Genomic DNA, 72,089 nt, shown 5'->3' on the forward strand with positions numbered 1-72,089 from the left:
GTGTGGTTCACATATTCAAACAAGATGTTCAGAATATCTTGAAACACAGGCTAGTAAAAAGGTTTCATCTGAGATTATAAGACCAATATTTTAATGACTTACCATACATATTTTGTGCCACATTGCAACCTGTATTGGAATATAATGTAACACTGATTAACAATGTGAGGCACAGAAACAACCAAATCTAAACACCTATCCAAGTTAATGTCTTACATGGGGTACATATTTCCTGAAAGATGCAAGTCTACTCTTCATGAAGGAAGGAAAAACTGGGAACAGAACTCAAAGGAATGATTGGAAATTTCAGAGAAATGGATTTAGGCTCAATGAAAGAAATAGATTCTCTACAATAAGAGCTTGCCCACTGTGTGATGGGTCAGCTCAGGAAGTGGTGAGTTCCCCCTCATGGAAGATCTTCAAGCAAAGTTTGGATGGCCACTTGTCAGGAATATTATAGAGATATATATGTACACAGAATGGCCAAGTTCCTGAGGTCCCTGAATGCAAAATGTTTCTACATGGAAAGGAAGTGTGTCTAAAGTGTGTGAGTGACTGACACATATGCAAATAGTGGCACTAAGAGAAAATGGTGCAGAGAGGTTCAAAAATCACACAGTTCCTAGACAACTACAAAAAAATAGACTGAATTGGGGTAAAGGTGGTGCTAAGTTCATGGGTGGTGATAAGAAGTGCAAATAAAAAATCTATAAATACAAAAAAATGGACTTAACTCTTGGGATTTTTAACATGTCCTTTCTATCCAATGAATGAGTTGATGCACTACTAGAATAATTAAACCATATATTGATATTGTTGTTATAAATGATACTGTAAGGCATTAACAAGTTTCAGGTAAATAGAAGAATGGCTTATAGGTTTTCATTGTGGAGAAAATAAAGAAATTGGTTTCTTTGTGTGCCCAAAGATAAAAAAAAATAACGCTTTATGGGACCCTTGCTAATCTTGCCTTCAAGAAGCAAAATTCCAAATAGACAAACAGAAAAAGATAATTGTACCAAGATGTGTAACTGAGTATGAAGAAAGAGTAAAATTCCATAGAGAACTTGACAAAACCTTCCAAACAAAGATTCACCTACTTTGGTGACTTCATTGCAAAGGTGGTCACAGGAGGGGATGGCAAAACCTACTTTGGACGATATGTTGAGTCATTAGCTACGTGACATGGGTAGGTCAATTTCTTCTTCCTCACCTAAAATGGGGGTAATTGTACAAATATATCCATCTCTCAGGTAAAGTGCTTCATAAACCTTAAGGAACTATAGAAGTGTGACCTATGATATTACTCCCCTCACCTAATAAAAACCTGGGAGCACCATTCAAAGTGAAATGTTGGAAAATCACCAGTCACAGAATTATAAAGTAATGGCTAGAAGGAGCCTCAGAGGTTAACTAGATCAACCCCTTTACTTTACAGATGACAAAACTGAGACCAGCTTGTAGACTACTAAGAGGCCTCAGACCTGGACATTGTGAACTATTTCATGAGAAGAAAGGCAAGAGGATTGGGATTTTTATCAGTCAAAAGGATCATTTTAAATCAGAACACAAACATACTGAGGCTGCTTGCGTGTGTTGACAGGCATGATCACTGTCTGCTGGTTTTGATTAATCATTTCCATTTTTTGTTAGAGAGGATGCTTCTGTGGACAAGTTATGATGTAAAATGACTGTGGTCTCCAAAAAAAACCCCAAAATGTATCCAAAATTTTTTTTAAAAAGAAGACAGTCAGAAGGTACTCAGTCATGAACACTGAAGATCAAAAGAAAAAAATCCTTAGATTTACTACAGCTTAAAGGACATAAAACCACTAGTTATTCACATGAAAATCATCTCAGAATAAGCTGTCACTATAAAAACAGATCACTGTCTAGCATTAACTAATTAGATATCCAAATAGGTGAAAAATTGGGGGAAAACGATAAAAACAAGAAGATACCATGTGTGATTATCACATCTCCAATCTGATTGATTTAACCAAGGTGTCAACTCTGAAAAATGAGAAATGGAGAAAAGTAAAGACATTGACCCAGTCACCACCACCCAGAGAAATTAATTGAAACAAAAGTCACTACAACAAAGAAGGCAAAGAACCTCAGAAAAGATCTCAGTCAGCACATGCTTGATCTCCCTTCTGAGCAGAGAGACTTGATATAAGAGAAAGAGTAGCAATAATTTAAAGTAAAAGTTCGTTTGGATAGAAGTCAACTGAGCAGAACCACCTCACAAAATGGCAAAAAGTGGATGAGGAAGAAGTGCTTCCACAAAGAGCTTAGCATGTGATATCCTGCTCAGCCAGATCATCAGTCTGAGAACATTTCTAGATGAACCTGAAAGACGACACCAAACTGATGAAAAATGAAGAGAATATGCTAGTGTTCTCTGGGGTTAACTCTAACAATCACCACATTTGGTGTCTCTAATTCAGTAGCATTGGCCTACGCAATAAAACGGCAATGATACTTAAGAAGATAGAATTGAAAAGAAATGTTGCACCTGAATGCAAAAAAAAAAAAACAAAACCACTTTGCTTAAGGTAACATAATTTTACAACTCTCAGGCAGAGATTTTCAATGTACCATGAGGGGGAAAAGAATCCAAAAGAATAGAAAAAAATCTTACATAATGCTTTTTCTCCTGCTTTCAAAAAGAAAAAAGGAGGGGGACCTCAAAGACACCATCAATCATTGACCCATATGGCTCCTGTCTTATTTCTATAAAATCTTTATCAGAATGCTCTATATATGCATTGAGGACATCCTCCTCAATGTAATTATGAGAAGGCAACTGTCAGTCTTCATTGGTGGTTTTATACAGTCATCCAAATGAAATTTACCACATGATGGAGAGATCATAAGATTCCATTTTCTTTTTTTTCTTTTTTAAATTTTCTTTTTTATAATGAACTTAACAATCACCAACATATGCAGACATTTCAATATGAAGAGAACAAGAAAGAGAATTGTATAAAAAACTCCTTTGAGATTTGTGCTAGATCAATTTAACACCCAATCTAGATCCTGGTGGCAATTATCAGCACCCCTCTCCAGGACTTTCCCCTTTCTTCTTCAATGAGTTCAATGTCTGGCTTACAGGCCTTCTCTTCATCCCAACTCCTGCCTTCATACTAAGGCAATATACATATTTAATATCCTAACTTCCCAGTTCCCCAATCTATTCAATTCTCATTACTTCAACTAACTCCACTCTAGAAATGGTCGACCCTAGATCTTGCCATCATCTTGCAATTATAACAATTCCATGTTCATAAACTCTGAAATTTCATTACCTGGTCATAGTCTTTTCTCATTCCATCTTTCCCTAAGTCTTATAATCTTTCCCAAATGTGACCCAGTCCAATCTCTCCCCATACCCAGATCTGGACCAACCTCATTGTCCATTTTTAGCTCCTGTTCAAGATGTATAAATAGTAACAGACCACAAAAATGTACTGTCTACCCTTCTCAGCTGTATGTTGTTGATAAGGTAGTGTGGAGTTTTTAAAAATTCACTTAGTTGTACTAGTATGGATGGTCAGGCCTCTCTCCTTCTCATTGTTGAAGGTTTTTCTTATACTTTTGAACACAACAATTTCTGTATCTCTTTAGACTTTGCTTAGAAAAGTGCTTGGCACATAGTAGCACTTAATAAATGCCTTGTTGACTTAATTTAGTTTTCTGGCCCATGATGTGGCAACTTTTGTCAACAATGAAATGCGTAAGTATTCCTCATCCTACATTGGCATGAAAATATTTCACCCTTGACTGTAGGCTGAACTGTTACAATGAGATCAACTTGGAAAGGAGAATGAAAATTATCTTGCTCTCATTGTGATAAAAAATCATTGTAGTAAAATATATTCACTGAGAAAACTGGATGGATGGCTGGTTTTGGAGTAGGATGAGAAGGGTAGATAAATACTAATTGGAGTGAGATCATACATCACACTAAGGATTGTGCAAATCTCATTTGGGAAAATAATACAGATTCTGTTCAAATTAATTCAGGATATTTATTTAGGAGTTAATAATAATTAGTAGTAATAGTAAACATTTGTAATGCTCTTTAAGGTTTGAAAACATAATGAGAGCAAGGGGTAACAGATGGTGAGACTCTTCTCACCGGAATGAACACAATGTCAAGAAAAATTAACAAAGACCCTCAGCACATTACATGAACATTGTATGGCAAATTTATGAGATGACATGGACAAGATTCATACAGGATTAACAGGCATGGGCATACTGCCATCTGCATCACTGGAGGGCATGCCCACACTGATGTGATCACAAATCCACTGTAATATTGAAGTCACTTCGTTCAATTGTTTATCAGTATGAATTTATATTTTCATTCTCCTTTCCAAGTCGATCTTATTGTAAGAGTTCAGCCTACAGTTGAGGGGGAAATATTTTCATGCCAATGTAGTATGAAGAATACTTACACATTTCATTATTGACAAAAGTTGCCACAGCATGGGCCAGAAAACTAAGTCAAGTCAAGTCAACAAGCATTTATTAAATACCTACAATGTGCCTAGCACTTTTCTAAGCAAAGTCTCAAGAGATACAGCAATTATTGTGTTCCAAAATATAACAAACCTCAGTTATCTAGAACCCCCAGAAGATGAGGCAACCTGATGACCAGGTTTTCCAAATAGTTGTAGATTTGACCCTTCAACCTCCTTATCTCTTTTCAATTTAAAAAAAATTTTTGGATAAAAATCTTCTCTTAAATGTGCTATCTGTTTCATCACCTCTTACAATAGAATATACTACATACAACTTAACCTTTTTGAATGACTCAGGATTACTATTGTGAATATTAACATTATACTGTGTCAAGATTCTTTGTCCATTCATTCTCATTCACTTTTCCTTATTCAATTAAATTCCATAAGCATTTTTCTAAGCTCCTAATATGTACCAGGCAAAGTATGAGGCTCTAGAAATACAGAGACAAAAATGCAATACTTCCTGCCCTTAAGAAGGTTGTGGTGCATTCTCATATGATAGCAGTTAATATACTCCATTCTTTTCATTTTGCATTATTTTAATTTTTCCTCATTTTACATTGTTTTATAAAGGTAAGTTTTTCTAGACAGCTAAGTGGTGTAGCAGATAGAGCGCCAGGCCTAGAATCAGGAAGACTTGAGTTCAAAATCAGCTTCAGACACTTCCTAGCTGTGTGACCCTGGGCAAGTCACAGAATCCTGTTTGCCTCAGTTTCCTCATCGGTAAAATGAGCTGGAGAGGGAAATGACAAACCACTCCAGTATCTTTGCCAAGAAAACCCCAAATGGGGTCACAAAGAATCAAATATGACTGAAACAACCAAACAACATTTTTCTAGATTTCTTTGTGTTCCTCATAATTATGCATCTAAATTGTGTTGTTTTCTTTGTCATTTCCTCAGCAAAGTTAAATGGTTCAGCAATCCCAGAAGGAAGCTGACTACCTTTTTCCACCCAATTCTAGTGATAACCCTGAGGGTTGGGGTTTCTAGTATTATTGTTCAGGAGTCCGTGTCTGGTGTGTTTCCTATTGGTTATCATCTAGTCAGGCTTTGTTAGCTTTTAGAAACGATATTTTCTAATGTGGAATGATAAAAGGAGTTGGTACAAAGCATCTCACTGAACTAGAGATACACCTTCTCCTTGTACACACAAGAATCCTAGGGAAAATGGACTCAACCTTAGAGAATGAATCGATCGTAAGCATTTATTAAGTACCTATTATGTGCCAGGCACTGTGCTAAGTACTGAGGATACAAAAACAGGAGAAAAAAACAGTCTCTGTCACAAGAAGCTCAGGATCTCATGGAGGGAACGACATACAAATGTAGACGTGCACACATATACAAAGCAAGCTATAAACAGGATAATTTGGAAATAATTAGCAAAAGGAAGGCGCTAGAATTAAGAGAGGCTGGGAAAGGCTGAGACGGGGTTTGGGTTGGAACTTCAAGGAAACCAAAAATGTCAATAGGCAGGGTTGAGAGGGGAGAGCATTCTAGACATGGGGTACATCTGGAGAAAATGCTCAGAGCTAAGAGATGGAGTGTCTTATTCATGGAACAGCTAAAGGCCAATGTCACTGGATTGAAAAATACATGACTCGAGTAAGGCGTGAAAAGATTGGAAAGGTAGGACACAAGGTTATGAAGGGCTCTGAATGGCAGAGTGTTTCATATTTGATAGTGAAGGGGATAGGGAAGTATTGTAATTTATTGAGTAGGGGAGTGATACAGTCCAACCTATGTTTTAGGAAAATTACTTTAGTGGCTGAATGAAGGATGGATTGGAATGGAGAAAGACTTGAGGCAGACAGACCCATCAGCAGCTATCTCAATAATCAAGATTTGAGGTAATGAGGGCCTGCGCCAGAGTTGGAACATTGTCAAAGGAGAAAAGGGGGTGTATAGGAGAGATGTTACAGGAGAGACATCACAAAGGTAAAATCAACAAGCCTTGGAAAAGGTTGGATAGGGAGATGGGGGAATAGTAAGGAAACCAGAATGACTTCCCTGATGGACTGGAAGGATGGTGTTGCCCACTACAGTAAGTAAGAGGGAAGGTAGTGGAGGGGAGGATCAGTTCTGTTTGGGGCATATTTAGTTTGAGATATCTACTGGACATCCATTATGAGATGTCTATAAAGCTGACTGGAGGTCAGCAAAGAGTTTGAGGCAAGATAAATAGAGTTGAGAATCATCAGCATAGAGATGGTAATTAAATCCATTGAATTTACTGATGAGGTCTCCAAGGATAGTAATACAAAGAGAGAAGAGAAGAAGGTCCAGGACAGAACCCTGAGGGACATGTATGATTGGAGGGCCATGATTCCAGATTGCCGGAAGGCCTTTTTTCTCATTGTCAGGTCCTCAAGAGCTCGCCTTGGTCCTTAGCTGTAGCTCTCTTCTGGGTTCTCGGTGCCCTTGTAGAGTTCTCAAGCTGTCATTCCTCTCCATCTAGTCTGTCCTTTGTGTGATCCCAGCTCCTGATGCAAATGCTGTCATTGATTGCTACAGCTGGGAGACTGTACTGCTTCTGGTCACATGGACACTCTACTGATAGGAACTCCACAGCTCACCTTTCAAGTTCACAAGAGTTGGGTGGGGAGTGTAACATTCCTTCTAGAATGGATTCCCCCTCCCTCTTGCTCCCCTCGGGCACAGGCAGAAAGGTCTAGTTCAAGGTGCTTGTGAGCCTGGAAGCTCCTAAAACTTGGCAGCTGAACTACCTCCTAGTGGCTCTCTGCATAACCCATAGCCCCATGGGGCATGACTGATTCTCTTCAACCAATCATAATATATTGCCTTGTGGCTTCATGTTTTTGTCTAATGATCAAAGCATTTCACTTCCCCAGAGCTGGTTGAGGACTAGTTAGTACCTTTGTAACCCACGGTGCTGAATTGTTTAATCTTTATGAACCTCTGTTTCCTCATCTATAATATAGGGATAATATTAGTGCCAATTTTAGGATTATTATAAGATTAAAGGATACAAGAGGCATTTAATGAGATGAATTTACCCACAAAATGGAAACTGATAGCAAATTAAAAATTTGAATTCAATAATATGTTGCTTTCAGGAAATGATATAAAAATGAAAGATCAGGAGTAGAATTTATTATGTAAAAAAAGCAAGGGTAGTAATCATGATCTCAGACAAAGCTAAAGCTAAACTAGATGAATTAAAGAGAAAAATAGGGAAACTACACTATGTGTCAGCAATGTTATCAATATTGTTTTAAACCATTTAAAATAACTAGACAGTATAAAATAACTGAGAGTATGTCTACTAAAATAGACAGAGGGACTATATGAACATGAAACATTTTTATGCCAATAAAGTTAGATATAAATAATTGAAGTAATATTTATTGTTCATGGGTAGATAAAGCCAATATAATTAAAAAATGACAATACTACCTAACTAATCTATTTATCTAATGCCATCCCAATTAAATTACTAAAAAAAAGTATCTTACTGAGTTAGAAAAAATAATAACAAAGTTCATTTGGAAGAGCAAAAGATCAGGAACTTCAAAGAAACTAGGGGAAAAGATGTAAAGGAAGTAGATTCAGTAAACTATATTATAAGTCGAGAGAATTGTTGAAGTGTAAAATTATAATTATTTTATTATAATTATAATTTTTTTATAATTATTATTTTATTTATTGTAATTATTTTTATATATTATAATTATTTTAACTATAATTATAATTATTTTAATTATAATTATAATTATTTTAAATTAAAGCTTTCCTGCATAAATAAAACTTACATAGCCAAGAATAGGCAGAAAATTGGGGGGGAAAAACTTTAATAGACAATCTCTCAGATAGGATGTGATTGGGTTGGAATATTGCTGTGGTATAGGAAATGATGAGCTGATTGATTTAGAAAAACATAGAAAGACTTGGACTTCTGAAGGCAGATGCTAGCCACCTTCTGGGAAACAATACAAGTCGAAATAACCATAGTACGGTCTTACATATATGTGTGTATTTTAGATATCTACATATATGTTTGCACGTATATACACACACTTAATTGTAGCCTTCTTTAGGGTTGTGGGGATTGGGAAGGGGGGGAAATGAAGTATAAAGTGTGCAGCAGACAACAAAAGAAAACCAACAAGGAAGCAAAGAAAAGCTGGGCAGTTTTGAAAACAATATGTGGTATTTATTATATAGGTTTTCTTGAAATGGAAATATATTGTTTTATATTGAATCCTTTCTTATGTTCTGCTCTATACAAGGAAATATATTTTCTTTTCTAATTTTGTATTTGTCTAAAATAAATAAACAAATTTTGCAAAAGAAAAAACCCAGAAGCAATGAGACGGCACAGGGGCTGGAGTACAGGACTTAGTGTCACTAAGATTTGAGTTCAAACCTGATTCAGACACTTACTAGCTATGTGACCTAGGACAAGTCACTTAACCTCTCCCAATTTCATTTGTAAAATTGGGGGAAAATAATAGGATGTGAAGATCAAATTAAGCAGCTAGGTGGCATGGGGGATAGAGCTCTGAGCCTAAAGTCAAGAAGATTTGAGTTCAAATCCAGCCTCAGACACCCACCAGCTGCATGAGGATGGACAAGTCACTTAACTTATCTGCCTCAGTTTTCTAAGCTATAAAATGGGGATGATAATAATAACACCTACCCCCCAGGATTGTTGTGGGGATCAAATGAGATAATAATTACAAAGTATTCAGCACAGTGCCTGCATATAGTAGGTGTTTAATACATACTTCAATCAATCAATAAACATTTATTAAACACCTGCCTTATACCAGGCACTATGCTAAGCCCCAGGTATACAAAAGGAGGCAAAAGAAAACCCCTGCCCTCCAAGAGCTCACAATCTATTAGGGGAGACAATATGTAAACAAATATACACAAAGCAAGCTAGATACAGGATGAATGGGAAAAATTAAAATATGGAAGGCATTGGAATTAAGAAGGATTCAGGAAGGCTTCCAGTAAAAACTACTAACCTGAACTGGACAACTAAAATTGTGACTTAAAGGAAGCCAAGGAGGGGCAGCAGTTGAGGGGGAGAAGGAGAGCATTCCAGGCCTGAGGGGCAGCCAGGGAAGGTGCTGGGAGCACAGAGATGAGGAACAGCCAGGAGGCCAGTGGCACTGTCTGGAAGAGTAGGTGTTGGGGAGTGAGGTGTAAGACTGGAAAAGGAGCAAGGGAGCTAGTTGTGGAGGGATTAAAAGCCAAACAGAGAATTTCATATTTGATTCCAGAGAGGACAGAGATCCTAGTGGGGGGGCAGGGAGGGGTGACATGGTGAGGCCCGAACTTAAGGAAAATCACTTTAGTGGCTGAAGAGACTGAGGCAGATGAACCCCCAGCAGCTGTGGCAGTAATCCAGGCATGAGGTGATGGGGATCTGCACTGGGAGGGGGGGCAGGGTCAGAAGAGGGGAGGGGGCTCATCTGAGAGACTCTGCAGAGGTGAAATCAACAGGCCCTGGCACCATATTGGATATGAAGGGTGAGAGAGAGGGAAGAAGCCGGGCTGACTCCTAGGTTGGGAGCCTAGGTGAGGAACCAGGAGATGGTGGTGCCCTCGACAGTAAGAGGAAATCTGGGGGCCCTGCAAGGGAGTGGAACAGATGTGAGATTTAGAATGATAGCACCTGGGTTCCAATCCCGGCCCTACCACTTCATTAACCTTCATTAACCATGGAACTTGGGCAAGTGGCTTAACCTGAGTTTTCTTACCCTTAAAATGGGACAATTAGACTTAATGACCTCTAGGATTTCTTCCAACTCTGTCAATGATCTTGGTTGTGCAGGGGCTAGAAAACAGGACTGGGAGGTCAGGAAAACCCGAGTGCAAATTCTGTCTCAGACACTTGATAATTGTGTGACTCTGAGAAAGTCACTTCACTTCTGTTTATCTCAGTTTCTTCATCTGTTAAATGGGGATAATAATAGCATCTAACTTGCAGGGTTGTTGAGAGATGCAAATGAGTTGACCTATATAAAGCGTGTTGCAAACCTCAAAGTGTTAAATAAATGCCAGCTATTATTATTATCTATGAAACAAAACACTAATGCATGTAATACAGTTTGTAACCCTTTTTTAATGCGCTATGCAAATGCCAACTTATTATCATCAGAGCCTTTAATGTTTATAAAGTATGTTACATTCAATAGGATTTCATTTCATAGAGATCATTGAGTTAGAACTCTCTGCGTCAGTACAGGGGGGCAGCTTTGTGGCTCAGTGGATGGAGCACCAGGCCTGGAGTCAGGAAGACTCATCTTCATGAGTTCAAATCTGGCCTCAGACATTTACTAACTGTGTGACCCTGGGCAAGTCACTTAATCTGTCATTGCTCCAGATAATATTCAAAGATTATATATTGCAGATCAACATTCACAGAGTGAGTTCCTCACAGGAAGCCCTTTAAACTGATAAAGTCACAGATTCATTCGCCCCCAAAAAATATACTTCAGAGCCCCTGACCCTGAGCAACTTAAACTGAAAACATGAATTGAAAAGGAGTTGGGAGAAAAACACTTTCAAATATGGGGACGCACAATGGTGTGTACAGCAAGTAAACCAAGGGTAACTCATAGGCCAACAGTACACGAGCTGAGCACCCCAGAGCCTCACAGAGCAACTGTGTGCTAAGCCTGAGCATGCAAATCAAACATAAAAGCAAGACAGTCCCTGCCCTCCTAGAGCTAGCATTCCAGTGGGGATGCACACCCAGAAAGCAAGACCAGGACAAGCTTGGGACATACCCTCTGCCTCCTGGGTCTTCATTGACTGCTGGTAACTATGGCCCTCCTTGAGTGGGCACCATAGGAAGTTTTCTTCCTCCTTCATCTTTTTCAGCTTAAAGACCTTTTTAACTAGATTTCTATATAAATATATTATATAGAGCCCTTGGGAGGTCCACAAGAAAACCTAGATGGGAGCTTAGAGATGTCTGATCCAACCCATTCATTTCACAGGTGAGGAAGCTGAACCCCACAGAATTTTCATGAATGGCCCCAGGATATGAGGTTAGTGAGGCGGGTGCCCCGAGATATGAACCTAGCTCCCCGGACTACACTCCAAGTTCTTTCCGTGGAGCTAGGCTGAAGGGCTCTTGGCTCTTAATAGAAATGCCAGGTGATTTTTCTGCAGACATTCTATCATTGGTGTGATGTTGCCTTCAAAGCAGTATTTTTAGAAGCTGACTTTTTTTCCAGTACAGTTGCTATTTCTCAAATGTTCTGGGAATTCTTCTTTCAAAATTGCCTTCAGGGCATCAGACACTCTCCACTGGGGCAAATTTTGTCCCCTTGAGGGTTCATTTGATTTTTTTCAGAAAGACTAAAAAGCCATTTTGAGCCTAGCCTGGTGAGTAAATGGCAATACCCTTTAGGGCCAAAATGAGGAGTGAAATAAAGTGATGAGACTGAGGCAGAGAGGTGGGCCAGTGGATAGAGTGCTAGGCCTGGAGTCAGGAGGACCTGAGCTCAAATCCAGCCTCAGACACTTACTTGCAAGTCACTTAGCTTCTTTTTGCCTCAGTTTCTTCACCTGAGAAATAGGGAATAGCAGCACCTACATCACAGGGTGTTGTAAAGATGAAATCATATTGTTGTAAAGACAAGATCATATTTGTGAAAGTGCTTAGCACAGTGCCCTGTATGTAGTAAGTGTTAAATAAATGTTAGTTGTTGAGAAATGAACTTGTCTGAGGTCAAACAGATGGTGAGCTGAAAAGTGGGATCTGAATCCAAGTTCTTTGAGTCCTGAGCCAATCCCTGTACCAAATTGTTCATTGGACAGCCAAAGATTTCCAATGTACCCAAAAAAAGACCCGTAGAAAGCCTCAGGCACATTTGGTGAGAGATCTATGGAAACCTATGGTCAAGTCACCACGGACAAGTCCTCATGTGCAGCAAGGAGGGATTATGAACCCATATGAGTGCATAGATTATAAAGGACACCACTGATTTGGTTGTAGACCATAGATGTTCTTGTTTGGTTGTTTTAATCCTCTTAGAGATGAACAAAAGAAAGCCCAGAATCTTGTGACCTGCCCGAGATTGTACAAGAGGTAGAACAAACATTCAATGAAATTCTGGCTTTCTCAGGCCTGGTCTGGGCCCCTTCCCACTATACCACACTGCCTACTGGTCCAAATAGTATGGCATTCTTCCTAAAATGATATTCCTAAATATCATCAACCAAATAAATGGTTTTTTTCTAAATCTGACCACATCATTCCCTTACTCAGTGAATTCCAATGACTCCCTGTCAGCCCAAGGAACAACCAGAAACTCCTCTGTTTGGCATTTAAACTCTTTCATAATCTACCTTTCCAGCTGCTGCTTCTTCACGCATTCTGTTGTCTGGTCAAATGGCCTCCTTATCGACCTCAGGCTCCATCTTCTGCCTCCATATCTTTGCTCTGGCCGTCCCTCATTCCTGGAACAGACCCTTGCCCCTCAAAATCCTTAATTTCTTACAAGATTCAGATCAGCAGGCACCTTCTACTTGAAACTTTTCTTTTCCCTTCCCCCACCCCAAATTACTCTGTATCTATTTTGTACACAATTACATATGTACATGTTTCCCCTAATAGATTATAAGCTCCTTGAGAGTAAGGCCTACCTTTATTTTTTCACATGTATTTCAGTAGGTCCAGAGACTAGGATAGTGACTAGAATACAGAAAGTACTTAATAAATGCTTGTTGATTGATTGATTGTATGTTAATGTTCTGGGCTCATAGCAAGGCATGCATTTGGGTCTACTCTTCCAGTGATGATAATGGATTCATGTTAAGCAGACCATTCTCCTCTTGTCCCTCTGTGGTCAAGCGAATTAATTTCTTAGATATCTGGTAAAGTACAGAATGGTCTGTAACTATGGATCATTTTTCCTTTATGTGAAACATACTACCTAATTCTGGGACCACTCATGACCTTGGAATCATTAACAGATGCACAGAGACATAGGAAGAATGAGGGGATAGGAGAGGGAAATGAGAGAGACAGAGAAGCAAAAACAGAGACAGAGAGACGCTGAGAGATGAAATTTTTAAAAAATTGTCACTTGCTATATCCAAGGCACTGTCCAATGTGCTAGTGATTTGTCAAAGAATTTGCAAAGTGGCAAAAGTGATGATCTTCCAATCTATTAACATGGAGATATGTAAACATGGATCACTGAAGAATGTGAGAGGGAAAAAAGGGAAATCTACATTATACGCTCTAATGGTCTGGAAGGTTTTCCTGACATCAAGCTGAATTCGCCTCTTTGCAGCTGACAGTCTTAGCTCTATCCTCAAGAGGAAAAGAGAACAAATCTAGTTTCTAAGGAAATTGAAAACAGGGGTAAAGCAAGATGCTGCCTCTTCCCCCTTGCCCCATTGTGATTCAACACAGTTACAGAAATGCCAGCAATAGCAACGAGACCAGAGAAGGGAATTAAAGGCATCAACATCAGCAAAGAGGAAACAGATTTACCATTATTTTCAGACCAATCAGTCAACAATCAGTTATTAAGCACCCACTGCATACCGAGCAGTGCTCTAAGCACTAGAGATACAAAGAAAGGCAACAGATAGTGCCTGCTTTCAAGGAACTCACGATCTAATAGGCAAAGACAATATAGAAAAAGGAACTGAAAAGGGTGGGGAGGTCCCCTAGCATGCCAGAGTCCTGCACCCAGGTGGGAAATGATGAGATGGCTACCCTAGGCACCCTCCACATGGAAGATCTGGAAGGAACTCTCAGATGTCCACCCTGTACCCAATCTAATCGGAGAGAAGGAGGGGCCCGAGGGGAAGGGGGTGCCAAGGAGGTGTGAGTTTCAGAGCTGATGGGTCTTTGGGGATAATTCTGGAGATCATGATAAAGTCCACAAGAGCAGCCAGGTGGGAAATGATGTTTCCTGAAGAAAACCCCAGAAAATCAGGAAAAAAACTAATTACGATTATCAATACCTTCTATAAAGTAAAGAGATACAAAACAAGTACATGCCAAAAATCAACATTTCTAAAGAGCAATAACAAAACCCAAGAGGAAGTGATAAAGAAATCCCGTTCTAGAGAAACTAGAGGAAGGGGGCTCATTTCCAGCTGGGAAAAATAGGAAGAGTTTGGTGGTGGAGGGTGCACCTGTGCTGGGAAGGATTTCATCCCAAAGCACACTTTCTGATTGGTTTTAAAGTGGGACCTCTGACAGTGTTTTCAAACAAATGCCACAGTCCCAGGATTTCTCTCTTTTGTGTACTATTTAGGGATCAGGAGGATTGGCAGTCCAATAGAAAACTTGCACCAAACTTACCACTCTTAGAAGGAATAAATGAAAGGCTTTTTTTTTCTTTTTTACAGAAACCCCTTTTAAAATCTCCTGTTCAAAATAACCTGCCATCTAAGCTAGAGAAAAAGCATCTCAAGAAAATAAACTGCATAAATAACAGAGGCATATATGCAATGGCCCAGAAGACTAAACTCCCCAAAATGAAAGTAGACTAGTCATAAGATAAAATGTTTAGAAGAGAAAACCCCAGACACAGAAGAACGAGGGAAAGGAAGGAATGGAGGAATCGAATGAGTCAACCTGAAATATGAAAAAAAGAAAAACAGAATTATAGATCTTAGGGCTGAAGGAAAAAGAAAAAAAGGAAAGCTTTGCCTGGTTGTACAGAGCCCCAAGCGAGGGCAGTATTGTTGTCTGCACTAAGCCCTGACACGTTTCATCTGGTTGATCTTGGAACACCCGGAGTGGCCCCTTTCTGTAAACTCAGCCTCTCACTCTGCTGTTAGAAAGTTTGTTCCTAAGAGTTTAAAGTTTCCCCCTGTTCAGACTAGGGTCATTTTTCTTTGTTATGATCTTAACCACAGTCAATAAGCCCTCCCTTTCCCTTCCACTCTTCCCCTCCCAATATTTATGGAGGCATCAATAGCTCCTTTCCTTTGGAATGTACATATGCAATTCCCTCGCTCCCTGTGAAGGGCGGGGGACGGAAGGATCATCTTTCAGATCTTTTGTATTACCTCCAATTGATCAATCTTTGTCTCCCAAAGAATAAGCAAAGCCAACTGCACTGGGCAGTCAGTGCACTCTCTATGTGGGCATGTCTGCCAGCTCTTCTGAGTATTGATTGGCTGATTGATTTTTAAGATTTATAGAAATGCACTCACTGCCAAGGTCTCAGGGCACTTCTATGACAGCAACATTAAGCAAAATAAAAAAAGTGAACATTACCCTGTCCCCAAGGGCTTCCCATTGCCATTCCAACAGGAAAAAATAACCCAGCTACATTAAAAGGTGGGCTCTGTGCCATTCACTGAAGGTCAGCCAAACAAGGCCTTGGCAGGGGCAAGAGGGGGTCAAAGGCAACAATAAGAGATGGCGTGTACTGAGAGCTTTCTGACTTTTATCCCATATGATCCTTACAACCCTAGGAGGCAACTATTGTAGTATTATTGGCATTTCCATTTTACAGATGAGAAAGCCAAGACTCAAAGAAGCTAAGTGGTGTGCCCAGTGTGACTTAACTATTTCTTTTCTAAGTATCTTGACCTTTTTCACCAACACGGAGAGATAGGATGTGTTCATATAGCCCCTGGTCCCAGGGAAGAAATCCAAAGGAAAAGGGAGCTCAGAACATTAATTCAAACAGATGTGAACCCAAGGCAGGTCCATAGGGAGCTCCTGTAGCACTAGGGCATTACATCTATAATGAAGTTGACAAGAACAGAAGATAAAAGTAAAAGTAAATACCAGTACAGCATATCTCTGGTCAAGTTTGTCAGGACTAACATAATTTATTTATTTTTTAAATGCTGAACTTGGAATCAGAAGCCTTGGATTCTAATCTTAACTCTGACACTTGTGAGCAGCCTGACTACGAACAAACCATCTTCCCTCTCTGAGCTTCCATTTCTTCATCTGTAAAATGGGCTACTTGCATAGCACCTAACTCCCAGCATTGCTGTGGAAACAGCATCATCAAAGTGCTAAAGACAAGTGAATTATCCTCATTATTACTATTATTTTGGGCATAACTCCTTTGAATGAATGAATGAAGCTGCTATTAAGCATTAAAGTGCTGTGCAGAATTGTGTCTTTACTGAGTGGTGTTCAGCCTGCCAGAAGCTCGAGTGGCTAGTACCTAAATGATTCAAAGAACAGACTTAGGGCACAGTGACTGGGGAATGCCTCCAAATCTTTTCTTCTCTAGGTTAAGCATTCCTAATTCCTTCCCTTTCTCTTAAGGTCACTATCTCATTTAATCTTTGCATGATAAATAGTCAACCATTGATTTTCAGGGATTTCTAATCCAGTTTATGTCACCCCGTGCCTTTTTTTTCCAAAGGCAGCCTAACATAGTCATTAGAGCACTGAACTGGATGACAGAAAGTCCTTGGGCAAGTCACATCAACTCTGACCCTCATAACAATAGCTAATGTTTTTTACAGCTCTTGAAAGTTTGCAAAGCTCTTCAGGGACACAGTACATTTGAGCCTCCCAACATGGCCCTGTGAGGTTGGTACTCTGGCCATATTAATGGCTCATGATTTGTAGGGTTGTGGGAAGCTCAAATGAGATTCTAAAGTGCTTGGAAAATCTTAGGGTGCTATAGAAATGTCAGTATTATTATTTCTAAAAGAGGAGAGTAAAGTGGAGCCATATTCTGCACATTATGCCTCACTCAATGCGGCCCAAGATAACAAGTTTTGAGGATTACAATCACTGTTGAGTTTGGAATCTACTAAAATAACCAGATATTTTTCAGACTGCTATCTAGCCAACCATGCCCACATTGAATGAGTAAAGTTGGGTTTTTTAATCCAAGGAATATTTTACATTTATACTTCTTAAATTTGATGTTAGGAGATGCAGACCTTCACTCTAGCCCAGGGGTGAGGAACCTCATTTTATGAAGAGGATTTGTTCTATGAAGTTTGGATTCAGTCAAAGGGCCACATTGGAGGACCTAGAGGGCCACATGTGACTTCAAGGCCGCAGGTTCCCCACCCCTGCTCTAGCGTCTTATTAACACACAATAGGTACTCAATAAATGCTTTGTGATTGGGTTTTGGATTCTGACTGTAACTTAATGTGTTCATTCTTTTTGGTGGTTTTATGTCATCTGCAAATGTAAATGATCTGGTAAGCCAATACAGTAGAGATGATAATGCCCAAATTACTTTAGAGATCAGATCAAAATACCAATGGGATCCTATGTAGATATAGCAAATAATGTCATACAAACAAACCCTATGAGTCAGTTCCAGCTAAACGTGGCCATCCAAATCCCAGCTAATCCTAACTCTAACTCTAAACCAGCTCAAGCCCCAACAGGCTGCTGGTGGGTATGGGGCATCCTGGACTGGTTTGTTCATAGCAAAGCTGGTTCTAGGGCCATGAAACCAAGAGTACAAAGTACAAAACACACAGACAAATCATGGGGAACAAGAAGTTACAACAAGTCCTGGGGAACAACTATTCCAACTGAAAAAAAGTACTCAACATAAATCAAGGAAGATCAAGGGTCCTGGTTTTCTTCCAGTAAACAGAGTCAAACAGTGAATAGAATGTGTCCCTGTGTCCTCTGCATGGCTCTAGCCCAGAGGTTTTTGGATCCTGGATCCCTTGAGCTATCAATCAGGTGAAACCTATGGACTCAGAATCATGTTGTTAAATGATTGATAGAAATACTAAATTACAGAATAAATAAGTGAGATAAATAGTGAAAATTAAGATACAAGTTTTTCCTATCCAAGTTCACAGACCCCCTGAAATCTATCCATAAACCCCTTGAAGATCCATGGAACCCAGGTTAAGAAACCTGCTCTAGGATAATTAACTATCTTTTATAAATTTCCCTTTCTGGAGAAAATGCAAACTATGCTTTTGGGTTACAGTCACCAGAGGAATAGCCTTCACTGAGACGATTCCTGCCAACGTAAATGATCTGGTAAGACCAATATAGTAGGCATGATAATACCCTACTGAGATGGCCGCAATGCTGAGGGTGCTGGGGGGAAGCCAGAGAATGAGACCACTTTGGGCAGAGTCCAACAAAGAGAGCCTCATTGCTGTTGTGGTCACTGTCGTTGTCATCATCATGTTGTTACAAGGAGAGGACATGCTTTGATACTTTACTTTGAGAAGTCTGTGATTCCTCAATGTGGGCACAGCCCTCTGTCATCCAGATTTTGATTCCTTTCTTCAGCACCAGCAATTGTAGCTTTGGAAAGCCCTTCCTCAGACTCCTAATTCTTGATACTCTCTCTTCAAATCACCTTACACCTACTTATTTGTGTAAATGTCTTCTCCCCACAGTAGGAGGTAAGTTTCTTATTTGCAGCACATAGCAATCAAAAGGCTGATGGCTTTAGAGCCAAGAACCCAGTTGTGAATCCTGTCTGTCACTTACTAGCTGGGTGATCCTTTAACCCCTCAGTTTCTTCCACTATAAAATGACAAAGTAGGACTAGATAATCTCAGCATTTCCTTCTAGTCCTAATACTTCATGCAAATTCTATTCTCAGAGTTGTTTGAGGTCCTGAGAGGTTACCCAACTTGCCCAGGGTCACACAAAGAGTACATCAGAGGCAGGATTTGAGCCAACTTCCTTCTCACTCCATAATCAATTTCCTATCCGTGGCACCTCTCTCCTTGGCATATAGTGAGTCCTCAAAATGCTTATTGGTTAATTGATCATTATTACAATGATCTTTCTCAGGTTCTCAGCAAAATTGCAAACTTAAACTGTCCAACCACCTTTGTGTGAGGACAGTGCTCTCATCCAGGAAAGGGAGGGATTTTCACAGGAAACTAAGAACTGGTTAAGATCATTTCTCCCCCTGAAATTATGTTTCCTAAACAGAGGTACACCTCTCCCTCTCTCTCTCAAAGGTCAGGAAACTGCTACATCATCCCAACCTTTTCTTTACCATCTTCAGCAATACAGACGCACCAGCCACAACAGTGCATTTCTTTTTCTCTGTCTATACATCCATCTGTGACAGCTGCTTGTGTCTACCCCAAGAACCAGTATAAAAATCAGAAAACAAGGCAAGAAACTTGGATTGGCAGGGAAAGGCAATAAACTTAAAAGCTATAGGTTGACTCTGTCTCTTCTTAGATTGACTTTCATCAATAAATATCCATTTATACCTCAAGTCAAACACCCGCTGCTTAGTCATTCTGGTCACATGTGCACAGAAGGCCCACTGGCCCTCCAAAAGCAAAGCATTGAAATCAAGCATTTTTTCTTTATTAGATTTTGTTTTCCAGCTGTTTTAACTTAATAGAATCTTTTTTGTTTTTAATTTCAAACTGGATGATGCTTTTGGCTAAAAGATGATCTTCTTTCCAGCCCACTGGCCCCTTCTCTGTCAATGGCTATTAAACTCAGAACAATGATTTGTCTTCTGACAGGTCAAGATTTTCATTTTTCCCTTGCACATCAGACTTTTTGTTTGAGGCCACCAAGTTCTGTCAGGCAAATTACATTTGATGAGACGAGACTTAAAGTCCCCCCAGTCAAATTCATTGTTTTAGGGACATGCCCATTGCAGTATGCTGCTACAAAATTACTATAGGGCTTTGTAAGTACTGATAGGAGAATAGACGTGCTATTCAGAGTTTCTGAGTCAAGAGAGACCTCAGAGATCATCGAGCCCAGACTTGATCTGAGTAAGAGCCACTGGTATACTAATAAATGTTTAACAACCAACTGGGGCAGGGGGGAGGGATTGTGCACACGAATTACTTTTATCTCAATCTGCATTAGTAACCGTTTTTCATTACTTTCTTAATTCTAGATTATAAACAAAGCAATAAATCAAGCCCTAATTTGTAGCATTTGCCAATTTCCGAAGTGCGAATGCTCACAATGAAAATTTAACAATCAGCTCTTACAAACCAATACAAGCCAGCTCCAGTACACCACTGGCAAGAGCCTTCTCTCCAGCATACCTGACAAGATGATAGCCATCTACCTACCTTCAATGATTGGGAACCAACTCACCACCTCCCAATGCAGTCCAATCTATTTGGGACAGCTCAAATCTACCCTAACATCCACCCAGTGCTCCTGATCTCACCCATCTTCCACCTGACAACCCTCCCGATGCTTGAAGACAGCTGGCATGGCCCTGATACTTCTTTTCTCTAGGCTAAGCATCCCCAGTTGAATCTGTCTCTTCCATTTTCTTTTCTTGGAGCTTTTTCCCAGGTCCACTGCTCTCATTTGGACATGAAGCTGGGAGGCATACACCAAGAGTGGGACTGCCAAATGGCCACTTTGCCATAGTTAAAAAGAAAAAGCTGTAATTGGGAACAAATGCTAAAGACAACAACCAAAGATATCCTTTCATTTGTGCTTGGGAATAGAGGCAGATAAAAAAATGGGTAAGATTCGAGTGCTCAGGCTGAATGGGCCAGTAGTAACTGATGGCATAGTGAAGGCAAAACTACTCAACTTTTTTTTAAATGATCTTTGGGCTGGAAAGGATGGGACAAAATAAAAAGCTCAAAAGGAGGTGATTTGAGCAAGGCAAGTAAGGAGGCGATAGTGGAGGATTTATAATCCCCTGGTGAGTTCAAGTTGCCTGGCCAAGATGAAATACAACTTTGAGTTGTGGAAGAGTTGGTGAATGTGACTGCTGAACTACTGTCCATGATCTTTGAAAGACTGCAGAGAATGCAAGAGTTAGCTTAGGGACTGTGTTCCTACTTCTCTGAAAAGGAAAGGGACTTTTAAGTCTGCAAACTAAAGGTCAGTAAGTTTGGCTTCAATTCCTAGAAAAAGTCTAGAACAGATTAAAAGGATAGCTAGGGAATATATTGAAAAGAAAAAGTGATCACAAAGAGCCAGTGTGACTTCAATAACAGATCCTGCCAAAGTAAGCTTATTTCCGTTTTTTAACCATCACTAGGCTGGGAGATTAGGAGAGTGGAGAAAATACCAATTTACCGATATTTTAACAAAGCTTTCGGCAATATCTCTCATGCTATTACAGCACCACCACAGGATTACTTCCTCCAAATCCCATTCACATTGCCAGCCAGGGTCCCCATCAGTCTGGCTGCTATCCTCAGTGCTCTAGAGGTAACCCTGGGTTTCCCATACTGTCATCAAAAGCTCCCCACTCATGTGCTTTTCATTGATAATCAGTCTTAATTACAACAGTAGTAACAAAAAGATTCCCCTCGAAAGTCTGGGCTGTATTCTCCCACAAACACATAGAAGGTCTGAGGGGAGAGCAGACAGATGAAGTACAGGTGAAGTGAGGCACACGTGTAGAGAACACATGTGGCAAAGGGGTTACTCACAACTCTTGGTTACTAGAAGTCTTTGCCCCTTCCAAGATTCCTCCTGGAGTTCCCCTCATGTAAATGGGCTGGACTCTGAGGGTGAACACCTTTGTAGAGTCCAGAGCCAGCACCATAATGGGTCCCATGCCTACAGCTGCTCTTCCTTGTGTGACTACCACTCTCATCCTGTTTATACAATTTACACAGTTAATACTTCACCAAATCCATTAATTGATTAATTGATTCAATTGAGGTGCCTGCCTTCTCTGATTGCACCAATTGAAGTAAGGTGGTATCCCCACCCCTACACTATTCTTCTGGAAAAGACGGAAAGATCTGGACCTGACAAAAGAACAGTTTGGAGGGATTTGGAACTATTGGAATGACTGGACACAAAAGGTAGTCACTAGGGGTTCAAAGTCAACTTGGAAGGTCACCAGCAAAGTTCTCTAGGTATCTATGATCAGCCCTGTGTCGTTAAACATTTTTCTGTTTACTTGGATAAAAGCACAGATAGCATGATTATCAAATTTGTGGATGATGTAAAACTGGGAATGATTGCTAGCATATTAGAGAACAGACTCAGGATTCCAAAGGATTATGGAAAAGATTCTAGAACGTTGTGTAAAATCAAACAAAATGAAATTGAATAGGGATATATGTAAAGTCATATATTGGTTCAAAACACCAATTTCACAAGTACAAGATGGTGGAGGCCTAACTTTCTTAACTTGAAAAAGATTCAGGGAGTTTGGTGAACAATGGGCTCAATCTTAGTCAACAGCATGACATGTTAACCAAAAAGCTAAGGTAATGTTGGCCTCCATTATAAGTGGTCCAAGAGGCAGCTAGGTGGTACAGTGGATAGAGCACCAGAGTCAGGAGGACCTGAGTTCAAATCCGGCCTCAGACACTTGACACTTACTAGTTGTGTGACCCTGGGCAAGTCACTTAACCCCATTGCCTAGCCAGAAAATTAAAAAAAAAAATTTAAGTTTAAAAATTAAAAAAAAAAGTGGTCCAGTGTCCAGGATTAGGAAGGGAGAGCGTCCAGAGCTACTCTATACTCTGCTCAAGTTTGGCTATGGCTTGAAGAATTGTATTCAGTCCTGGAAACTATATTTAGTTGGTACATTTATAAACTGGAGAATGTGCCAGAGCCGGAGAGCAACCAGGATGGTGAAGGGTATCATGTCATGGGCTTAACCACGACAGGTTACCTGAGAGAAGGTAGTCAGGAACATGAGAGCTTTCTGTAAGGATCTGAGGGGTGGGCACATGGAATAGACATGGACTGCTTCTGCTTGACCCCAGAGGACTGACCCAACAGCAATAGGCAGTAGGGAGAAGGTTGTGGAGGGGCAAATTTAGACTTCATGTGAGCGAGCCCTTCTCACAAATCAGAGTTATCAGAAAGTAGGAAGGCTTGATTGGGGAGGAAAAGCAAACCAAACTAGGATGACCGTTTGTCAGCTTAGATGCCGAGGGGACTCTTAGGAGCTCAGATATACGTTGGACTAGATAGATTCTGAGGTCCCTTCAGACTCTGAGATTCTATGAGAATCTGGGATTGGGAGTCAGAAGACTGGGTTTGAATCCCAGCTCTACTTCTTACTGCCTGCAAGATCTTGAGCCAATCACTTCTCCATAGGCCTTTGTTTTCTCATCTGTAAATAGAGAGCCTGGGGAGCTTCACTGGACTCGAGAATCTCCACGATCTCTTCCAGCTGTCGGTCCTGAAGACAATGGGCTAGGAATGGGGAGAGGAGGCCTGCCACCAATTAGCTAGGGGAATTTGGGCAAGAGGACGCTGATGCCTGGGGCACTGAGCTAAACAATCTCTAAGGTCCTGTCCAGTCCTAACAATCTATGGCACAGAGGATTTGGCGGATGGTGAAAAGAATGCTGGAGTTCCATCCTTGTCGATGATGTAATCTTGAACAAGCCTCAGTTTCCTCATTTATAAAATGGGAGTAATACCCTATATCCCTTACAGAGTTGTTGTAAAGAAAGCTTGATAGAATTATGAGCTGTTGTCATCAAAAAGGAAGGTTTATTAGTGCTACCATTCCAAATATAGACTTTCTGTAGTCAACAATTCACATCGTGTCATGAAATGTTGAGTTCCACAAAGAATTTCAACTCACACAATTGCCAATAATTAAATCATTGCTGCCTAGCTAACACATTTTAGCATCTGATGAGAACCAAAAAAGAAGGGACCAAATGAGCTGGTAAATGACTAATCAAAAAAAAACTACATTTTATTTTTCCTGGAATAAAATAATTTGCCATTTACAAGGATGCTACAAAATGCAAACAGAACACAAACTCTTTGAAAGCAAAAGCCCTTTGCATCCTGGTGCCTAGCACAGGGTTGGCTCAGTCTTAGGCATTTAGCAAATATTTGTTGAATGAATGGGTTCTGAAAATAGACTTTTAGTTTTCACATTTCCCTCCTCTCCCCCTCTTTCCTCTTCTAGAGAAGTAGTAGTACTAGTAGAAGAAGAAGAAGAAGAAGAAGAAGAAGAAGAAGAAGAAGAAGAAGAAGAAGAAGAAGAAGAAGAAGAAGGAGAAGAAGAAGAAGTAGTAGTAGTAGTAGTAGCAGCAGTAGCAGCAATAATAACAACTAGCGTTTATATAGTGGTTTAAGGTTTAAACTTTGCATACATTATCTTATTTGATCTTCACAACAACTTTGTGAGGTAGGTGTTATTCCCTATTTTACAGGTGAGAGATGAAACTGAGGCAAACAGGTTAAGTGACTTGCTCAGGGTCACATAGCTAGCAAGTGTATGAGGTAGGATTTGAACTCAGATCTTCCTGACCCCAAGTGCTCTATCCATTATGCCAGCATAATTATTGTGACTTAAATGTACATGATGTTTTTAAAATCTTCAGTGTTCTATATACTAATATACTCATTTGACCCTTACCAAACCCTATGAAATAGGCACTACAGGTATTATTATGCCTATTTTATAGATGAGGAAACTGAGGCTCAAAAAAAAACAGAAGTGATTGACGCAATATCACACAAAGAGTAAAAAGCAGAGCCAGGATTCAAAAGTAGGCCCTCTGACCTCAAATTTTATGACCACACAGCCAGGAAATGTCACAGGCAAGATCTGGACCTAGGTTTCCTAATTCAGATCTGTTCTCTGTGTTGATGAGCTTGTAGGACTTCTGGAGAAAAGTACAATTAGATCTCCTCCCAGAGTAGGGTCCGTTTTCCTGTCTTTTGCTTCACTCCACTGACAAACAGATGGCATTCATTGAAACACACACGATCCAATTGATCTTATTCCCTCAACTGGAATTTCATTTTTTTTCTACTTGGGTTTTATTCAGCAGTACAAATACAATTAGCTCCTGTCAGCGGGATGCCAGGAATCACTGATGCTGAAGCTTTACCTCCCTGCTTCCATCCAAAAGAGCCATCAGCCTGTTCTACTTGGGGCTAAGTTGGGGAGGCAAGAGGAGGTGGAGGGGAAGGGCATTCATTCATTCATCCCAAACGATTCACAGAATCCCAGACTGGAGAGCTGCCAGAGACCCCAGTGTCCATCCGCTCGGAACCTTATACAGAAAGGGATCCCCAGGCCAACACACCCAACAAATGACCTTCTAGCCTTTCCTTGAGGACTTGCAGTGAGACGGTGGCCATCCCACTGTGGGAAAGCATGGATCGTTAGGACCTTCATCCTAGCAGAAAGCCCAAGCTGGCCTCTTTCCGACTTCTACTTTTCCTTTTGTCTCTTCCCTCAGACCTCTGGAGGAAAAACAAAGCTGACTTCATTCTGGCCTGGCTTAGTCCTGATGCCTTGTGGGGAACAGGATTATCCCCAGTACCCTGTTCCACCACAATAATGGTTCATGTCATCACTGATAGGGGTCCTGCCTTGATTAAAGCTGATCATAAATCACAATGGGATGGTCTTCACGAGTGAATGGGGAGAAGCCCATTGTCTACCTGGTGGCCAGCCCTCTGCGGATGAGCCTCTCCAAACATAGCTTGGCTGACAACGTTCCTCATCCCTAAGACTGTCTGAGTGTCTGGAGACCCGCCAGAGCATGGATCCTTCCCTTCAGCCCCAGGAGAATGTGAACTCCTTGAAAGAAAGGATCCTTTGTTTGACTCTGGTTTTGTCTTCGAATTCCCCAGCTCTGAGCTAAATGCTTGAATCCTTGGGAAACTGAATTGAATGGAGTTATTGCAAGGAAGCTTCCTTGAAATGTTCTGATCTTGTAACCTAGAGGTCGCATGTGACCCAAGTTCTGGGTTCACGTGGACAGGGCTCAGTCTGGGGTCTCCCCTGCCACATCTTTCTTCGGCTCTTTATTCCCTTACCCGGCATTAACTCCAGAAAATCTCCAAATCCAGCTCGTGTCTAGGTCTTCACAGATGTGGATAAGAAGGTTCCCCAGATCCCATATAAGCACTCAAGTTAACAATGCATGCATCAAGGCCAGAGCAGCCTTAATTCTGCCCCAAAGAAAATGCAAAGAGTTCACAAAAGTCCATAAACAACACAGAAACCCGATAGAAGACTAATGGGATGGGGCAGCTAGGTGGCGCAGCGGATAGAGCACCGGCCCTGAAGTCAGGAGGACCTGAGTTCAAATCCGGACTCAGACCAAACGATACTTGCTAGCTGTGTGACCCTGGGCAAGTCACTTAACCCCAATTGCCTAAAAAAAAAATAAATAAATAAAAGACTAATGGGAGATCATAATCAATACTTTCTCCTCTCCTAAGTCCCACTTTCCACATGATCCTAATGTCCTCCATGCTCACTTTACCACATTGTTTGGACTTCCCTTGAAAGGGAAATTCTCAGGGCTGATGGAGAGGCAACCCTCAACATGTCAGGGTGTCCTCTGAGGGTTTGGACTGCCCCAGAAGGGGCGCAGGCCTGGGGCTGCCAACCCATTGACCCTCCTATCCAGCAGACACACACCACCTGAACACCTCACAGTAACAGCCCAGTGCAAACTCCAGGAACCTAGCCCCTTGTCATAGCTTCTCTCAGCAGGGGGAGCCACCTTGTGCTCTGGTTCTCTAATCAAGACACATATTGGCCAAGAAATTCCCTTCCTTTCAATCGGGACTGAATCACCAAACCCCAGGTATTTTTAGAGGTAAAGTAACGACCTCTGAACCACAAAGACCTCGGTTCACATCTCACCTCGGACACATCCGCTCCGTGTGACTCTGGGCAAGTCACTTCTCTTAGTGCTCCAAGCTATGTTCCAAAGCTAGAAGTTTCCAGAAGGGTCTGACCTGCATGGGTAGAGAGAGTTTCCTTAACTGAAAGTTCCCTAAATTAATGAAACCACAGGACCAGCTTTTATCCCTGAAGTTAGTGTGGGAAACTGAAAAAGAAGAAAAGAAACAATTATCTTCTCTAATAGTCACGCTGAGGGATTTTGGGAAAAGGGAAAGATGAAAGAGTGAAAAACAACCACAAACCTATTGTTTACCTCCCTGTAATGCTTCTCCCACTTTGTGGGGTAGGAGAGATAATTAGCCACTTGTTCGGGTTTGAAGATTATCAGTAAAAATGGGGATGGAGCAGCAAAAATCACACAAAGTTAGCAGGGCTTGGTTTTTTTCAGCCCCGAGAAGTGGTTTAACTTGAAGCTTGTTCTCAGCAGGCGGCATGGCAGCGACAAACATCCGCTTAGAAGGGAAAAAGTTTGTAATTTTCTGTTAAGCAAAGTGTTGTTTACTCCGGCAGCCCGGCATGTAATCGAGCACTTTGTGGGTTATTAAAGCACTTTGCTAATGTAGCAGAGCACTTTCATAAAACAAGAGAAGAGAGACAGCCCTCTTTCAAACTGTTTTTGAAAATGACCGAGAAGTTTTTCTTTTTAACTCCAAAAAAGAAAAGAGTTCACAAGAAAATGAGCTGTATGCAAAACTGCTGGAAAAGGCCCTCTTGGAATCACCGGTTCCAGCACGAGATCTTTTATTTAACCACTGTTGACAAATGGCACTTACTTCTTCCTCCTCAGAGTCTTGCCTAGCCTAGCCCAGCCCAACCCTGTTCCCATTCCCCAGCATAGGGTGGGCACTTCAGAAATATTTCTTGAATTGTATAGACTTGAAAATGATTTTCCCATTTCATTAAACATGTGTCCATTGAACTGAAAGGAGAAGGTAAACAGCGAAAAATGAGGAATAATAATTGCATGATAAAGGAGGGAACTGAGCTGTCTTTCTGTCCCCTCTTCCCCCAAGATACCCGCACCCACCAGAACGTAATAACAGCAATCACTAGTACCTGTATAGAACTTTAAGGTTTACAAAGGGTTTTATGTATTCTTAGTCCCTGCATGGAAAATCTAGAAACCCAAGAATTCTCAAAGTTGAAATTGATGGGTGTGTCTATTCCTGGCAAGCACGGAAGTCGATTTTTTTTCACCTTTCGTGAGATCTAGAACTGGAAAGAACCTTAAAAGTCATATGACCCAGTGGCCTCATTTTATTTAGATTTGAGTCTCCCTATCTTGCCCAGACTGGAAGTACAGCGGTGTCTCAGGCGCCCCATCCCACTACTGCTCAGTATGGAAGCGTGGACCGGCTCCATTTCCAGCTTGGGTCAGTTTTCCTTCCTTAGGCAGCCTGTGCTTCCTTCTTACTTCCACGGGCTCACCACACTATTGCCAGACATAGTAGGTACCTTTATTATGTACACTCTGTCAGTGTGCCTCCTTTATCACAAAATTATTATCCCTGATTTTTCATCACTTCCCTTTTCCTTTCAGTTCAATTGAAGTCTTTTTAAGGAAATAGGAAAATCATTTTCAAGTCTATGCAATTCAAAAATATTTCTGAAATGCCCACTCCATGCCAGAGAATGAGAACAGGGGCTGGTCTTTGACCACTGCAGTTCAGAATTCCTGAGTTCAAACATCCCACCAGCCTCAGTCTCCCCTGTAACAGAGATTACAGGCTTGTGCCCCACTGCCCAGACTGCAGCCCTTATCTTACAAGAAAAAAAATGGAATCATAGGGAAACTAAATTATTTGCCTGTGATGGCACAGGCAACAAGAAGAAGACATGAAATTGGAATCTAGGTCCTCTACCCACCTCCCTCCCGAGTATAGTGTTCCTTCCTGTAGACCACTGTCTCCCATAATAAAGGGGAAGGAATGGCCAGGGTAAATTATAATGTCAGAAACCACCAAGATTCCCCAGTGGCTTATTCTTTTTCAGTTCAGAGCTGTGCTGTTCTAGTCACTCCAGTCTTCTACGGGTCAGAACAAATAAATACAGATGATATTTCAATAGGGCTTAAGGGATTGCAGAGTCCTTGGCATCATCTCTTTGGTTCCACAACACAACAGTATGAAGTAGATATAGGTCTTATCTCTCATTTTAAGAGGGGGAAACTGAGGCTCAGAGAGTTTACACAACTTGCACTTGGTCACCCAGGTATAAGTATCAGAGGTGGACTTTGGTACTCCTGATTTCTAGTGCTACACATCAGCTATGTATGCCACATGACAGTTCTCCAGTCTTCTGAGGAAGATCAAGTAAGATGCGCTGGCTTAAAATGGAGTCATTTCCCACATCCAGGTCACCCTTCTTATCACCAACCAGTCCCTCAGCATTTATTAAGTACTTTCTATGTGCCAGGTACTGTGCTAAGCAAAAAACAGTCCCTGCTCTCAAGGGGCTCAAAGTCTAATTTTGGTCAGTGGTGATTAACGTGGTCATTTTCATTGCTTTATGACTGGGGGCACCTCCAAGTCCAGGCACATGGCCCAGTGGATCAGCATACTCACTGGTAAATTAGCCCATGACTAATATGGTAGTAGATCAAGTTCATCACCACTGGGGAACAGGGAAAGGCCCTGGACATTCAGGGGCCGGATGCCAGGCAAGAAGGGACCGATTTCCACACACGTTAGCTAATGCCCTACTCCTTAGGAAATGGTCTTCAGTGGAGATGACTGTTATCAGAGAGGCCCCAAGAGAGATCAAGAGCATAGGTTCACAGCAAGGAAAAATAACCACACAAGCAGTACTGCAAGGACTGCTTTTGGGAACAGCCACCCCTATTGGAGGTGGATAGACCAGGGCCAGTATTTACCAACATCAGGGATTTACCTGACGCTGGTGATCTGTAAGCCATCATGCTGAACCAGCTGAGACAAGCTCTTACGAAGGAGTGGCAGTGGCTGATTGCCACAAATGGATATTTATGTGGGATCTTGTACGTCAGAGAATTCGGATCCAATAGGATGTGGGAGCCTTGCTTCCAACACCCTCTGGTGTGACTCTCACTGTGTCATGCCACAGGCTGACCACATTTTTCCTCCCCTTCTCAAGAAGCTTAATTGGCTCTCTTTCACCTCTGGTGTGAAATACAAACACATCTGTTTGGCACATAAAGCCTTTCACTATCTGGGTCCAACCTACCTTTCCAGAGTCATTGCACATTATACCCCTTCAGAGACTCCATGTCCCCAACTGGCTCATTTACCTTACACACATGCACACACATGTATGCACACACATGCACATGCTATTCCTTGTCCTGCACACATGTCTTGCACAGGTTGTCCAACATGGCTGGAATACAATCCCCTCCTCCCCACTTCCATTATTGCAGAGGCTCTAGTTTCCTTCAAAATTGAAGGAAGGTGCCACCTCCTACTTGAGATATTTCCCGATCCCTTCAGCTGTTACTGGGCCCCCAGAACATAACTTTGTATCATTTTTTAATTTATCTGTGAACATCATGTATTCTCCCAGTAGAGTATAAGCTCCTTGAGGGTAAGGATTGTTTGATTTTTGGCATTTTATCCCACATAACCTAGCACAATTCCTTACACATAGAACACGCTTCATAAATATTTGGCAAATGGATGGATGGATGAACAAAGGAATTAATTAATTGATTGATTGATTGATTGATTGATTAATCTGTGTGTTCTCACAGCACCTTAGTGACTAGCACACCTGGGAGAGTTGGAGCCCATGAGAGGCAGACCCCTGCCAGCTCACCTGTGCCATTCGAGAGAGGGTGAGAATGAACCTGAGCTGATGGAGTCCCCTCAGAGGTAGCCACTGATATGAAGCACCCCAGCCAAGACTCACTACTTCTCCCATGGGTAAGAGCTCTCACGTGCTCCCTGTCCTCAGGGACAAGATGGTGAGGCTAAATTTCATGCTTTCTCCTCACCGAATCCTACTTCTTCTTTTAGAAGATACATTAGCTGGCTATCACTGTGAGATCACATTGATGGCTCAGTCCATCCATTCGTCCATTTGTTGAGGCATTCATTTATTAATTTCCCCCTTCCCAGCATGCTCGGCACTTCTGCCCCATCGATATAGATCCATCGCTCCTTTCAAGGTCCAGCTCAGACCAGGAAGCCTTCCATAGCTGACCCAGCAGTAGGGTGGTAATGGCCACCTCTGCATTCTTTCTGCACCCTCTATGCACCTGCTGTCAGTTGCAGCTGGCAGCTAGATGCCATGCTGGACTTGGAGTCAGGAAGGCCTGCCTTCAAATTCCGCTTCAGACAGTTACTGGCTATGCTGGAGAGGTCATTTAATCTTCTCAGTCCACTTCCTCATTTGCAGAATTGGAATAAAAACAGTGCCTATTTGTTGTGATGATCAAACAAGAAAAATATACAAAGAACTTTGTGAACACTAAAGCATTAGAAAAATAAAAATTGTTATTATTCCTAACCGAGGAACTCCTCCTGGTCATCTTTTGTTTCTGCATAAGCCAAATCCTGCAGATACTCCAAAAACAGCTTAGCAAGCAAATGAATTGTTAAGAGTTTGTCCTCTCTGTGAGAGTTACAGGAAATGAACCCAGGTGTGCTGATTTGCAAACCAACAAGTGTCCATTAGAGCCCCACATTTGCAGGAAGTTCGTTAACAGTAATCTGCTAAGGCAGAGGCAAAGTCAGGACAAGTCAACAAGCATTTATTTAGCTCTCAAAGTGCCAGGCACTGTGCTGGGTACAAAAACAAAAATGATACTTTGCTGCTGGAACAGATCCAGGATCTCATCAATTCCTTCTTCATAGATACAAGATTCTCTACTACAAGGGCCCCCTCATGCTGGGTGACTTGTTCTTGATCTCCCAACTGATCTGCTGCTCAGAGACAAAACCCAATCCTGAGATCATTTTTCTCCATGATTCTAAGCCGCCATTCAGGAAGTTTGTCTCCACAATAAATTTCGTCTATTGGGCACAGCAAGGTGGTGTTGCAGGAACACGTGAGCCGCCATTACTGAGAGGTCCATTATAGATGTGTATACCCTTCCATCTAAACACACACACACACAGCTGTGACTCTAACTGGGGTCTCAGCAAGGCAAGGAACTTTCCAAACATTGCTTTTAAAGTTCAAAGGCAGCTCTTTGCTCATCCCAAATCATCAGAAAGCAAGCATGAAATGGAAAATGCTCCCCTAGTGACTGGCTGGGCGCTTTTTTTTCCTCTTCTACTGTGAAGAAAGAAAAGACAGTAAAAGTTCCTTCTGTGAGTTGCCAAGGTGCTCCCAGTCCATTGTGCAGAATCATTGTCAGGTTAAATTAGGGACTACAGACTCCATGAGTGTAAAAAAAATCAATACTTGATGGAAGATTGCTCCCCGGAAAATCTGTTTTGATTCCAGGATTAATTTGTGACCAAAGCCTTCTGCAAAATGACATGCCATTAGTCAGAAAATGAACGCTTTCTCCCCTTGAAATTGGATGGAAATATGTCAGGTGATTGACCCATTCATTCTCCTGAATCTCTAGGCAGAAAGAGTGGGTGTGGTAGCTATGTGAATTAGGGCCCCAAACATGGACCATTTTCCAAACAGGATTAAAAAAGAATATTTTTTTAAAAGTCCAGTGTGAATTGGGAGTATTCTCCAAGCCGCTGTCGGAAGGCTATTGCAAATGCATTCCGTCAAGGCCAATGCATTTGTCTGGAAGGCTTGACTCTCCTGTGCTTTCTAAATCTCAGAATAAGCTGTACTAAAAATCTTAAAATAAAACAAGATTCTTTTTATTTGTTATTTTCCAAAGCAGCGGCTTGCAATATTAATGACAATGTAATTTGTTTGTCATAGATAAAGCTGAATTTTTCCTCCACCCTCTTCTCCCCCAACCCCCATCCATCCTTTAAAAAGTTCTTCAATTGCAAAACTTTGCAAAAAAAAAAAGTGAATCCTGGTCTTTGAGTGGTGTTTTTGATGTCATCCTTCGAGGCCTTCCCTGACCTTGGCCAAAACAAACTCCTGGGTGTCCAGGGCAGCAGCCTCTGGAGGGGCTTTTTACCCCACTTCTCTAGATACTAAACTCTAAGACAAAAGGGCATTTTAATTTCTCTGTTTCTATGTTCTGAGCTCAACCTGCTGCTGAGAAAGTGTTAAAACACCCTAACTCCATGGAACAGGAGGGGCACCGTTTGTCTCCAGAGGTCGGTATTTGTTTCGCTGATAGAAGAATCACCAGGATGCTGGTATCCTTGGAGGAGGGAGGCTTTCTTCCCATAGGTCATAAAGACAAATTCATCAGTTCCAGCAGCCAGCTTATGGCTGGCCACCAGAGATGGACCTTGCAACAGATGTTTCAGCAGCTTACGTCCATCATCTTCAGTGACTTCATGAGAATGTCCAGACACTGGTGAAAATTGAGGATGCAGGAGACAGTTCTGAAATCTTTATCACGAAAAATATTTTATTTAAAAAAACACCCCACAAAAGTGCTGTGTAGGTGCTAGTGTTCCTGAGGTGAGCCAGGAAATAGAGAGACCTCCTTTTGTGTCCCTTCCTCTTTGGGTCTGCCCCATTTAGGGGAAACTATGTGGTTCAGATCTGAATTCAAATTCAGCCTCTGATACTTACTAGCTATGTGATCCTGGACAAGTCATTAACTTCCATCTGCCTCAGTTTCCTCAATTGTAGAATGGGGATAATAATAGCATTGACCTACCAGGGTCATTGTGAGGAATAAATGCTGTAGTAGCTGTAAAGTGCTCAGCACTTTACATGTACCTAGCATGTAGAAGGTACTTAACAAATGCTCATTGCCTTCCCTTTCTTCCTTTATGAGGAATTCTACGTAGTACTGTACAGCTCAGGTTGGCCAAGTTTCTGAATTGGGGAAAATCCTTAAGAGTCAAAGGGCTTCACATCTTCCAAGTGAAGGCTGGTGACCTTGGCTGTTTACACTGGAGCACTAATCACAGGCTTGAGCCCCACCCTGGGCAACTTCTCTGGAGGCAGAACGATGCACCTGGGAGCCTGTTGGTACTGAATGCAACTCCAGGTTCTTGTCTGTTACATGGGAGGGCTGATTGAGATGACCTCTCAGATCTCTTCTGGCTCTTGAGCCATGATTCATTCCGTTACCTGAGAGAGGTGCCAATCCTGTCCTAAGATCTGATCTGTTACTGTTTTAATGACATGAGCCTGCTGGGCCAAATGGCCAGACCAAAAAGCCACAGGGACCATTTGTCTAGCCTCAGTGGAATAAGATGCTTGGAATCCCCAATTATCATTGTTTATGTCCAAGGAGTTTGTAGAGAGAGAGTTTTCTTCCCTCTGCTGGTAGGTAGTAAAAGCTCCTGGAATGACCATGACCCAAAAACCATTACCTAATGGCTGCCTTCTGGTGGGAAGTAAATACACACACGTGAACACACACACACACACACACACACACACACACACACACACACACAGAGCAAGGCCAGTCCTTGGAAGACAGGTTCAGTCTGTCTTGGAAAACCAGCACCAGCTAAGTAAAAATGGAAGGTGGGCACACCACTCTTGACCAACCCGTGAACTCCTGTCTCCTCTTATAGAATTTGATCCAGAATGTAAGCCTGGTAGAATGGAAGCTCCTGGAGGGAAGGAACTGCTTACTTTTTTTCCCTCTCTCCAGTGCCCTGTCCATAGGAAGCACTTAGTAAATGTTTCCTTTTTGTTTGATTAGGTCTCAGATCCTCAAAGTCATTATTCATCTCAATGGGCAGATTTAGTGGATACATTTGCCTCTCACACACAAGAAATGTACCCAGATCAGCTAGGTACATGGCTGCCATAGGTCTCAAGCAATAGAGCCCAAGGTGTAGAATTGGGGCACTTGGCTTCTATTGCTGGGTTCTTCACCCTCTGGGTCCTCTAGGCTCCCTACCTCTCCCACTGGAGCCACCCAAGCCTCTGTGCCTCAAAAATAGTTTGAAAGATAATTGGGTGATGCTTCCAAAGGTCTTCTTGGAATATGTCCTCAACATGTAAACCCAATATAATAGATTTGGAGCTAGAAGGGACCTTGAAGGTGACTACCAGAATTTAAATGGAAAGGACAACAAAAATACTGGGAACTGAATGGTGTGTGATTACAATGACAGCTCTAATAAAGAGACAAAATGGCACCTCACTCCCTCCTTTGTAAAAGTGAGGAACTGTGGCTATGGAATACTACTTAGAGCATCTGCCTTGTTTTACCTAACTGTCTTTTTCCCTCTTTCCTTTTTTATTCTTTGTAACAAGAGATGACTTTATGGGAAGAGAGGGAGGGATATATTAGGAAACCAAGGGGATATAAAAGCAAAGATATCAATAAAAGGAAATGGGGCAGAGAATCCCTGGGTCAGGAAGGGACCTTAGACAGTATCTAGTCTAAGATGATGAAATAGAGAAATCTGAATGAAATTCCATGATAATTCCCCCATACACAAACATACACAGAGCCATCTGGAAGGCCCATTTAGTGACCTCTCCTCTCTGAGCACCTGCATCCCATCACAAAATTCAACCCACTCTAGGCAAAGATTTCAAACTGTTTAATAACCTGTGATCAGGGTAAGAAAAATTATAGATAACAGTCAAAATTAGCATTGTTATATCATGGGGAATGTGCTCAGCTGAGATCTAATTTCACCTCCTGCCTCTGACACTAAAAAGCCAGTCAGCTGTCTTCTCTGAGACTCAATTTTCTCATCTGTAAAACAGGTATATTACCAGATCTGCCAAACTGATCTGGGGTATCACTCTCTCAAGGCTGTTGTTAAGACCGAGTGATATAATGGATAGAGAAGAAGTTAGGTGGCGCAGTGTTAGAGCACAGCCAAAAAGACCCGGGTTCAAATCATGCCCCAGACACTTACTAGCTGTGTGACCCTGGTCAAATCACTTAACTGCTGCTGACTCAGTTTCCACAATTGTAGAATGGGGATAATGATAGCACCTAACTTGCAAGATTGTTTTGAGGGTCAAAGGAAATAATATTCATAAAGTGCTTAGCATAGTACATATAGCACATAAATGCTTATTTCCTTAAAGCAATATATAGATATGGATATAGATGTCAGCTCTTATTATTGTGTGTAAGCTGGGACTATTTATCATTCATCAGAGTAAAGCATCTCCCCCAGAGAACTTTCGCAAACCCAAGCTTGAAGGCAGAGTACAGGGACAAAATCTCAAAGAGGGCTCTAGAACTGTTCCGTAACAGCTTCTTCTCCAAGGCAACACCAAGGGAGTACTTGGTCTTCCTCCCCAGCCAGTGGAAAGGAAGCTGGAGTTGGAGCAGAAGACCTGGGTTCAGATCCTGGCCCTGCTACTTCCTACGTGACCTCTGTGGTCCTCAGTTTCCTCATCTGTAAAACAAGAAGGTTGGACCAGTGACCTCCAAGGCCCCTTCCATGACCACTCAGTGCTTGCCCACATGGGTTTTCTCTCCGTTTTCATTCAGCATCACGTGAATTTCTCTTCAGCAGGATGACTTGGGTCAATACCTCCTCCTGCCAGTGCCCTCCAAATACTATTGAATAGCAATGGCCATGTAACTTTCCTCCCCAGAAGTAACCAGATGGGACCCTCACTAAAACAACTGACAAAAAATACTACATTGTGGGACAACTAAACTGGTTGAATTTTTTATTTTCTCATTTCATTGTATGTCTGACATTCTAGTCCCCTCCACGAAATCCTCCGTCCAGTAACACTGGCCTGTGTGCTGTTCCTCACACACACTACTACCTCTCCAACCTCCACGCCTTTGTTTACTGTGGCTGGAATATTCTCCCTTATCACCTCCAACTCTTAAAAACCAGGCTTCCTTTAAAATTAAGCCCAAGCACCATCTCCTAAAGGGGGCCTGTCTCTGTCCCTTCAGCTCCTAGAGCCTTCCCCTCTAAAATGGGGGAGAGAGCTTAATAATAATGATGATAGAGACACTAATGGCATTTACGTAGCGCTCTCTGCAAAAGCACTTTACAAATATTGCCTCATGTGATCCTCACAACGGCCCTGGGAGCCAGGTGCCATTATTATCCCTGTTTTACAGATGAGGAAACCGAAATAGTCAGGGCTTAAGTGACTTGGCCACTAAGTGTCGGAGCTGGAGAGCCCCATCCATACCCTGTATCACCTAGCTGCCCAGTGATAAAGGGGCAACCTTAGATGGAATTTAAGGGCAGAGGCATTCACAACATTCTCCTTCTGGAGAAGGGGAGCCTCTTGGATGGGCTGCAGTGCTGGAACCCAGGTGCCTTCCAAAGGAATCAGTCATCCTTAGCCTGCGCTCTTTGTGTGACTTATTCCTGTCTGTCAATGTTAGAGAAGAGAGACCATGCTATAAGGAGACAGTCCAGGGGATCTCCCCAGCAGAGACCATCACAGGGTCTGTGAAGCAGGCCCTCCCTTTGTCTAGGCATTTGTCCCTTCACCCTAGGTGAAGAAGGTTGGAGGTTACAAACCTGTAAGTTTTGAAAGGTCAGGAGAATGAGGAGCACCTTCAGGACACAGTCATGTGGGACTGAAACAAAGATTCCTCTAGCAGTGACGCTACCTTTGGACCTGCACTTGGTGTGACCAATGCTGAGCAGAAGTTGGGTCTGAGCTCACTCTTTCCAGAGGATGAGGTGGCCTTGGGAAGGGTGTGCTCCCCAGGGCTATGGGCTTGCTCTTTCTATATCTCCAAAGTGAAAATCCCTTTGTAGAAGCAAAATGATGTTAATTGGGTAAATGGAACTGAGGCATTAGATACTTGCAGGTAACAATGAGAGGAATACACTGAGGTTTGACCCCATGGCATTAGAGAGAAGTTACCTCAAGCCTTCAGGTATCCCTTAGAATCCTGAAAGACAGAGAGCCATCCCTGCTCTGGGAGAGAGAGGCCAAAGCACTCATGAAAGCTGGAAGAAAAAAATCATTGAAAAGTAATACTTTGGGCTGTGGTCATTTACTATCTATTGTTCATATGATTTTCTAGCTAAAAAAAAAATAAGATATCATGGTGTATAAAATGAGTACAGGATCAAGAGTCAAAAGACTGGTTTTGATTCAAACTCTGCCACTGAACTCGGGCAAAGAATTCATTCACCTCTCTAGGATGCAATTTCCTGCTCATTATGTAGCCTCTGTGGGCCCCCAGAAAACCTATCCAGTCTTGAGACAGTCGAATTCAGCACTTCCTTGAAAACCTCGTTCACAAGCCCCCATCAATGCAGTTACTTTTAGCAGCAAGACTGGGGACACATTAGGTCAAATAAAGGACACAATCAAACAGCCTAGTAAATCACACAAAAGGAAAAAACTCCCCCAAGCCCACATGGGGTGCACTCTCCTATAGATCCCAATTCCAATAGTGGAGGAGGGAGTGCATGCAGAGAACAAACATGACCAGGAAATACACACGAAGGACACATACGGGGAGCACAGTGGATGGAACACATCAGGAAAACATGTTGCCAGGGAGCACTACATAGCTGCCTGTGTTCTCTGGGGTTGTTACTGGGCTGTTTTCTGATGACTACTGAGCATCTCTACTTTTCATCATGAATTCTCATGTAACTGTTTGGTGTCTTTGCTAGAGCAAACAATCTACCCCCTACTACTACCTACTGAATGTCTGTACCCACAAGGCCACCTTCTGGACTCTCTTCACCCACCTACTAAAAAATAGTGTCTAAAATTTCCCCCATGAATGGGGTAAACTGAAATTTTTTAGTGGACAGCCGAGTCTCTGAACCACCACACCCAACTAGATCTGCCAATAAATACCAGTAGGGTACCCCCGGCTTATTCTATTAACTGCCCTTTGTTTAATGCTGATCAAGGTCCACGGCCCTAGATTTCTGACTCAGGGTTAGGAAATTCTTTCTAATTTCATTTTAAGCCATGATTGTGAGTCTGTGTCCCCAAAACTTATTTCTGAGACTCTACCCAAAAAGAAAGCCATTGTAACCATGTGGAAGCTAGAGTGACAAGGCCCATGTGTTTCCAAAATGCTCCTTGATTGAGTAAACAAAGTGAATCCCAAAAAGGTAAGTTCTGGGTCACATTGTTTCATTCACGTGTCCTCCAGCAACCAAACCTCTCTGATGTTCATTTGCTTTGCATTGCCTAGCACAGAAGTATTTCCTCTGTACTCTTAAAAATGAGGAGGGTTGAATGAGAATAATACCTGAGGTCCCTTCTTGCTCTCTAAATTGGCAATGAGGTAAAATGTAAGGTGGTCACGGGGAGATCAAGACCCTTTATGCTGAATCTATGTTTTACAAAGCACTTTTCTCACAACAAGCGTGAGAGAGAGGCAGCACAAGAGTGATAACAAGGACCCCCATTTTCCGGAAGGAGAAGCTGAAGCTAAGTGATGTTTTCACACTCACGTGGCTCCAGCGTTTCCAAGCTAGGACCTGAACCCAAGTCCTCTGACTGGGAGTCCAGTGCCTCGTCCAGGTCTGCAGGCTGCCATTATCCTAGGAATTGGTCTGAAATAATGGACTTCCAAATCAGGGGGAAGTCAGGCTCCTAAATTTTGACAGGATGTCAGCTCTGCCTTCGATGAACCTGGCAGCTAAAGCCTGGGAGTGCCTCTTTCATCTGCAGCACAGAATATCAGCACTTTCAGGCACTTGTCAGTGAATTCGACCAAGGTTTGACTGCAGTCCAGCTCTCGTCAAAAGCTTGCTGAGACAGCCACTGTTTGAGAGAGGAGGGGATGAGGGAAATGGTAGCGAGCCCATTGTTCGGGGCCTGGAAGCTCTCTCCCTGGACTGACTGAAACCATCAGAAAGTTCCAGACCCAAAGACTACCTGAATTATCTCAGCTCCCCCAGGGTTCCAGACTAGAGCTGGAAGGGACCACAGACGCCATCAAGAACGACCTGCTTATTTCCCAGAAGAGGAAACCAGAGCTCAAGGACGTTAAGTGATCTGTCCAAAGTCACCCAGGTAGAAACTTACAGGAGCCTGAGAGCAGCCAGTCCTTGTTCCGCTAGTTCCTAAGGGTTACCAAGTGGTTTGTTTTATAGAAGTTCAGGCAGATGCTATTGATTACCACCTCCATTTTACAGATCAGGAAACCACAGCTCAGGGAATTTAAGTAACTTCCTCAGGATGACTTTCTAGTCTGAAGCTGAATTCAAGCCCAGGCCATCCTTTTACCAAATCCAGGATTCTGTCCACTAAACCACCGGGGCACTATCAGGAAAGATCCACCTGACAAGACCTTAATTTCTGTGTAAAAGAAAACCATTGTTATTAAGAGACTACTTAGACTTCCCCCAGGCTAGAAAATGAAGAAAGCAATGAGCAGAACCTGCGTTCCAGAAACCTTTAACCTATATGATTTGGGAAGCAGATGTTAAATTGACAGAATGACAATTGACAACCAAAGATGTGTTCCAGAATGGAAGGAAGGAAGGAAAGGAAGAAGAGAGGGAGGAAAAGAAAGAAAAACGAAGGAAGGAAGGAAGGAAGGAAGGAAGGAAGGAAGGAAGGAAGGAAGGAAGGAAGGAAGGAAGGAAGGAAGGAAGGAAGGAAGAGAAGGAAGGAAGGAAGAGAAGGAAGGAAGGAAGAGAAGGAAGGAAGGAAGGAAGGAAGGAAGGAAGGAAGGAAGGAAGGAAGGAAAGAAGAGATAATCCCAAAGTAGACAAATCATACTCAGCAAGTCAATGAAAAATGAGAACTCCCCAATCAAAAAGAAAAAGTAAGAAATTTGTAGAGAAAAAAGGGATCAGTAACAGAGGTCTTCACCTAGGAATGGACTGGCTTCCACAGGTTTGGTCAGCATGCCAGGTGTCATTCATCATTTAAGCAACTTCTAGGCCTCAGGTGGAATTTGGGGGAAGCAGGGGCTTCCCAGAGTGCCTGGTCAGGCTGGCTGTGCTGCTGGAACAGCATCATCAGAGTTTTAACACTTATTCAATCCCAGCAGGAAATCAAAGGCAAAGAGAAAGAGTGAAAATGAAAGATAATTGAAGGCAATATGAAATGAAGTTTGGCAAATCTGATAAATACTGCAAGGCTTTTGTATTCTATCTCTGTATTTCCCAACTGTACTCAAGAAATGAGTTCTTTATGATTAAATAGCATAATTTAAAAGATCTTAGTACACTTTAGAAGACAAAGTCCCTAGAGGGGCCAATGTGAGCCAGCCCCAACAGTGACCAACAAGAATGAGAGAAGACTGAGGATACCACTTCCAACACATATAGAGCCCAAAGAAAAGTTTGCAGGGAACAAAAAAAAAATGTATGCAATGTCTATTGCAGTCAAAGGCTATCCAGGCAAAAAATGTTTTTTCTCCTCCTAGCTGTCCCTGCTCCTTCATCCCCATCTGCCTCAACCTCCATCCTGTTCTGCCCTTCTCTTCCATGGTACTCTCTGGAACTTTCATTTTATTATTGATAAACTGCCTTTCATGTTAGACCTCATCTGCTCACACTTCTTCCATCTTCTTACAATCATGGAAACCTGACTCTCCCCCACATACACCTCACCACCACACACACACACACACGCTGAAATGTCATATCTTTGGCAACTCTGCTCCTCTCTCACGGTCCATCATGACACATTGCACCCACTGACTTATGTCTATGCACAAATACACAAAGGATGGAGGAAGTAACATGAGGTCACAATACTATCACAAGAAGCCACACCTGAGCTCATGAAAATCACTAAGACGAGGGAAGATGAGACCCAACGCTTGGACCATGGCTCTAGAAGGGAATACTTCTCCAAAAGAAATAAGATAAAAGGAGGGGTGAAGTAGTGGTTATGTGTTTAATTAAATGTCATTCTAATTTCAGGGACCTCACTTGGGTCCCCTCACCAGCAGGGGCACATTAATCATGGGTGGAGATGACCTATATTTCCCCTCCCCCTTCCTCTGTGCAGTTTGAGAGCCTTCACTGAGTCAGGACCCTGTCCTCCCACAACGTAGCTCTCCACTGATGCTCTAGGTAGAATTTCTCGATCCCTCCTCCCCTCTTTTTGCTTTGAGTTATAGCATGGCCTCAGCTTGATGCTCCCCAGCTAAATATACCATGTGACTTTGGCAGAGGGCCTGGGTTTGAATCACGGCTGTACTGGGACAATGAAAACCCCAATGGGGTAGCAAAAAGACTTTGATTAGAGGTCAGAGAAAAAAAGAAGATGAATGGAACAGTTTACCCTTCTTAACAGCAGAAAAAGAACCTGCCAAATTCTGCCTATATGGAAATCTTCCATCTGGCTCAATCCACCTGGAGGCTCCAAAAAGGCCAACTTGATCAGCCACTTTCATGAAACCTATAGAGCAAGTGTGGCATATAGTTTTGCTGGCTGGGTTCAGACAGTGGTCATTACTACAGCTGAAAGCTAGAGAGAGACACTTTGCTTACCCTGTCTTTCTGTAGAGTTTTCCCCAAAATTCCACGTCTCCTACAAAAGTGCTCCCCAGTGGTTAAACTTCCAGTCTATTGAGGGCATGCAACATGGACCCAGATGAGTAAATACACAGTCACCTGAGGAGATAAACTCATAGCTCAGGAGATCAGCAAAGGCTTCATAGTGGAGGAGCACTTGAAGTCAGGAAGACCTGGAGTGGCCTCAGACTTCACTAGCTATGTGATCCTGGGCCCGTTACTTACATTCTCAGCCTCAGTTTCCTCATCTGTAAGATGGTGGTAATAAAACCTGTAGCATGCGCCTTCCAGGGTTATCCTGAGGATCCAATAAGATAAGAACAAACTTTACGACCTTAAAATACTGTGCAAACGCCAGCTGTTATTATTACCTTTGTATGCCTAGCATCATGTCTGAGTGTGTCTATGTGTATATCTGTGTTGTAGATAAAATAAAATAGCATTTGTTCACAGAAGGGGAAATAGGTTGTTGGCTCAGGCTTGGTTAGATACTTGCTGACCACATTTCCAACTGTACTACCCCATCCTAGACATATTAAGTAATAATAAAGAGTGTAGGAAATATTGTAATACAGGAGAATTAGAAACATATGCTCTGCCTCTCATTCTCTCCATCTTAATGGAAATCAGAGAGCAGTAAATGCTATTTCAAATGCACGCGTTAACTCCCAAGTGATGTGTGTACATGACATGAAGCTCATTTATAACTAGTGGAGGCATAATTAGATTATCAATATAGATGAAATATGAACTAAGAGGTAAGCATTTCTTACTACATAACATTCATTATTTATAGATACTCACAGCTCACTTGCATCCTCCGACAGACTGCCAGCCCCTGCTGCTGGCTTCTACTGTAATTTCTTGGAATGGTATGTAGGAATAATGTCAAAGAAGCCATCACCAAGAAAAGTCAAGGAAGATTCTGCAATGGATAAGTGGTCAAAGGATATGAGCACACATTCCTTAAAAGAAGAATTGCAAACTATTAACAACCATATGAAAGATTGTTCTACATTACTATTAATTAAAAAAAGTAAAAACAATTCTGTTTTTACCTTAAATCCAGAAAATTGGCAAAGATGGAAAAAATGGAAATAATCAGTGTTGGAGAAGCTAAGGAAAAATAGGCACACCAACCAATGCTAGCTATTATTATTAATATATTGTTGGCAGAGTTGTAAACTGATAAAACATTCTGGTAAGCAATTTGCAGCTGTGCTATAAATGCTACTAAAATGTCACTTTGGCCCAGAGATCCCACTACCAGGCATGTATCCCAATGGGACCAAAGATAGAGAGAAAGGTGTCACATACACCAATGTATTCATAGCAGCATTTTTTTTGTGGTATCAAAAACCTAGAAACAAAGTAGATGTCCATCAATTGGAGGATAGATGAGCTGTGGTATGTGACTGTGATAGAATACTATTGTGCTATAAAAAGTGATGAGCAGGATGTTTCAGAAAAACATGGGAAGACTTATATAAACTGAGGCAAAGTAAAGTAAGCAGAACCAGGACAACAATGTACACAGTAACAGCAATATTGTAACAATGATCAACTGTGAAAGACTTTGCTACTCTGATCGAGACAATAATCCAAGACAACTCCAAAGGACCCATGATGAGAAATGCTATCCACCTCCAGAGAGAAGACTGATGAACTCTGAATGCAAATAGAAGAATACTTTTTTAACTTCCTTTATTTTTCTCTGGGTTTTTGTGTATTCTTTTGCAACACGGCTAATATGGAAATATGCTTTGCATGACTTCACATGTATAATTGATATATTATTTGCCTTCTCAAGGGGTGAGGGAGGGAATGGAGAGAATGAATTTGGAACTCAAAATTTTTAAAAATGAATGTTAAATATTTTTATATATAATTGGGAAATATTTAATAAAAATATATTTTAAAAAAACAAAGTAGATGCCCATCAATTAGGGAATAACTAAACAAGTTAGGGTACACAACTGTAATGGGCTATTACTATACCATAAGAAAAAATGAATATGATAGATACAGAGAAAAATAAGAAGACTTATCTCATATGAACTGATACAGAGTAAAGGAAGCAGGATCAGGAAAACAATATACACAATGACTGTAACAATGTAAACAGAAAGAACAAAGCAAAAAAAAAAAAGGAAACTGAGTGCTGTATAATTATAATGATCAAGGTTGGCCACAGGGAAGAGTTGAGAAATGAACCTCCCCTTGCTTCACTGCAGACACCTGTGTGGGATAAGAGGTGGGCAATATTGCTCAAAGTATGAGATATGGTAGATGTGTTGCTTGGCTTCAATGAACTATTTTTTTTTCTTTTTTAGTCTTTGTTACAAAGGAAAGGTCCAAGGGCAGAAGGAATGGGAGATATGCAGAAGTCAAGGTGATGGAAAAACAAAGGGCACCAGGTGTAGAAGATACATTTATGTCAAGCAGAGTTTTGCTGCCAGTGGACAAATCCAGCACTGAATTCCAATCCAACAAAGATGGATTAATGAAACCATTCACTTCAAAGTAAAATTACAATAAAAATTTTGCATTAATCGGCATTCCCAGTTCTTCGAGTGTTAAGGGCTTGCTATGCCTTAGTGAATGTGAAGAGTTTGATACTCAAAATTAGTCAAAACCCTCCTTGTCCAGAGTACTTTGGAAGGAAAGGTGGCACACAATGAATTACCCACATTGTATAAAAGAGGAAATAGGCTCAAAGTTCCCAAGGTCACACCAAGGCCAGAGTGGAACCGAGGCCCTCAGCAAATCCCCTCTCCCCTACACCTAGACAGCTGTTTGAAAATTCTTAAACAAAAAATTGTGCCTAGATTATGATGTGTGTACATGACATGAAACTCATTTATAACTAGTGGAGGCATAATTAGGTTATATATTAAGATTATGGCTATTATGGAAAATTATGTTACCATGTTCAGTAGAGTAAGTTCAGGCCTGCCGCCTCTCATATGCACTATTATGGTAGACTTTTGCTGATCTCCTTGCTTCCAGCAGCTCCCCTCTAACCCACCTTCCAATCAAATATTCAAATAGATCTTTGATCTCATCAATTTGTGTATTACCTCCAATGATACAGATTGCCACCCATCTATCTTCCAACCAGCTGGCAGGGAAATGTTCTTTCAGATCATGCCAATCTCCTGTCAAAATTTTCAATGACTTCCTACTGACCCAGGACAGACTACAATTTCTTCCTGGTGTTTGAGGGCTTTTGCGATCAGGTTTCTTTGTGCCTTTCTTTCAGCCTTATTTCATAGTCCTCTCTTTCCCCCACTCCACTGATCCTTCTCCTATAGCAGCACCTTTGCACAGGAAGTCCCCCAGACCTGGATGGTACTCCTTCTGTCCACCTCTCAGAATCTTTATTTTCCTTCAGTGTGAGGATCAGGGTTATTCTGCATCTAACTGGCAAGCCCCCACCCCAATCATGTTTCTATAATTACCTATATTATCTTCAAAGCCATAGCCTAATCTTTGTATCTTCCCTTGAAGCCCTGAAGCTCCACCCAAGGAGGACCCAGCACATTTCACAGGCCACCAGGAGACAAACCCTTGGCTCACAAAGAATAGCAGTAAGCTCTGTCTTGTGCACAAATCCTCATACATGGGCAAATGAGAGCTAGAAGTGAGCCCGGCAGAAAATAATGCTGGTATGCAACGTCAGCCTGGGTCCAACTTGCTCAGAGACCTGGACTAATACATTGCTGGAAATACAGGAGTCCCTTCATTAGAGGGTAAGCTCTATGAGGGCAAGAATCATATCTTCAACTCACTGTATGTCCTCAGCACCCAGTGCATGATCTGCACAACATTTAATAAATGTTTGTGGAACTGAATTGAACTTGATTCAAAACAAAAAGCCTGGTGGAGAACCCAATGAGGCCAGCACTCCCTAAACATGAACACCCTAGTCTTTGGACCTTTCCCTTTCTCCTCCCCCACATGAGAACTTCTCTGCCCTACACACTGCTTCCTCAGGGCAGACTCTACTCTTTTTGGAATTGCTGTTTAACTGTTTTCAGTCATGTCTGACTCTTCACAACCCCTTTTGGGTTTTTCTTGGCAAAGAATCACTGGAGTGATTCGCTATTTACTCTCTTTGGAAAGTAACTCCCAAAGGAATCCTTCTTCAGGTGCCCTTTTAGCATGAATAGATTGATGCACTGCTGCTCCCTCACAGGATATAACTACAGCCAGCACACAAAGCACTGGAGCCCAAAGGAGTGACTCTAACAAGAATTTCAAGTGAAGGGAGTGGAGGAATCTACCCCAGCCTGCCTACTTGCAAGGCCAGCCTGGTCAAAAACAGTATCTGATAGAAACATCTCTCCATATCCATTCTCTAAGGAAAAAACCATATCTGAGACCTGTAGGATTTTATATGTATTTACATGTGTACTATATTTGCTTCCCCAATAGGACATAAACTCCTTGAGGTCAGGGCCTCTACCTTTTTTTTTGTCTTTGTATCCCCAGTGCCTGTCACCTAGTAGGTGCTTAATAAATGCTTAATGATTGATCTATAGATTTTTTTTTAATTTACCTTTAGGTAAAGATAGTGTAAGATTGCTCCAGAGTTGTAACTAGTAATTCTGACACTTGAGGGAGGCAGTACAGAATCTGCCCTCAGATCAATCTTGTAACTCATGAAGTGAAAACAATATAAGTAATCAATATAAATTAATTCGAATGTAGGAAGAGGAATGAAGAGGGGAATTTGTTACAATAGCACATTCTATGTTGCTGGAGTATATGTGTTTAATTTTTTGTACTTTTTAAATGTTTGAACCCAAACAAAGCTCCAGTCATCCCCTCTTCATGACAGCCCTGGACTCTGCCCTACTAATATGTACTTACTTCACTCTTCAAAGAAAGCCCTCCCCTTGTTCTGGGCCTGGCCCTATGGTTCAGGTTTGGGATTGAGATGAAATGAGACACTTGTGAACCATGGAATATTTCACTAAAAGAAATTTCCTTAACAATAGTACGGGAGAAATATTCAGGGAGAATGTAGCACTGATTCAATGGGGCAGTTTCTCTGCCTTCATATTTGCCACAACAGCATGCCCAGAAAGCAATTTGTGGCAAACCAGAGGAGCCCTCAACTTCTCATGCACCAGGCTAATGGGGCATCATACTCAGAAAACCAGGAAGCTATGGCAATTGCTGAAGCCTTAGTCCCACTGACCAATTAAGTCTTGAGGATGCCCTTGTTGACTTTTGGAGGAAAAACAGTCTAGTCCATGGGGGGGAGGGTGTTAAAGATGTCATTGTTACCACATCCCTCCACTTTCTAGTATCAATTACCACAAAATATTCAACTGTCTCAAATTACTAACTCCCCTATGCTCTTCATAGACAAACAGAGAATGAATTACATCCTGATTGTCTCAAAGACTTGATCAATCAAAGTGGTCATTATCGAGATCATTTTCTTAACACGCCCAAGCACAAAAGTTACAGATGATCATCAATATGTTAAAAATCAGATCCTGGAATTTATCTTAATGAAGTCCTTTGCCAGAGGATCAGTAGTTGGACTAAGCCATACAAAGCACGATCTTTATTAACTCAGATATTCTAAGCCCTTAGAAGCTTCCACTGACAGAAGATATGATGCAGTTCCCATGTGCCACCTGTAATTATAAACATATTCATCAGAACATGAGCAAATACACACTTGGCACAGTTGGAACTGGAAGCGTTTGTAAGTGGTGGGTTATAGCCGGAGCTTTAAAATAATTAGCAAACCTGAGTTATGCCCTCCCCCCCAAACATCCATCATGATGCTGTGTTCCAGGTAAGGCTTACAAGTAGTTAGAGCTTCACTGACTACAGAGTATAAACACTGAATGTAGTCTCATTTACTTCAATGGGTGGTCTAGCACTGAGAACAAGGTCTTAGTGACAGCACGTTATTCAGCTCTGGTCTACCTGGATTTGTGTCTGGTCCAATATTGGACAAGTCATATTCCATCCCTGCACCTCAGTTTCCTCCTCTGAATGAAGGGTTTGGACTAAATTATCCATCTCTAAGGTCCATTCTAGCAATGATCCTTTTTTTTGTGGAAAAGAGGGTATTGGGATCATTAAGTTCATAATTATAAAATGGCAATTTTAAAAGGTGGATATGGGTATTGGCTCAATACTTCTCAAGATAATAAGTAAGTGATGTATCTTCACATCACCCGAATTCCAACTATATGTATGACAATTATATATGTATTACAATACTGTAACTAATCGTCATTAGTATCCGAATCTTAGAGCCTAAAGGAACCTGGCACCCATTTTACAGAGACAAACAAGTTCCCAGAGGGGAAGGACTTTCTTTGCCCAAGATCACAAAGTGGTGCAAAGACTCAAGCTAAGGTCTCTACACCATTTCCACCAGGACTTGAGCTCTCTCGCACTGCTTTAGTAAATATTTCCTTTGCCAGATGGTTCCATAGTACTTTGACATAAATAATGAGTGAATGAATGAATGAACAATAACGAAAGCCAGTATTGATCCACAAACGTTCAACCTCATAAGGATCAAGTCCGTAAGAAGACCACCTGGCTTCTCAATTCTAAAAGTCAACCACATCTTTGAAAAAGAGGTAAAAGAGCAATTTCATGGCCTCCAAGATTCAAAAGAGCTACGATCCAATGGTTCACCTACTCACTCTACCAACTTTGTTCCGTTCAGTTCAATTTAATTCAACACGCATTCATTAAATGCCGACTGGACTACGCGCGGACCCCATTCCAACAGGCCTTGTTAGCCACTTCAGGCTCCTCAGTGAGGCCTGCCCTTCAGAAGCGACATTGTTCATTTCATTGTCTATAGAAATCCTTTGGGAGCTTTTAGTGAAAGGCAAGATAAAGTGATATATGCTCATATTAATTGATTCACAGATTTAGTGTCACATCCCGTTCTCATCTGACAGAGAAATAAACTGAGTTTATTATTAAACTAAAGGTTAAGTGACTCGCCCAAGGTCACACAATGACAGAGCCAGAACACAACCCCAGGTCCATTAACTCCTAATCCAATGTTTTTCCCACTGCACAACTCAGGATGGGGATTTGAAGGATTTTTAACACCTCTTTTTCTTATTTAAAGCCCTTCACAATCTGGCTCTTATCTACCTTTCCTAGTTGATTGCACGTAACTTCTCATAACATTCTTTATTCCAACTCAACTGACCTCTTACTGTTCTCTCTGTACAATGTTCTATCTCCTGCAGACTTTTCTTTGCACGTTCATACAACTCCATATGAATGACTGGATGAAGTAGCTCATTCCACTTCAGTTGAAGGAACCGAAAACATTTAGCCTGGAGAAGAAAAGATTGACATGAAACACGGCAGCTGTCTTCACATCTTTAAAGGGTATGCATGGAAAAAGACAGATTCGTTCTACTTGTCTCCAGAGGACACAACAGGGTGAAGTGCACCTCATGGAAGCCACAGACAGGCAGGCGTAAGAAAGAGCTTCTTAAGAATTTGCTGTTGTTATTCAACAGTTTCAGTCATGTCCAAATCTCCATAACGCCATTGGGAGTTGTCTTAGCAAACATATTGGAGTGGTTTGTCATCTCCTTCTGCAGTTCATTTTACAGATGAGGAAACTGAGACAAACAGGGTTAAGTGATTTGCCTGGGGTCACCCAGTTAGTAAGTGGCTGAGGCCACATCTGAACTCAGGCCTTCCTGATTTCAGGCCTGGCATTCTATCCACTGTGCCACCTAGCTGCCCTCCTAAGAATTAGAGGCTCTGTCAAAATGGAGCAGCGAACACAGCTGGATGGGGATTTAAACATCAATGCTGCATCCTACAGATTCTGCCTGAGAACTATTCATCTGATGCTCAATGCCCAAGTTCAATCCATCATCACTGGGGAAGATTAATAAGGAATGGACATCACTGAGGCAGCTGCTACAAGTTTCCAGAGCCTTTCCTTCTGACTTGTTCCACCCTGAAAGTCCTACAAAGGATTACTGGGCTGATCTAACCAGTCTAAGCAGCACAGGAGGAAGTATGCAGCTGGCTCTGATAAATGCTTCCTCCCTAGAGTGGGTACTGGTTAGAAGCCTTTATACCACACATTGGAACATGATTTGTAACCCCGTCATTGTGTATCTACAGCCCCCTGAGGACAGAGATTAGGTCTTAATCCACATTTTGTACCTTTCAGAAAGACACCCTGGTGTTGGGGATAGAGTGTTGGAGTTAAAGTCAAGGGAGACCTGGGCTCAAATCCTGCCTCTGGGATTCATTAGCTGTGTGACCCTTGGCAAATCACTTCAACTCACTGAGTTCCAGGCTTCTCAGCTCTAACATGGGGAGAAGAACATCTATGGTTCCTACACCACTGATTTGTTGTGAGAGTCACATGAAAGCAAACCCATTAGGTCAACATCAGCTCTCACTATCATACACACACACACACACACACACACACACACACACACACACACAGTAGGTATTTAGTGACTGTGAGCTGTTGCTCTAATACCATAGCTTTTATTCTGTAGACCATTCTAATGCAGCTCTCTCCCTTCTTCCTCTTCTCCCTTGACCTGGTGGAGGGAATTTTATTTTCATTTTTTAAAAATCTGTGGTCTCAGCTTGAAATTTTATTCCACCCACCTCTAGCTTTCATCTAGAAAAGAACTTCAGTGCACTTTGGAGAGCCCCAGAAAGAAAAGCTTTGTGTTACAAGCCAAGAGAGTCTGAGGAAGAAATAAAAATGATTATCACCATTACCCTGGGCCAGGAGTGATGCAGGGCCATTTCATGGGATGGCCAGGTAGAGATCTGGGAGGGGGGGGAGGAAGAAGGGAAATTCACAGCCTGGGAGCTGCTGCTTCCTTTTTTTTTTTTTTTTTTTTTTTTTTTTGCTACTCTAAGCACAAGCTCAGGTTCCTGACGATTGATGAGAACAGAAAGTCTAAATCCAATAGCAAAAGCCATTTCAAGGGAGGATTTTTCATTTTCCTTCAGACAAGCGGGGCTGGCTTGGGTTTGGATGCTGACGGACTGTTTGGGCTGTTGACTGGTTTGTCTGATTGTTTGTGTGCTGTCCAGGGCAAATTCAAGGAAGGTATAAATTCAGTGGGCTTTGCCATCCTTTAGTTACAGCTTTAGAAAGAATGAACTAAGGAGAAAAGAATGAAGCCAGGCTACAGTTGATCTGGTCAGAGAATCAGCTGGAATCAGGTGTAATTGGTACCAGTCTCTTCCGGCTTCCTTATGGAAAATCTTCAATGAACAGGCAAAATTAGACTCTTTCTCTTGGTCTGCAGGGAAACACAAACAGCAGTCCCAAATTCAGTCTTTTGGTGCCACCTGGTGGCAACTATGACAATCATTCTTTCTACTTAAGTAGAAAAGTACCTTTAAGGGTCCTATCTCTTACCTGACCTGATGAAGAAAGAAGAAAGCAGAATCAGAAGAATATACACAATGACCACAATAACATAGATGGAAACAGCATGAAGATATGATAGAATTCAAATCAAATGTAATGACCAATAGAAGTTCCAGGCAGCAGATGATTTAATTCAAGTCAACAAGTATTTATTAAACTCCCACTACATGCCAGCCACTGTGTTAGGCACCAATAAAGAAATAAAATAGTCCCTACCCTCAAGGAGCTTAGATTCTACTGGGTGGAAAGACCAAGCCCATTCCTCTTCTCAGCACAGAGGTTACAGACTATGAATGGCAAATGGAATATATGCTGTCCGGCTGGGGCCATGTCCCTGTGATTTCTGATCAGCTGTTTCCCTTTGTCAAAAGGAAACTGTTTAGGGGCCGCTAGGTGGCGCAGGGAATAGAGCACCAGCCTTGGAGTCAGGAGGACCTGAATTCAAATACAGCCTCAGACACAACACTCACTAGCTGTATGACCCTGGGCAAATCACTTAACCCCATTGCCTAGCAACAACAACAACAAAAAAAAAAAGAAGCTGTTTATATCATAGAGGGGGCTGGTGTTACCAGAAAGCAATTATGGTGAAACAAAAGGTCTCAATAAAAATACCAAGGCAGTATGGTATAGATAAGTGGATCTGGGCTTGTAATCAGGAAAACTAAATTCCAATCCCACTTCAGATACTTACTACTTGTGTTTCCCTGGACAAATCACATCATTCCTCAGTTTCCTCATCTTATACAACGAGAGAGCTGGACCAGATGGCCTCCAAGGGCCCTTCCAGCTCTAAATCTGATTCCATGATCTTATTTATATTAATAATTTCCATTTAATAAGTATTGATTAAGTGTAAAGCTCTGTGCTAGGTGCCGAGTGTATAAAGACAAAAACAAAAACAAAAAAATTCTCTGCCCTCAAGGTGCTTATAATTAACCGGAGGGAAATAATACATATAAACAAAGGAAACACAAGATAATATGGGGGAACAACTGGGACAGAGAAGCCAGGAAAGCATCACTGGGGCCTTTCGTGTCTGTGCACTGCCAATGCTGGTTTTCCAGATCAGGCCAAACCTTGGAGAGACCTAGGGATTCCAGAAGACAGAAATAAAGAGGGAGAGCATTCCTTTCAAGATCCAGCTTTTATAATGCCTTTCACACACACACACACACACACACACACACACACACACACACACACACACACTTTCTGCTACTCTCTCCTTGTCAGCTGCATTATCTGTATGTAACATATTCATTTATTCTGGGCAAGTCATTGAAGCCTCAGTTTCCTCATCTGTAAAATGAGGATAATGACAGCACCTACCCCTGCAGGGTTGTTGTGAGGATCAGCTGAAGAACACGTAAAAGCACTTTGCAAACCTGAAAGTACTATATAAGCGTTAGTTCTCATTATCATTGCGATTGTGATTATTAGGATTGTCACCATTCCTCTCATTCCTCCTCTTCACACGCTCTAAGTCTCAAACTGTTGCATTTGCTGTTCCCTGTCCAAGGTGCTGTATCTCCCCCCTCCCTGCCTTGATATTGGCTGCTCCCCCTTGACACAATGCTCCCCCTCGCTTCTGCCTGCTAGAATCCCCAGCTCCCTCCTAGGCTCAGCTCAAAATAGAAGAATGGGGATTGTGCCCTCTGGTATCAGGCCCTTGGAGGTCGACATGGCCATCCCAATGCCTTTCCTGACTCCTCCCTCCCCTCCCCTGCTCAGGGGCTATTCCTCCATATTATTTTGCATTTCCTCTTTATATTTTGTATTTTCTTATCTCTGTGTGTTGTTCCCCATCCCCAGTAAAATATGACATGGAAACATATAAGTAAACAGGGTCATTTGGGGAGGGAAAGAGTACTTAAATATAGCAGAAGAAAGCTTCAGCTACTGTAGGAAGCCTTCCCAGATCCACCTAGATATCAGTGTATTATCCTCCCTCATATCGTTTGTATTTATTTATCTGTTTAAATGTTGTACCAATTCCTATCTCCCCCACCCTCCCCACTGCCCACTGGCATAAGGTCTCTGAGAGCAGAGATGGTTTTGGTTTTTTTGTATTCCCAATCACCTACCCTATGACCTCATACAGACCACATGCTAAATATATTTTTGTTAAACAAATGAATGAATAAAAAGGAAGAGTGTGAAAGAACCACTGAACAGGCAGAGACCTGGTAGCCACATCCATTGCAGAGAGAATTCTAAAACAATCAGATTCTAGTTTCCAGTACTGTCCCTCACAACAACTAACATGGCAGAGGCTAAGGGAAACCAAGGGAACGATGATATCTTCTTTCCCTGCCCTGGAAAAGTTTGGAAGGTTGAGCGGGCATCTTCCATCATCAGCTAAGCACTGATCTTGCTACCATTGCTTCCTATTAGGGCCCTGGTCTCACTGACAGAAGCTATCACTGACATCAATAATTTAAAGACACAGACACTGTGGAGCTGTAAATAATTTAAAAAACATAATCTGGGTCCCTCCTTACTCCTGGGAGCACACAGAGCTCTCAACTCTCTTGTTCTTGATTTTTTAAAAAATGAGAAACTTGCATGAACATTGATGCACAATCACAGAAAAGACAGCCCAGGTCAATTAGAAGCTAAGAATCAAGCAGCATAATGAAGTGGGATTTGATGTTGTACACTCCGGAGCAGAAGGTGTCCAATGGAGGGCTCTGAGTCTGCTCACTGTGTGTGTTTGGGGGAGGGCGAGGTCTGTGTTTCTAGGTCTGCTAACATGATAGATATCAGTGATTGTTCAGTGCTGATAGGGGAGGAAAATATAGACCATCTAAAGGGCACTCTCTGAAATTCTGTCTGTAGGAATATTCCACAGAAGAATGGGAACATCATTAAACCCCAGAAACACCTTAAATAAATAATCATTCCACCAAAAGGAGAGAGAGCAAGGCCAGAAAACGAAGGTCTCTCACGATTCACAAGAATGTTACACAGAAATATGTCAAGTTGGCCAGTAATACAGACATGTTCTTCCTAGCAACCCTCACTCCAGATGAAAAGAAAAGCATAAAGAATAGAGAGGAGGAGGCAGAGGAGGGGAAGAGGAAAGAAGAAAAAGAAAGCAAATGAGAGGAAGGGAAAAAAGAAAAGAACAAGAAAATGAATTGGAGGCAGGAAAGGGAGAGAGAGAAGGACATTCATTTGCAGAAATTCCTTGAAACAAAAAAAAAATCACCCAGTGAAAAGGGAAACTTAGACAGTTTAGGAGTCTTTTGGGGAGGCCAATTTCCCTCTATTGACTCTTGCCCCCCCCCAAAAAAAACAGTGTTAAGGCTTTCTTCCTTGTTAGATAGATGGGAAAAGTCACTCCTAATTAGTCTTCAAACCTCCAAAGTGAACAAAGCAACCCTGGGACAAAATTGGGAAGTGGCAAAATAGGTCTCCTCCTTCACCCTACTACACCCAAGACTCCTTGCTACCCTACCTTACTGCTCCCAGGCACCTTCTTGTTCCCTTTTCCCACTGCACCTGGGGCCTTCCTGTTCCTGCACCTGACCAGCACTCCCCACTTCAGAATTTCCCCTGGTCCCATCCTCCCCAACAATACTCTGTATTCTAGATCACAGTAAACCTTGCTCCAGAGTCTGTCCAATGCCTTGTCTCTTATGAGCTTGCTTTCTGCAAAAGGCTAAAGAATTGGACAGGTTAATCTAAAGCATTAATTGACCTAAAGGTAAAAGTGTTAATATCTTCCCTGAAGCCCCACTTGTCTTTAACAAAGGAAGGATGGGAAGGATAGGAAGTTCAAGTGCCATGGGAGGCCAGTGGACAAAGATACAGGGACAGGGAAGGCAGAAATATCTCAATGCCCCCCATCATGTTGCAGACTGTAAGTACCTACTCCTCTGCCTACTCACAGGGCCAGCATTGGGTGAAAATGGTTTAATAATGACTTAAGAAGGACTAGCTAATCAGCAGTTAGAATCATTTGGTCACACCACTATCCACAAAGAAAGCTGAGGGACTTTGAACAGCGTAGAATTCAGTGTACGTATGTATTTCTCTCAAGTCAGCCCAAGGCAAAGGTTTCTAAATAAGAAAGTTTTTTCTCTACCAAAAGCTTTCTGTTAAAAAGTTAATGTTAAAAAAAAATCTCTGTAACCCCTTCATCCTCTTGGACCCCAGGACTGCTTTGTATCAAGCTGAACCACAGGCTAGGGTAGCCAAAACATTCTTTGGACATGGATAACATGAGAGATCTGGATTTCAGCGACGCATTTGACAAAATTTCTCTTACTGCCCTTGAGAACAAGATGGAGAGGTGTTGAGAACAAGATGGAGAGGTGTGGGATTACACTACAGTTAGGTGGATGAGGAATTGATTGAATGATTAGACCCAAAGAATGTAATTCATGTCAACTTAAGAGTAAGCTCTTTAATGGAGTCCTCCAGGGAACTGTCCTTGGTTCTACCATATCTCTGTGACTTAGCTGAGGGCACACTTGTCTAATTTGCAAATGCCACAAAGCTAGAAGTAATAGCTGATGCAAATGACAAAGGACTCAAGAAGATTTCAACAGGCTACAATATTGGACCAACTCTCCAGAGATAAAATTTAGTAAGAAAAAATGTAAAATTCTTCCCTTGGATTCAAAGAATCAGCTTCATAAGTACAAGAGGAAGGAGGCATGGCTACACAGTCATTCACATGAAAACCATCTGGGAGTTTTAGTGGACTGCAAGCTCAATGTGAGTCAACAGTGTGGCACAGCAGTGAAGAAAGTTAAATTAATGTCCGGCTTTACTGAGAAGCATCAGGTCCAGGTTATAGTCCAATGTTCTGCTTGGGCCAAATCTAGATGATTGTATTGAGTTCTGGGCACCATAGTTTAAGGACATTGATAAGATGGAAAGTGTACAGAAGAGAGCAACCAGGGTAAATAAAGGTATCAAGTTCATGCCATATAAGTGTCAGCTGAAGGAACTGGGAATGTTTAGCCTGGAGAAGAGAAGACTGGGTAGAATATCATAGCTATCTTTAAGAATCTGAAAGACTGGCATATGTAAGAAGGATAAGGCTGGTTCTGCTTGACCCATTAGGGAGGAGAAGGAGTAATTGGCAGAAGTTGCTGAGAGGAAGATACAGGAGTAATGTGAAAATACATTTTCTTATGATGAAAGCTACCCAGCAGAGTCCGACCAACCATAGGGCAGGATATTATAGAAGAGGATTCTTAGGGGGCAACTAGGTGGCGCAGTGGATAGAGCACCGGCCCTGAAGTCAAGAGGACCTGAGTTCAAATCTGGCCTCAGACCAAACACTTGACACTTACTAGCTGTGTGACCCTGGGCAAGTCACTTAACCCCAATTGCCTAAATTTAAAAAAAAAGAATATATAAAAAAGAAGAGGATTCTTAGGTATGAGCTGAACCTGACAGCCCCTGAAGTCCCTTCCCACTCTGAAGTCCAGAAACTTTTAATTCATTTCAAGAAGCTTTTATTAAGTAAGTTTATGATAAAGACACACCACGCTGGGCATCATGGATACAAAGACTAATGAAAAAATAGTCCTTGCCATCAAGAAGCTTATCCTGTTAATAACTATAATATATACAGCTATAACACACATCTCTTAAAAATTGGATCACTTATTTTCCTAGCAACATTCCTGAGCTCATGCTCCTTTCTCTTCCTTTGACTTTTCTCCCCATCATCCACTCCCCATGTCTGTTCAGCAACCCTTCTACCCCTCCTCTTTGTCCTCTCGTTTGTAAAAGCCAGAATGCATAGCTCCTATTTATGAGTTGCACTGAATCTGACCTTGAGATGGAAAGTGTCCCAGTACCGAGGTGTTAGACGGGAGAAGAGGCATTATATCTCTTTTTTAAAGTCTCAAGAAGCTGAATATTTATGATATGCCATATCAACACATCCTGGTAAAGAAATGGAATTCCTCTCACCTATGGCTACTGAAAAATGATTTCCCAGAGCCACTGGTGGCACTTTTTATCTCTCCCATGCTGACAGATAATGGGATTGCAAGCCTCATGCAGTAATCTCCCCCATCTTATTGAGGCTTCTGGAAACAAACAACAAAAAAAAAATGGCAAACCAGTTAAGCTCTATAGTGGTGTGAGAGAGCAGGCAGACAAAAATAATGCTTCATAACAAGCACCTTTTGTCGAGGAGACTCAAAGTCCTTAACACCTTTCTGACTGAAGTTAACATTGTTTCTTTTTAAAGATGAAACAACAGCTAGATGAGTTGGCCCTAAATGGGACATAAGTTTGCATGAAAATCTTAACCAGGGTCTCCTGACTTCTCACTCCAGAGTTCTTTCAGATAAAGCCCACTCATGACTAGAGATAAGAAAACCAGGAGTCTCAGAAGAGGACATCCGGAGGGACATGCTCAGTTCTAGGCCACTCATTGGAGGAAGGGGACTTTGAAAAATTGAAGAGTATCCAGAGGAGGGCAGTCAGGATGACAAGGAGACTGGAGAATATGACAGATGATGATCACTTGAAGTAACTAGGGATGCTTCATCTGAAGAAAAGATTTGGGGGGAACACGATTATTATCTTGCAGGTATATAAAGGGCAATAACTGTTAGACTTATTCCTTAGTCCCAGTGAGGAAAGTGAGAGGCAATAGGTAAAAGATTCAGAGTGGAAAATCTAGACGTGGTTTAAGAAAACATTTCCTAACAATCCGAGCTACCCAGGAGTGGAACAGGCTGCCCCAGGAGGTAATGCAATCCCTCTCCCTTGCTAGATGTCATCAAGCAAAAGTTGAATATACACTTGTCAGGTATGTTTTAAAGGGGGGTTATCTATTAGCTTATTTGGCAGTGTTGTGCAGTGGGTATCAAGGAAAGAGAAATTAATTCAATATTGGAGGATATAGGTTTGAATCCTGGCTGGCTTCAGTCAAGTTACTTCACCTCTCTTGGTCTCAATTAGACTCATCCCCAAAATGAGGATTGTGGAGGAGTTGAGCTCTAAAGTCCTTCCAGCTTTAAACCTATGACCTTAAAAATTAAAATTTCCTATCCAATTTCTGAGACTCTGTGACCCAGTGATACCCAGGCCTCTTTTTCTACTATATCAATGCAGCATAAGATGTTGGTAGTTTGGTTTGGCTGGACTTTGTTGAATTGGGTTGAGTTGGGTTGGGTCTGCTTTGGTTGGTTGAATTTGATTTGGTTGGGTTGGATTGGATTTCACTGGATTTGGCTGGATTTGGTTGAGTTAGATTTAATTTGGTTTGCTTTGGTTGATTGAATTCAATTTAGTTGGGTTGGGTTGGGTTAGATTTGGTTTGGTTTGCTTTGGTTTAGCAGCCGTATTCTCCAGCCATTTAGTATTAAATTAAACTCCCAGATCTTTTTCAGGTGAATTGCTGCCAGCCTCCATGAACTTGTATTTGGAAAGTTGACTTTTTAAGTCTTATTGGAAGACTTTACATTGATTCCTTTGACAGTTTGGGCCTAGCATTCCAGCCTGTCAGGATGATTTTACATTTAGATTGTCTTCTATAGCTTTAGATGTAATTCCCAGCTTTTGCCCTCTGTAAATTTGATAATCAACCCTTTTATGTCTTCCAAGTCAATGACAAAAATGTTGAATGGGACAGAGCCAAGCACAGAGTTCTGCAGCACTCCAGGGGACCCTGCCCCCAACACACCAAGCTCCCTCAGTAACAGAGTTTCTCTGTAGTGGAATAGATTTGCTTGATTCTATCCACATTCTACGCTGAACCCTTTCGTGATCAATAAGCATACATCTGGGAGATATCTGTCCAAGGTTGGCAGTTAGATAGCACAATAGATTAAGCAATGGACCTGGAATCAGAAAGACCTCAATTCAAATCTAGCTTCAAACATTTAGCCATGTGACTCTGGGCAAGTCACTTAAACTCTGTCTGCCTCAGTTTCCTTGACTGTAAAATGGAGATAATAATAGCACCTACCTCCCAGGGTTGTTGCGAGATCTAATGAAACATTGGTAAAGCACTTTGCAAATCTTAACAGGCTACAGAAATGCTAGCTACTCCACTTATGTGAAACATAAGAGCTGTGAAACAGTGTAAAACTAAATTAGGTAGAGCAATATTGCGGTTAGTGGATTGGACCTGGAGTCAAGAAGACCTAGGTTCAAATCCCACCTCTGACACTTATTGGTTGTGTGACCCTGGGCAGGTCACTTAAATTCTTTCTGCTTTACTTTCCTCAATTATAAAAATGGAAATCACAATAGCATATACTCCAGTGTTTGGGGGATTAAATAAGATAATGTATGTAAAGCCCTTTGCAAATTTTAAATCACTTAATAGAAATACCTGTTATTCCTTTCCCCAAACACCTTGGAACTAATGATAGCAATAGTACATTTCACTGAAGATAGAATAATAATGGTACATGGAATAGATATGAGGCAGGGAGGGGGAGGAAGAAACAGCTGTGTGACTTTTTCTCTTATACACCCTCGGTCACTTGCCTAGTTCAAGGACCACTCTGATTCTCACACCCTGTTCCAATATATACATCTACTCCCAGCTCTGGGCTTCAGATAGTTTCCCAAAACATAATTAATATTAGCTCACTCTTATAGCTATGAAAAAGCTAGAAGATATCCTATTCAGCCCCAACATTTTCAGTCTGGTAGCTTATGTGCACATATTTTTATTTATTCTCTTCAGTAGTTTCTCCGCTATAATGTAACTGGCTACTAAATGCACCAATTCTCCCAGATCCCGAAGCATCGAATGCCTATACAACAGATGGGAAACATAGAGGATCCCTCAAACTAATCTTCATAGCTTTTCTACTCAGCTCTTTCTTCCCTGCTCTTCTCTGAAGGATTTGCTCTCATTTCAGGAACAGTAGGCCAGCCCAACCTCAAAATCCTAATGTGTTTCCTGGACTACGTGAACTAACTCCACCTCATTTTTTTTTCATACTTACACAGCTAGGTCTTGACCCCTTTTTTCTCCTCCGAATGTCAAGCCACCTGGCAGCCTGTATCACAGCATGAGTGGATTCCCTGATAATGTGTACTCAAATAGTAGAACTTTCCAAGCATGAGAATAAACTATACTCCTTACCTCTGGTTTTCAACTCTCTGTTCTTTACTCCCTCTCTCTTTCTCTTGGACAGTTCACATTAGCAATTCCCAGAGGAGAGCTAGATTGTGGAAAGAGGGAGCTGTAGTGGCTACCTGGGCAATCATGCCAGGTAGAACCTGCCTTGAATTGCAAGTGAGCTCCCCAGTCTGGGGTTGTGGGGGAATCACAAAGGGACAAGTCTAAGAATGCTGCTCTTGAGTTCAGCCTCCAGAATCTCACATGCAGGACTGTAACATACACATCTGTACACAAGACATGATCGGACTCCCAGAATCGAACCACAAGAGACAAGCAGAAGCCATTGGCCATTCCAGTCCATCCCTGACCTGGAGTCCATTTCCTTTCCCACTGTATAAGTGAGAGTGCATCCTCCAATCTATTCAGAAATGTCTCCAGCAATGAGACTTTTGCAGCTTCCTATGGGATGTTATTCTTAAATTCAAAGGGAAAAGGATTTTTTTTTTCCCTTGGATATTAAGTCTCAATTTTTCCTTCTCCTCATTTCTTCCCCATTATTCTTTGGAATCATCTCCCACCCTGCATGTCGCTTCCTCGTTTCCTTAGTATTTACTGAAGCTCTTCCCCCATGCTGCATAGCTTTGGCTTACATATTCTCCAGCGTCGGAGATCAAGGAATCTCTAAGAAATACAATGACAAATAAAGGAGCTGCCATCTGGCAGGCATAAACATAAATGAGATGTGAGCCCCAAATCTCAATAAAGCCCAGATCACCATCAATCTGCTCTCTATGCCGCGTCCCACGACAACAGGAGAATTACTCGGCTGTGAGCGATGCTTCGCCAAAGGGACACTCTTCGAGTTGTGATTAATTTTCACAATCTAATGAGTTCTTCCCTCCTCACCCCCTCAAAAAATGATTTTATGAAACACTAAATTTATTTTACAGTTTGTGTCTTAAATTTCATTCTCTCCATTTGTTGTACTTTTTATTTTATGGCACCATGGTACAGAAATGTGTACCCTCCCAATGAGTTCTCATCCCAGCAAGGCTTGAAAAGCTGTGAGCTCCTTATTTTGGGCAGTAGAAGGGAAGTGGGTTAAGGTAGGGATCCTGCCAATGGCATGCAGACTGTTTCCAGACCAGCGTCTTTGGGGGTGGAGCCCATAGTAAAATTAGACAGTAACAATGAATGCAGTGGCCCCACTACCCCACCTACGTTACCTACATAAACTAATCTCCCTTGAACATCCAAAATGACTCCTCTTTAGCCACACCAGTGCCCTTCCCCAGAACCATAAACAGCTAAGTTTCTATATGGAACAAGACTATAAAACTGAGTCTTCCTATCCTAAACATGGTGTGCTTTGAATAACAGGTGTATATTTTGTATATGCACCCCAGCTCTGCACTCCCGAGGCAACGGTCTGCCATGCCCTTCTTCTGGCTCTGTCCTTAACTGCCCTTACATATGCCTTGCTCATTTCCACATTCAACCTTTCGATTGTGCTATTAGCCCCTGCCTGGAAATCACAGAGCATTGTATCTTGGATACAGAAGAAACTTCAGAGATCATCTAGTCCAACCCTCTCATTTTACAGATGAAGAGACTGAAATTCAGAGAAGTTTAATAACACTCAATATCACTGAGGCAACAGCAAAAAAAAAAAATTCAACTAAACAGATAAAGAGGAAAACTATGCTGCAAGGTACCATAGACAATGGATTTATATCAATACTTAACATATATGCACATAAAGGCACAGCATCTATATACTTAAAGGAAAAGCTAAGCCAAGTTATAGGAAGAACTAGACAATAACTATAATAGTGTAGGACTGCAGTGCAACCCTTTCAGACCTAGATAAATATAACAAAGTCACACAGCTACTAAGTGATGAAACTGGTACTAGAATCATGTTCTTTTGATGCCTAGTTCAGGGCTTTTCTAATTTATGCCATCCAATTATACCACCCATTCTCTGGCCTCATCTCTTTTATCTATAGACTTCCAGGATACTTTCACATCTTCCATGATGACCCTAGTTCACAATCTTATTTTCTATCTCATCTATTGTTTGATTTTTAAATAATAATTAATATTTATATCATTCCTTAAGATTTACAAAGTACTTTTACATATGTTATCCAATTAGATCCTCTAAACAAAACTATGAAGTGCTATTATTATGCCCATTTCACAGATGAGGAAACTGAGACTGAGAGGTTAAGTGACTTGGTCAGCTCAGGGTTACATAACTAGTAAGATTCTAAAGCAGGATTTGAACCCAAGTCTTCCTGACTCCATCACCAGCACTCTTGTCCTCTGCACCACTTTGTTGCTTCTCTGCTGCCATCTAAAAGCAAGCTTTCTATCTCCCAACCTCATAGCTTCTTGGCCTCAACTTTAATGAACCCTCACTCCACTCCACATCAGTTACTAACTGCTGTAGACCCACCATCTCATCATCTCACCAGATCTTAACATCACCTTGAATTTCACTTTTAGCTCTGGACGTCAGAAATTTCTCTGAGCATGTTGTCACTACTTCGCATATATTTTGAATTTCCTTTTCTTTGTATGTGTTGTTTCTCCACAATAAAATATGTGTCTTTAGGGCAGGGACATTTTTAAAGTTTGCCCTTGAATTCCTCAGAGCCTAGCATAGTGTGTGGCATGTAAAAGGTACTTCATAAGTGTTTGTTGAATGATTAAATGAACAATTTCCTGTCCTTCCACATCTCTTGCTTTCTCTTGCTTCTACCAACCAAACCTTTTCATTCATACTCATACCACCAAGTCCTTAATGCTCCCCAACGATGGGTCTAGTTCTGGCTTCTTCTGCTCCCTGACCCAGGCTGGACTTGGATTACAGAATCAGCCACGTCCATGATGTATCCACTACCGCTTGAAAAGAACAATTCATCACTGATATAAATATGCCTTAATAATACCTTTTTCTTGATTAGAGAAATGCAAATTAAAACAACTCTGAGGTACCACCTAATACCTATCAGATTGGCTAATATGACAAAAAAATAAAAATGATAAATATTAGCGGGGATGTGGGAAAACTGGGATGCGGATGCACTATTGATGGAGTTGTGAACCAATCCAAACATTCTGAAGAGCAGTTTAGAACTATGCCCAAAGGACTACAAAACTGTGCTTACCCTTTGACCCCGAAATACCACTGCTAGGTCTGCGTCCCAAAGACAGCAAAAAAATGAGGTGGGGGTGAAGGACTTATTTGTACAAAAATATTTATAGCAGCTCTTTTTGTAGTCGATAAGAATTGGAAATTGAGGGGGTGTCCATCAATTGGGGAATGGCTGAACAAGCTGTGGTATATGATTGTGGTGGAATATTACTGCGCTATAAGAAACGACAAGCAGGATGATTTCAGAAAAAAACCTAGACTTACATGAGCTGATGTAAAGTGATGTGAGCAGAAGCAGAACATTGTACACAGTAGCAGCAATATTATATGATGAAGAACTGTGAATGACTTAGCTATTCTCAGAAATACAATGATCCAAGACAATCCCAAAGGACTCATGATGAAACATGTTATCCACCTTCGGAGAAAGAACCAATGTCTGAATACAGACTGAAGCACGCTATTTTTCACTTTCTTTCTTTTAGTTTTGAGTCTTCTTGTACAAAGTAAATAATATGGAAATGTTTTACATGATTGCACATGTATAACCTACATTAGATTACTTACCATCTCATGGAGGAGAGTGGAGAGGGAGGAAAGGAGGGAGAGATTTTGGAACTAAAACTTTTTTTAATGTAAAAATTGTTTTAAGATGTAATTGGAAAGAAATAAACTATTATTTTTAAAAAAGAGTATCAGGCCAAAAAAAACCCAAAAAAACCTTTTTACCCTCCCTCTAATTCTTTGCTGACTGAGCAATCTTCCAATCTCTAGTTATGTTTCCTGAGTTACCCAGAGAAGAGTCACCTGGACAGATAGTAGTCATGGTTCTTGGGCAAGATTATATTATGTTATAGCTATAGATTATTATATATAGCTATATATTAATTTTATATTATATTATATTAAGCTATTATAGTTTCCATAAATTAGAATTCTAGTTTGTAAATCTGTCTCTTATCAATTTAAAAATTTTAAATCAACCTCAAAAAAGCTGGATGATTTTTTTAATGTTCAATGAATTGGGGGGGGATTGTTTTTTCAATCTGAAAAGAAAGAACTAGACTCTAGATTCCAGTCATTATCCAAGGTGTAGCTACCTCTAAGATACAGGCTGAGGAAACCAATCAACTCTCCTTCCTTTACTACAAGACTGTCTATGAGCAAAAACCCAAGTGAAACCTAAAAAATGTCAAGTAAACATTCTATTATTTTGTCCACATGACACCAAATATCTGAATGCTTGGACTATTTAATGATATTTTTTACACTGTCATACAGATTTTGTGAAGTGAGGCGATGAAGTCCTAATGAAAGCTATTTCTTTCAGTCTAGCCTACATAGGGAAGCTCTAGAAAATAGTTACAGGCTCTTGGCACATATATGCAGACATAACTTAATTCAATTTAAATCAAGTGAAGAAGGGAGACCATTATCCACACAATTTAAATCTTCAAGAGAAAAATTAAAACTGCATATGATTCAAAGGGCAGTGGAAAGACAATGGACAACAGCAGGGTTGTCAATGATAACCTGAGGCCAAAAAGTGAAGTGAAAAACGTTGATTTTGCTCATGCGCGTGCACACACACACACACTACTGGGAAAGGAGGTGGACTGGTCACAATGAATAGCAGTAGAAGAGGCAACATGACCTGATGGATAAATAGCTGGACTTGGAGTCAGGCATCCAGGGGTTCAAATCCTGCCTCAGATAATAATTATATAACCCTAGAAAATTCCTTAATCTCTTTGTGTCTCGGTTTCTTCAGTCTAACACAATTGGAAAGAAGACAACATTGTAAAATGGGGGATTGGACTTGGCCTTCTAAGGTCCTTGCCAGCTCTAAATCCAGGACTGCATGAACTGGAATGACACAGAGGTTCCCAAACTTATTTGGCCTACCACCCTCCTTTCAAAAAAAAAAAAAAATCACTCAGTGCCCCTGTGAAAATCTACTTTCTTTAATCCTTTAATGGTTTTTTTTTTGAAATTTGCATCATTTCAAAAAGTATATATATTTTTAAATGACACATCTAAAATTTAATACTTTACTGTAAATTTGTGGGTTTTTTTCCTTCATTTAAATTTTGATGATACAGTATTGTGTCATGTAACTATATACTATCGTATTGTAAAGAGGTCATTACATGCACATATTCCTGCCAATGCATGCTGCACTTCCCAAAAATGTGCAACACACTCACCTGCCCACACTTGCTTGTTACGATCTGTTGGCAGATTTGACCACTGATTGGTTATAACTTGCATTTTGTATGTTTGGTTGGAAAATAAGGTAGTCACTATGACTAACTCTGTTATTCAACAGATGAAACATGTAAAACCAGTTTTTCAAATTTTTCTTATCTTCTCTTTCCTTATGCTTCCAATACCCCCTTATTTTTATTTAACGCCACCCAATTGCACCCGGCGCTATTACCACCGCTCTGGATCATTACCCCACCCCTGGGGGTGGTATTGCCCACTTTGAGAACCTATGCACCCTCAAAGATGAGAATTGAGCCTCCAGGACAACAAGGATACCCTCACTGTGGGGGCTTCTGTTGAAACCAGGAAGAGAGATGCACAAGAGGAAAAGGCATGAGGGGCTGTGCTCTGTGGCAAGGGCAGAACTCCAACCCAAATGAACCCCTGGATTAAAGTATCCAAGCTTCCTCAAGGTTTAGAGCAGGCTAATTCCAAATGGAAAGCTTAGATAATCGATGTCAAGATCCATTTTTGACCTAAATTAGGTAGAAAATGGCCCTGTCCCTCCATTTCATTTAGCACGTTTCCTGGCTCTTTCCAACTCTACTCTGGTGCTAATTTAAGCCAAATCACAAACTGTACTTTCAAAGCAAGAAGTCTCACTCCTTTTCTGTTTGTTTAAACTATGCTAGTGTCTGGGGGCTGTTTTTCATGAAACCTCAGTTTGGGAAGCTGCCAGAGAGCATTCTATGGTGTTCAATCATTTGACATGCTTTACCCTTCCCAATAAAAAATAAGGAGATCAGACGTTATTGGATGTGGAGCAGAAAGTTAAAATATGGCCGAACAATTTAAAAGTCTAACCCACTGAGCTCAGTTGTAGCGCAACAAAGAACAAAAAAATGGCCCTTAATGAAATCTTTAATCAGGCACCCAACAGAGCAAAGCCTGTGATAAAAACTGATTGCAATCAGATTTCCAAAACTGGTGAATCCATTTACTTTGAAAGGAAATTGTTATGGTTTTTCCCCACCACTAACCTTACCCTCCACTGTCAAGAAGTCAAAAGACTCCTTAGATTAAGGACAGCCCAGCAAATACCCAGGATGTTTAGGGTGTTTGGGGTTTTTTGTGGTTGTTATTATCGTTTAAGTAGAAACAACTGATTTCACTAACGCCTTGATGGTTTTGAAAGAGTACTATGTCACAAGTAAGCATAAGTGTAATAAAGGTAAACAGGTATATATTCCAAGCAAAATCAGCATTTTAACAGTGACCCATATAACTGTTAACTAAGTGGGTCAGACTGACAACCTCAATAAGGCCAGTGACCCCAAGGAGAAGGTGGGGATGCTCTTTATTGATACACAGAAAAAGATGGGGAACATTACAATGGGCTATACTAAGAGAAGTGGATTAGCATTGAAGTGTGGGTAATCATGCCCCTCTCTGACAATAAAGGAACAGGCATTCTTTTATGGGACTTATCTGCCTCTTGTCATCTTTGCTAGAGGATCAGTACCACTGGCCTTGCTGTCCCCTTTGAAGAGCAAACCTCCCTTAACTGCACAAGGACAGGTAAGGACAGATGACATATCTTTTGGGAGGTGGCACCAAGTTAAGGTGGCTGGAGTTTATAGCCAACAAGCAGATGTCCCAGGGCTAACATCATAAATGATAACAACTTTTCCTTTCAACCACACCTTTAAACTAACTCAAAGGGAAGACTGCATTCCTGAGCTTAACTCAAGAATGGAGAAGTGTGGCTTAACAAAATGGGACAGTAATACAGAATAGAGTCATTTACAGGATACAATCAATCATTAAATAATACAGGATAATTTTAATTTCCTCAGCTACTGTGAACATGCAAAGGGATGTTATTTTACCTGTAGGCAGGGTAACAAGTGTGGTGCTACAGAGAGGGTAAAAGTCACTAGGCTCATTCTGTTCCTTCTAGTCTTTCTGAGCAAAAAGCTCCTGGAGGTTAATTTGCATGGACTAATCAGAGGCATTTTAGGAAATGAAAGGAGTTCAAATGGAATTTTCTCACTGTAAATCAAAGAGAAGAATGAATTCAAAGGCTAAAATGTAGAACAGAAAAAAAGCAGTTCAGAAATCAGACTTAATAACTAAGAGTTTCCCTGGATAGCAATGGCTATGGTCTGAATTGCATAAGAACTGAAAGGACTCATGGGGCTATGAGCTAAAAGAGCTGATTCACGTCACTTCTATATGGAAAAGGTTACATAGCAAAACTTAATTGAAGAACCAGCACATGGCAGTGACAGAGACCCAGCAGAGAGCAACTCAACTCAAACACCAACATACCAGAGGATCATAGATTTAAAGCCTGAAGAGATACTAAATTAGGTCATGTGATCCAGCCCCTCGTTTAACAGATGAAGGAACCAAGGACAAGAGAATAAAATGACTTGCCTAAGTTCATACAAGTAGTACAGCCGGACAACCAGTCAGTTAGTGAACATTTATGAAGCACCTACTATATATCAGGCAGTGTGCTAAGTACCAGGGATATAAAGAAGTCAGAGGACAGTTCCTCCTCTTTAGGAGTTCACATTCTAATGGGAGAGACAAAATGGCAGCAGGACAGAGGCAGGCTTTACAGGAATGAGGAGAAAGCACGCAAGGAAGGAAAGAGATTTCACAGAGAGATCTAGAGGAGAGAGGGTGTCCCAGAGCTGACCCTGACATCCCATTAATCCTCTTTCTGTGCTAAAATGGGTGAATTCTCCCAGGGCTGGCACAGCATGATTGCATCTAAGATGAAAATCTGGCATCACAGGAAGTGAGAGAGAAAGCCTCAGTCTCTGCAAATCACTAGAGAGTGGAGCATTGCATAAGGGGAACTCACTGGCTGTGACCATTTCCTTCTCCCCTTCCTTTCTCCTTTTTCTCCCTTTCTCCTCCAACCTATGTACTTCTCACTCTGGCTTCCTAAGTGGCATCATCCCTGCTGCATGCTTCTACAGAAGTCTGGGGAATAACATAATGTCTCCCAGTCAGGGATATGCTCACCCCCTTCTGTAACCCTTGTAGAAACTTCACCAACTTTCCTCATATTTTCAATTCAATCATATGTATAAAATGCCTAATAACAATGAGCAAATGGAGGTATTTTACTATTTCCTTTTGAATAAACATTCTCAATTATCTTTCTTGCAGGCAGAAGGAATAGGCCTTCATACATCTACAATTAATGTGTGCCTCCTGGCCCTTCCGATTCCCACAGCTAATATAAAAAGATTGATATTCCCCTTAATTAACCAACAACCCCAACCTACATTCACTCAGGGCTAGAGCAATGGCCTATAATATATTGCTATTACATATCTTTGCATTTGTAAGACAGAAGCTAAATTAACAGTAATTAATGCCTGGAAATGAATATGGGCTCAAGCTGAATGAAGAATCTGGCTGGTGGGATAGCAAAGGGTCTTCTCTTCCCTGCACTCAAAACAAAAAGGAAGTCAAATTCAAAATTTTTGAATACAAACTAATTTCTTCCAAGACTTGGCCTTGGAAAACCCACAGTAACTTACAGATCACAATAAATCCATTTAAAAAAAAAGGAAGAAAGAAAGAAATGGCTAAACACTCTCCAATGCTTGCGATGACAGTAAAGTAGTTGTTATTTAATAACTACTTTCTACAGTACTCTTCTGTAGGCTTTTTGCCCCAAATAAGGTATAAAACTGCTTTAGGATTCTGAACGGGATTATGTGTTCTCCTGCTGACTGGGTGCCCAGTCGTATGCAGAGCTGAACCTAAAGAGGGGTCGATGGTGCCTTGCCCCAGCATGGGCAATCCCACCTTGTCAACCTCCTCCCTTGCCCGGATACTACCCTTGGCAGTATCCTTGATTCAGGAAACACTTTCTCCCTCCTATGGTTGGCAAATCTAGAGGCCAGCCCCTTCTCTTGACTCTGTGCTAGTAACCAGTCCTTTAGCACCACTGAAACCTTGCAATGCCCCTTCGGGCTTCTCATGCTTTTATCTCCTCAACTTCCCTCAGCTCAAAAATTTCTGGTTAAAGCTATGATTTATGGCCCCATATATCTACCGTCTAATGAGCTGGTCAGAAAAGGAAATTCTGCCTTAACCAAAGCACCCACATTTGTACTTCCCAAGGGGGTAGAAAAACCTGGGCTTTTACCCAAAGTAAAAGGCTTGACAAGCGCCTGCTAAGCCTTTCTTCTCCTAGGATCAAGTTGCAGCCCAATCTTTCCCCTTAAAAAAAAAAAAAAGTGGCAGGATTCCCAGGGTGATAGAGTCTTTCCTGATCCACAGTCAGTCCAAATTGCCAGATGAACACGGGGTCAAGGCAAGTCAACAAGCATTTGCCAAGTACTTACTATGTGCTAGGCACTGTGCTAAACCCTGAGAATACAAATACAAGCACAAAGAGAGAAATGGGAGTGGCTCGGGAGGATTCAAACACTGTACTTCATGGGCAGCTCACTCTAGCATGCAGAAGAATGCTTCCCTTTTATTGCTACTGTAAATTTCAGAGTAGAGAGTGATAGGACATTGGCATTTCAATTGGAGCGGCTATACACACTCTCGACTCACAGACCTTTGCTCACGCAATCACCCAGACACGCTCTCTCCTTGGCCAGCCCACTCCACTGGCTCATTGAAAGCTTTATGAGAAAAAGCCTGCAGGAGAGCTGGCGATTACTCACCACACTCAAAGGAATGGGGTATTATAAAATCCCTATAAAGAACCCTGGAGCTCTTGTCAGTGTGAATTTGAAATACGTCCCTCAGCAACGCTGATGCTTCAGAAAGAAAAAGACACATAGGGTGGGTGGCCAGGAAATACTCCTGCCTAGAGAACTACGAAGCATACAGGCACCATCCTCCCAGCACTGCCTCTAAATTAAAGATGCCATTCCTTAGGATCCGTGGGCCCGTAGTGCGCCAGGGGTGATAGCCACCTATTTGGCACCTTTTCAATCATTTGACAAACTGGAAATCAGAGCAACCTCAAAGACCGAAAGGACTTGGCAGACGTGATCACGAGGCCCACACTGGAGAAGGGGAATGAGAAAAACAGGGCAATGGAAACCACGGGGTATGCCGTGCTGCACCTCCCAGACCCCAGACGAAGGCAAACTGTGGTCTGAGGCACATGTGTGAAGTGTTTAAGACACCGCTCGATAGAGGCGCCTTGCAAATCTGTCTGATCGGTACAGAGATGGAAGACGCCACTGCTCCTTAGTGGATGATTAAATGTGTAGATCTTTAATGAGCTGGAGCTCTCCACACAGCCATCACTGACAAAAGAGGCCCACGGAGTGGGAGCGTCCCAGAACAGGAGCAGGTTACTGGAATGTCCTACCTCCGACACGCGCTGGCCACAGCCGGAGAGTCACTGAACTCTCCGGGTTCTGGGCAACTATCTGCACGGAGAGAGGGGATTCTCTCGACCTAGAGTTCCCTACAGCAATTGAATCACAGGTCTAATCCCCTTAATTAGCATATTGTCCATTAAGTAATTATAGAAGCAGAGAATCAAAGATTAAGGTCCTGGAAGGGACCTTAGAGGCCATCTGGTCAAATTCCCTAGAGTAACTGGAAACTAAGACACAGGAAGGGGAAAGTGACTTGACCGAGGTCACACAGGTAGTGAGTGGCTGGAGCTGGGTTTGGATGCGAGTCCCCCGACCTGTGCC

This window comes from Vombatus ursinus, unplaced genomic scaffold, assembly GCF_900497805.2.
Source record: "Vombatus ursinus unplaced genomic scaffold, bare-nosed wombat genome assembly UNPS02014817.1, whole genome shotgun sequence".
NCBI lineage: Eukaryota > Metazoa > Chordata > Mammalia > Diprotodontia > Vombatidae > Vombatus > Vombatus ursinus.